Source organism: Salmo salar, chromosome ssa22 (genome assembly GCF_905237065.1).
Source record: "Salmo salar chromosome ssa22, Ssal_v3.1, whole genome shotgun sequence".
Lineage (NCBI taxonomy): Eukaryota > Metazoa > Chordata > Actinopteri > Salmoniformes > Salmonidae > Salmo > Salmo salar.
Window position 1 is genome coordinate 35,826,916 of NC_059463.1, and position 72,089 is coordinate 35,899,004.

Here is a 72,089-nt window from a genome sequence, read left to right on the forward strand (position 1 = left end):
TAGAATGTCATTGTATGCTGTAGCGTTAAGATTTTCCTTCACTGGAACTAAGGGGCCTAGCCCAAACCATGGAAAAACAGCCACAGACCATTATTCCTCACCCACCAAACTTTACAGTTGGCACCTATGCATTCGGGCAGGTAGCTTTCTCCTGGCATCCGCCAAACCCAGATTCGTCCGTCAGACTGCCAGATGGTGAAGCGTGATTCATCGCTCCAGAGAATGCATTTCCACTGCTCCAGAGTCCAATGGCGGCGAGCTTAACACCACTCAGCTGACACTTGGCATTGTGCATGGTGATTTTAGGCATGTGCTCGGCCATAGAATCCCATTTCATGAAGCTCCCGACGAACAGTTCTTGTGCTGATGTTGCTTCTAGAGGCAGTTTGGAACTCGGTAGTGAGTGTTGCAACCAATGACAGATGATTTTTACGAGCTACGTGCTTCAGCACTTGGCGGTCCCGTTCTGTGAGCTGGTGGCCTACCACTTCACAGCTGAGCCGTTGTTGCTCCTAGACGTTTCTATTTCACAATAACGGCTGACCGGGGCAGCTCTAGCAGGGCAGAAATTTGACGAACTGACTTGTTGGAAAGGTAGCATCCTATGATTGTGCCACGTTGAAAGTCACTGAGCTCTTCAGTAAGGCCATTCTATTGCCAATGTTTGTCTATGGAAATTGCATGGCTGTGTGCTCAATTTTATACTTCTGTCAGCAACGGGTGTCAACACCCCAATCAACTAATTTGAAGGGGTGTCCATATACTTTTGGCCATGTAGTGTATTTGCCAGACATTTGTGATTCCATGGTGTTTATGTATGTAGCTGTATTTCCTTAAATCTTTTAAATGTTGGCATACTGAACATGTTTTATTTTGGACATGATGCACACTTAGACAACTATTCATTCTGTTCAATCAAATGTTTGTTATTTTTCCATGCTCACAGTACATTGGCTGTTAATCCCTCCATACGTACCGTAACAGAAACAAAGACTTTCAGGAGGACATGCAAAGGCGAAGATCTATTCCACAACAGGCCATCTTGGAAACACTGCATTCTTGAGTCCTTCTTTTGTCTTTGTGTTTTATTCCAAGAATACTACTCAGACAAAAAAAACCTAGCACCTCACTGGAACGTAACAAACAAATGTAAGCACATGTCCTACCATAGGAGTACATATTTTGTGCATTTTCACCCTTTGCATATCCACACTAATTCCAATAGACCTATTCTTCTGTTTTTTCTCCCACACCGATCATTGCATTCTTTCTCCCTGCTGCCGCCCCAGTGGTGAGGTGAGCTCACTGCAGGGGGCGGAGTCATGGCATATATTGTGGGAGGGGCTATTGGATCTGGCAGGCTGAGGAGGTGGTGGCGTGGCAGCATATGCAGGTGGGGTTGACTGATTTGGGCGGGATCAGATCCAGATCCTCGTCATCAGGGATTTCGTCCAGCCGGTAACCGTCCTTCAGAAGCTGGATGTTGAGATCCTGGTTGATTTGCTGCAGGGGACAGAGGAAAAAAACATGATAATTTCACAATCATAGTAATAAGAACCACACATCTCATTATTGAGTTGAAATCTTACATGTTTTAGGTACAACATACGGAACTATAAAAATGCTATGGGTCGTGCTAGTGCTAGTCGTTGTATAGTCGTACACCTAACACCAAGTAATGGTGTCAAAAGATAAAACTGTAGTGACACTACAAGGAGAAAATGACAACTAAAACACATCTATAGACAAACACATATAGACAAATACATGAATAGAAATGAATGGTGATGAAGCATTATTGATGTCAGCAAGTGCTGATTGTAATGTATGGATAAATCATGACTGACAGAAACTCCTTAGTTATAAATTGACTAAAGTGAATGGTGGTCAGAGATGAGATACAGGTTACAGGAGAAAGGCCATGGGAATTAACATAAGCAGGACAGTGTCATCACAGGTTATGTAGTGCCTATGACAGCTTATAACAGGGTTGAGGTGACATTAGCTGTATGTAGTGCATAGATACCTGGTCCCTCAGACATCTCACCTCGGCTGAGGAGTATCCAGACGAAGAGTATCTGGACATGTCAAAGTCATCATCACTGAAACAAGAAAAGATGAATAAACAGGTTCCTGGACCTCCCTAACACCAGGGGGCAACAGAAACAAGATTGATAGCGACAGTAAAAGAAGTCAAACATCCGTAAATAATACAATATTGTGCTATGGAGCTTAATTTCTAGACAAAAAGAGAAGAAGTCTCAACTCATTTTGTGATACTTTTATTTACTTATTTAACCTTTATTTAACTAGGCAAGTCAGTTAAGAACAAATTATTATTTACAATGACGGATACTTTGGAAATTGTTGAGTGTTCAGTGTTTCAGGGTATACTCTCCCAGAAAGACTTACGAAAATCAAAATGCAGTGCTATGTTATTTTATATCTCCAGGCATCTCCCCAGTAGATAATAAGGTACCATAAAGACTGACATTTCAGAAGGATTCATTTATTCTAGCAAAGACAACCAGCAGAGACAATTTGAAACCTTCTGCTGATCCTGACTCCAGTAATGAGTCCGGATCAGCATTCTTAATGACGCTGAACTCTATCAGACACGCCCAAACTCAAGACAACAACCTCAACACAAACACGTACTGTATGCACTTTCATGTATTAATGCATGTGTTTACGTGTTTCTTAGTGTGCGTTTGAGTAAGGGCACATGACATAATACAAAAGCGTGTGTGAGCGAGAAGGAGACCGAGAACAACAATGAGAGTGAAATTGAGTGCGAGTGTGTGTAAGAGAGACAAAGTGAGAACAACAGAAAGAGAATAATTGAGGGACTGAGTGTGTATGCATAGCTGGAATAAGGGAGACAAACAAGTGTCTCTGTGTGTCAAAGAGAGAGAGAGAGAGAGAGAGAGCGAGCACATGACATTATCATTTGGATGGGTGCCAGAAAGCTGAGATCAGTAAAGGAGATCCCATCGGCTGAGAACATGATAGAAAATAACAACAACACAGGGTGGGGGACCCATGAATGCGTCCCAAATGGCACCCTATTACCTTTATAGTGCACTACTTTTGACAAGGGCCCTAATCAAAAGTAATGCACTATTAAGGGAATAGGGTGCCATTTGGGAGACAGACCATCTGTCTCACACACTACTACACTGTGCAGGGAGCACTGGGAGCACAGAAGGAGGGAGGACCCTGAGCTTCTTTTCCCGGCGGTCCAAATCACAAGCCCTCTAATCCGGCACACTGGGAGAAGATTTTTCCCTCATTTGGGAATGCCTCTGCCTTCTATAAGAGAGAGGCTTGGAGTGGAGCTGTAACTGCAAACAGGGCAAATAAACTTTTCTCGAGTCGTGTCACTCTTTTTTTCTGGCAGGGGCTACTCTTTCAGGCTGTATTGAATTCAGGAAAGTAGTTCCCCATGCATTGTGACCACGCTTTAAAAGGCTGAATGCTCACAGTGGATCTCTGGAAAAGGGCTGTTGGACGCCAGTTTTAGAGAAAGTAGCCCAAGACATTAGCAAGATGTGAGATGGGTTTCAATAAGGATTCTTTTTCTCACCTTGTTTAAATCCCAGAGTAACATTACATTCACTGTTACCTGTCTGTGTCCAGCGTTACCAGGGGCTTCTCATCCGGGCTGGTCTGGTCTAAAGAGGAGTAGCCTTTGTTTGGCACCACCAAACTAAAGAAGATGAGAGAAGAAAGACTTGGAGATTAGAAGCATAAAACATAGGAGGTGTGTGAAGAGGAGGTGAGAGCCACAAACCCTGTAATCAAATTTAGCAGAAGATAAATGGGGTACTCCTCAAAGTCAAATCTTAGCTAAATTCCAGTTACTGTGGCGCCAAAATGATGATATTCTGGTTTCTGGGTTTCTCTTCCGATCTCTTGAATACAATAGACACATGGCTAAATCTGGGACAAAACTGGGATATCATAAATACCATGAACCAGCCTCAACCTCAGCAGCAGCAACTGTCCTAGTCAGCCACAGCAGGGGTTAGCACTCTCCTAGCCTGGTTAGTGCGCTTTGGGGTAATCTCTGGCCTCCAGGCTATTGTGGCTGCTGCCTATACACTGGGGCTCTGGGTTTAGGGGGAGCTGCTCTAACATATCTGCTAATCCACCCAGGGACTAGGATTACAGACAAAGGGAAAGGGGCCCTGTTAGTGGGTTTGACTGAACCAGGCCATAGTTTTTCAACGAAAGTGAGTCTGAATTTAACATTAACAATCCACAAGGATACCATTTCTAAAGTCCCTGTTTTAATATTAATTGTTTATGTTTTGTGTTTTAAATGTTAAGTGTCATCATAAACACTGGTTGCCAGTCCCCTTGCAGGGTTGGTGCAGACATTCTTTGAATTGCTGTTCTTTCTCTGCGTAAGAGTTTACAGACAAAACCTTTCTCTAACTTGTTATAGAATTTCAAATTGAAGGGACTATACAAAATGTTACAAAAAAAGTCAACCAAGCACCAAGCTGCCTTGAAGTGACTTCGGTACAAATAATAAAAAGAGCATGTTAAAAGCATAGGAAACCAATAGTGTGATCTTTATTGTTACCGTGTTCTGGCCATGACGTTGTTCTTCTTAGGTTGGTGGTTGACGGGGCTATTCTTTACTGATCCCTTCCTGGCCAGCTCTCTCTGTTTCTCTGCCAATCACAGGAGATTCCATCATATATATGAATGAAACTGTCACCCCATTCATTGTCATCCGGGGAGTCATTCCTGCTCAACACACAGTACTCAACTCAGAGCCTCCAGTTTCAGTGCAGACCGAATCGTTTTGCTATCTGACTGTAACGATGACTGTAAACCCATCCCCCTTCTTCGATCTGTATCTGGTGAAATACTTCTACCCTTTTCCACAATGCATTCCATTTAATTGCTTGTTCATCTGCTTGTATTCATGTAGTGCAGGGATGGGCAACTTTGATGGGGGTGGGGGCCACAAAAATCTGAACTCATCATGAGGGACCACAGTTGCTCACGGGTCTGCAATTCATGCAATTCTATTCATTTTCCCATGGGGAGAGCAAAATTAACTGTTTTACAGCAAATTTTCTGCAATTATACACATTTTGAGACTGGCTAACAAAATCAATGGGGGCCCCTCGGACGGTAATTCGGCCAGCTGTCTGCTAGACTAACTTACCAAACTAAAATTGTTAAGTTGACATGGTATAATTGAGTGACTATCAGTGACTGACATAACATGAGAAAAAGCCAAATTTCGAAATTGCTCCTTGTGTATTCTACTATTCTAACTTGCAACAGTTAGTCACCGACTGAGTAAAACAATTAAATAAGTTGCCCATTCCTGCTTTAGTTGGTCTATCATTTATTTGTTAGCATTCAGGTCTATCACTACCGTCACCTGAAAATGACTAAAATCAATATAAGTAGGCAACTGCACTGCAACACTGGTTGTGCTGACACAGAACACTGTGGTCTTTGATACCTCATTTAAGCCTAGCCCTACTGGAGGGGCATGTCAGTAGTTATTGTAAACTTTGGGCTTGACTTCTATATGACTAACACACTGTGGCATGTGTGCTTGGAATTCCCCTGCAGTGCAGTAAAGAATAACCAAGCTGCCAAGAGATGATTGTGATGCAAAGCCCAATTACCATAAACCTGACACTTTATTAATTTAATCTCTGAAGCACAGTGCTGCTGACCAACTGAGTGCAGGAGAGACAGAGGGAGGGATGGAGATATGGTTATGGGATTGTAAGTTGTCACCTCATTGCTCTTTCAAAGTTGTTGCCCCAGAATACAGTGAGTAAATGCAGCCTGTCACTGCTAGACTGTCTATCAATCAAAGAGGACCTTTATGTGGCTCCGGCAGAATCTGGGTATTGGCTTTGGCCAATAAACTCCAAACAACCATAGCAATGCTCAGGAAGATTAATACACTAAAACTTTATTAGGCCTATTCATGGAGGAAACAGCCCAGATATTCATATTCAACTATGACATTATCAGTCAGTAACTCAGAACCTATTTCGACAGCTCTATGCCGAAACATTCCACACAACGTGGTAAAGGAATAATGTTACAGAGATACAGTTCATGCCAAAGAAAAATGTCATCACTTCAGTGCATCTGGCAGAACCTGCCTTTCTACATGGTTCATGCATGAAGTGCTGCATGTAGCCCGATAGGAAGAAAAGCAGTATCAAAACTGTGAAGGTTCAATCCCACTTTCGTATACGCCCATAATAAATATTTATTGTGTTCATTCAAAGAACACAACGTTGTTGCAAAATAATAGATGAACTACTGACTGAGAGAATTACTTAATTAACTTATTAAAAGGGATACTGCGAGATTCTGGCAATGAAGACATTTTTCAATTCATGAATTCACTCAAATGCTACAGACTGAATGATTTAAAAATGGATAGACAGAGATGGTCTTAGTGAAGGTCACCATGTGTTGGTAAACACAGGCAGTGATGCTGTACATATGTAGGGAACGAGGAGTGGAGAGGTGTGTGTGTGTGTGTGTGTGTGTGTGTGTGTGTGTGTGTGTGTGTGTGTCTGGTGGAGACGCTATAATAAGGCTCACCTATTTTCATTTGCAGTGGGGAGGGCTTGTAGTTCATGGCCACCGTTTCACCTTCTCTAGTGTCAGAGTTGGCCTCAGAGGTGTCGGATGCTGCTGGGTCCTGCTGCAGAACAAAAACAGATGATATTTTTTCCATGTTTGATAAGGAAATGTTCTATTAGATGTTTTCAAATTTCAAGATTTGCTGTGGTTGTTTTACATTTGACTCCTACGGCACAAATCTGCTTCCATATACAACAGCCCTATTTTCAATTCCAAAACAGGCAAACCATTGCAGCATAACAACAGGTGGAAATAGGGGGGGGTATATTTTACTGTTTAGGTTAGCCTCTGCTCACGTGATGTGAAAGCCGGTGAAGTTCAGTATGTGTAAGGGTATATGTACCTGCCTGTGACTCTGCTAGGTCAGTTGCCACTGCCAGAGCACTCTAATGGCGAGGCTGGGCTGGGAGTAGGCCAGTGTGGCTTTCTGTGAGTGATGTCACCCGGGGGTCTGTGACAGAACAGAGGGTATTCCTATTGGAGCTCCAGTGGTAAGAGAGAGGGATGAGCGTCCCAAATGGCACCCTATTCTCTAAAAAGTGAATTAAATTTGAGTAGTGCACGATAAAGGGAATAGGGTGCCACTTGGGACACAGCCAAGAGCTGCTGGGCGGTTGAGGGTCTGGTTGGCTGGCTGGTCGGCCTACTCCACTGACAGAGCCCTGCATTATGTTCACCAAAAGCCTGGCCCTGTTACAGCCAGCTAAAGTAGGCCGGAGTGGAGAACCCACATGGGCGAGGCCTGCAAGGCAGCCTGAAAAAAACCGCTGCATTCTCTTCAGGGAAGTAACTGGCTGACGTGTTGAAACAACAGACCACTAACAAGCAGCACAGCAGGCAGAGCCTGAAACGACTCCCTCCCTCCCAGTTTTCCCATTCTGCTGCCTTCAGTTTAACAAGCAGTTTATCACATTTAAACAGGTACTGTGTAGAGTCTACACTGTAGACAGACATGCCATTAAGCAATAGCCTACATTTTGGTATTTGGTATTTCATTAGGATCCCCATTAGCTGTTGCAAAAGCAGAAGCTACTCTTACTTGGGTCCACAAAAAACATGAGACATGACATACAGTGCATTCGGAAAGTATTCAGACCCCAAATTTTGTTACTTTATAGCCTTATTCTAAAATGTATTAAAATTGTTTTATTTTCTCCTCATCAATCTACACACAATACCCCCTAATGATAAAGCAAAAATAGGTTTTTCTTTTTCTGTACAAATGTATATTCAAATATAAACTGAAATATCACATTTACGTAAAATTAATCAACAAGAACAGCTCAAGGACAGAACTACATCAAACAATGTTTTAAAGGCACACGTAGCCTACACGTCAATACATACACACAAACTATCTAGGTCAAATAGGGGAGAGGCGTTGTGCAGTGAGGTGTTGCTTTATCTGTTTTTTAAAACCAGGTTTGCTGTTCAATGCAAAAATGTTCCATGCAAAATTTGGCTCTATATAATACTTTTTAGAATTTGTTTTGGGATTTGGGGACTGTGAAAAGACCCCTGGTGGCATGTCTGGTGGGGTAAGTGTGTGTGTAAACAATTTGGGATTTTCAACACGAATGTTTCTTATAAAAATAAGCAGTTTCTCCTCAACTCTTAGCAAAGAGAGACTGGCATGCGTAGCATTTATATCAGCCCTCTGGTTACAATGAAGAGCAAGACGTGCCGCTTTGTTCTGGGCCAGGTGCAGCTTAACTAGGTCTTTCCTTGTCGCACTCGACCACACAACTGGACAGTAATCAAAATAAGACTAAACTAGAGCCTGCAGGATTTGCTTTTTGGAGAGTTGTGTCAAAAAAGCAGAGCATCTTTTTATTACGGACAGACCTCTCCCCATCTTTACAACCATTGAATCTATATGTTTTGACATGACAGTTTACAATGTAAGGTAACAGCAAGTAATTTAATCTCATCAACTTGTTCAACTGCCACACCATTCATTACCAGATTCAGCTGAGGTCTAGAACTTAGGAAATGATTTGTACCAAATACAATGCTCTTAGTTTTAGAGATGTTCAGGACCTGTTTATTATTGGCCACCCACTTCAAAACAGACTGCAACTTTCTGTTAAGGGTTACAGTGATTTCATTAGCTGTGGTTGCTGATGGGTATATGTGACCGACCGGCTCAAATCGGTCTTACGTAGCAAAATGTAAAATTGTGTGTTTTTTTTTACAATGGATAAAAGTAGAGACTCAAAGATACAAAATGGTATATCAAACACTACAGTTGAGGAACAATGGGAAAGTAATTTTGCTTTGAAAGTTCATAAACTTGTAAACTCACTTTTGAGAAAATGGCCTTTGAATGTTTTGGTACTACTACTGGAGAACACTTCTTTGTCTACACCCATTCAGCATCGTTCACACCCTCTTAAGCTTTAGCCAAACTCTTTAAGGGGTGATCCGAGTGTTCTGCAATAACAACAGCAGTCAAGCACACCTTTAAAGACATTTATTATACACAGATTCAAAATAGCTATAGATAACAAATTTGGGTTTTGTGGTTGTGACTCTTGACCATTTACTTTGGGACTGTTCTTATGTCAGAAGATTTTGGAGTGAGTTAGAAGATTTTATTTTAAAAGGAACTACGATTAAAGTTTATTTGAAAGACTCTGATATTATGTTTTATTTTGATCCAAATGATATGGACCCTGACTGAAACTTTCATTGTTAATTTGTTTATTTTTCATGGCAGGTTCTTTATCCATAAAATGAAGTGGGCAGAGAACAAACCCCTCTTCACACTGTTTAAAAGATAGAATTGAAATATTATTTTGAAATCATCAGTAAGTCTAAAAACCAAAAAGCAAAATGTACCATCAAAAATTAAAAATGTATCTCGTTATGCCCAGCTAACAATGACCTGTCGGTCCGCCAGCGTTTTTTGGGTGGGTGGCACACCGTCAGTGGCTCGCAGCGGTCGGGCCTCCGGCAGCAGCATCAGGCAAGCCGATAGTCGACAATCGCTCATCTGTTCACTACTGTTTCTTGAGCGGCAAGCCACTATGCTAGGCGGAGGTCTGACCTTTAGTGGATGAACTTCGGCATGTCGATATGCGGACCGTTGTGTGCGACCTGCTGTAACACCTTCTCGTAAATTGAATAAGTACTGCTACTATCGCTGAAAACAATATAAATATATACAGTTGAAGTCGGAAGTTTACATACACCTTCGCCAAATACATTTAAACTCAGTTTTTCACAATTCCTGACATTTAATCCTAGTAAAAACACCCTGTCTTAGGTCAGTTAGGATCACCACTTTATTTTAAGAATGTGAAATGTCAGAATAATAGTAGAGAATTATTTATTTCAGCTTTTATTTCTTTCATCACATTCCCAGTGGGTCAGAAGTTTACATACACTCAATTAGTATTTGGTAGCATTGCCTTTAAATTGTTTAACTTGGGTCAAAAGTTTCAGGTTGCCTTCCACAAGCTTCCCACAATAAGTTGAGTGAATTTTGGCCCATTCCTCCTGACAGAGCTGTGGTAACTGAGTCAGGTTTGTAGGCCTCCTTGCTCGCTCACGCTTTTTCAGTTCTGCCCACACATTTTCTATAGGATTGAGGTCAGGGCTTTGTGACGGCCACTCCAATACCTTGACTTTGTTGTCCTTAAGCCATTTTGCCACAACTTTGGAAGTATGCTTGGGGTCATTGTCCATTTGGAAGACCCATTTGAGACCAAGCTTTAACTTCCTGACTGATGTCTTGAGATGTTGCTTCAATATATCCACATAATTTTTCTACCTCATGATGCCATCTATTTTGTGAAGTGCACCAGTCCCTGCTGCAGCAAAGCACCCCCACAACATGATGCTGCCACCCCTGTGCTTCACGGATGGGATGGTATTCTTCGGCTTGCAAGCCTCCCCCTTTTTCCTCCAAACATAACGATGGTCATTATGGCCAAACAGTTCTATTTTTGTTTCAACAGACCAGAGGACATTTCTCCAAAAAGTACAATCTTTGTCCCCATGTACAGTTGAAAACCAGTCTGGCTTTTTCATGGCGGTTTTGCAGCAGTGGCTTCTTCCTTTCTGAGCGGCCTTTCAGGTTATGTCGATATAGGACTCGTTTTACTGTGGATGTAGATACTTTTGTACCCGTTTCCTCCAGCATCTTCACAAGATCCTTTGCTGTTGTTCTGGGATTGATTTGCACTTTTCGCACCAAAGTACGTTCATCTCTAGGAGACAGAACGCTTCTCATTCCTGAGCGGTATGGCGGCTGCGTGGTCCCATGGTGTTTATACTTGTGTACAATTGTTAGTAGAGATGAACGTGGTACCTTCAGGCGTTTGGAAATTGCTCCCAAGGATGAACCAGACTTGTGGAGGATGATTTATTTTGATTTTCCCATGATTTCAAGAAAAGAGACACTGAGTTTGAAGGTAGGCCTTGAAATTCATCCACAGGTACACCTCCAATTGACTCAAATGATGTCAATTAGCCTATCAGAAGCTTCTAAAGCCATGACATCATTTTCTGGAATTTTCCAAGCTGTTTAAAGGCGCAGTCAACTTAGTGTATGTAAACTTCTGACCCACTGGAATTGTGATACAGTGAATTATAAGTGAAATAATCTGTCTGTAAAAAATTGTTGGAAAAATTACTTGTGTCATCCACAAAGTAGATGTCTTAAGCGGCTTGCCAAAACTATAGTTTGTTAACCAGAAATTTGCGGAGTGGTTGAAAAACAAGTTTTAATGACTCCAACCTAAGTGTATGTAAACTTCCGACTTCAACGGTATATATATATATATATATATATATTTTTTTTTTTTATTATTTTTTTTAATATAAACCACAGTCTCAACGTCAACAGTGAACAGGCGACTCCGGGATGCTGGCCTTCTAGGCAGAGTTTCAAAGAAAAAAACATCTCATACTGGCGAATAAAAATAAAAGATTAAGATGGGCAAAAGAACACAGACACTGGACTGAGGAACTCTGCCTAGAAGGCCAGCATCCCGGAGTCGCCTCTTCACTGTTGACGTTGAGACTGGTGTTTTGCTGGTACTAATTAATGAAACTGCCAATTGAGGACTTGTGAGTCGTCTGTTTCTCAAACTAGACACTGTAATGTACTTGTCCTCTTGCTCAGTTGTGCACCGGGGCCTCCCACTCCTCTTTCTATTCTTGTTAGAGCCAATTTACGCTGTTCTGTGAAGGGAGTAGTACACAGCGTTGTACGAGATCTTCAGATTCCTGGCAATTTCTCACATGGAATAGCCTTAATTTCTCAGAACAAGAATAGACTGACGAGTTTCAGAAGAAAGTTATTCGTTTCTGGCCATTTTGAGCCTGCAATCGAACCCACAAATGCTGATGCTCCAGATACTCAACTAGTCTAAAGGCCAGTTTTATTGCTTCTTCAATCAACACAACAGTTTTCAGCTGTACTAACATAATTGCAAAAGGGTTTTCTAATGATACACTTGGATTAGCTAACACAACGTGCCATTTGAACACAGGAGTGATGGTTGCTGATAATGGGCCTCTGTACGCCTATGTAGATATTCCATAAAAAAAATTGCAGTTTCCAGCTACAATAGTCATTTACAACATTAACAATGTCTACACTGTATTTCTGATCAATTTCATGTTATTTTAATGGACAAAAATGTTTGCTTTTCTTTCAAAAACAAGGCAATTTCTAAGTGACCTCAAACTTTTGAACGATAGTGTAGATGTTACAGACCTACAAACAGTGCAGGCTCTGACTTTAGGCCCCTAGGCAATCTTTTCTGTAAAGTCTTCCTTAGTTCTCAGTTTCCATTAAGAAATGTTACAATGTTCTAAACAAGTTTAAAAATAAGATACATTTCTCTCAATCGTTGGTGGAATAACTTGATCAGAGATGATGAGTCTGTTAAATGTTCTAACTGAAGATTCATGCCAACCAGGGAATGCATTTAAACTGAATATGGACACAAACCACCCTGTGTCTGTGGGGATATCATTGTGTGTGTGTTGCTTAAGGTATTGAAGATGGACAGGAGGGTTTCATGTCTAATGTTGTGGGGCTCATGTGCTAGTGGAGCTTGAGGGTGAGTGATGTCGTCAACATCTTTCAGGAACCAGACAGCATAGAGAAGTCCTGTTGAAGAAATGCCACAATTTAAGATCCATAGACTTTCAAAACAATTGTTTAACGTATGAATTTCCGCCTTTTTCCCCCATCATGATATTCTAAGCAATGTAAAGCTGACAGGTAATGGTATACACAATATGTAGTGTTGATTTGATACTACATACCAATTCAGTTTATGGTTGGACAACAAAGCAACAGCTATGGATGACAAATCCCCCCCAAAATCCTGAGCTGTCCTCCCCTGCCCTCCATCACTGCAAGATATCTATCTCTAAAATAATGAATCCTAGTTGTCATACCGGAGCTTTGAGCCTGAGGAACAAGGTCAAGAATCCACAAATTCAAGCTAACATTAACCCTACACCCAATCAAAACACCCCATTAAATGGTTCAAAAGGTTGTACCAATCATGCCATTCATATGGGGATATGTGGTACCACAAAGCAGGTAAGGGGCACCTTTTAATGGTGATTCGCAAACCACACAGAAGGTAAAGGACGCCTTTTAATGGTGATTCATAACCTTTTGAGAATTAGGGTGCAGGTCCGCAATGGAAGACCAATCTCCGAAATATGTATTGGAATGACTATAAGGCTTTACATGAACTTCACATGAAGTCGTACGATGTTTACACTTCTGGGAATCAAGCAGTAAAGGTACTCATACCAACTGTATACAACACCATAATTCTCGAAAGGTTATGAATCACCATTAAAAGGCGCCCTTTACCTGCTGTGTGGTCCGTGTGGTACCACATATAAACGTTGTCCTGTGGAATCCTCTGGAGAGAAAAGCACATCATCTGGATCACCTTGCTCGCACATCGGTCTCTATTAAAACCCAGTCGGCGTCTCTGAGGTCCCAGTAGAAAGCCAAGGTGAATTGATGTCACCTAAAAATTCATGTAAGTTATATGAGAAATTAAAGTACGTTTAAGTTATGGTTATTGTTTGATATGTTAAATCATGACAAACAGTATGGCTAAGGTTAATGTTAACAAGGACCCTAGGAACTGTCATATGTCAATAAGTCAATAATGCCTTCAGGGCTAACGTTAAGGACTTCAAGTTAGTTGACGGACGCTAACGTTAGACTAGCTAATGTAACGTTAGCTAAGTTGGCAGACAACTTTAGGTTTGGCCAACTAACGTTACATGGACAATAAAAGTGCCCTACAGTTGTCCGGTAACACGAACAATAAAAGGGAGCCAGAAAGTTAACATTTAGCAGGTTACTGTTTGTAAATTGACAAAGTTTAAAAATAGTAAAGCGATTTGCTTAGTTAGCTAGCTCAAATCAAATTTTATTTGTCACATGTGCCGAATACAACAAGTGTAGACCTTACCGTGAAATGCTTACTTACAAGCCCTTAACCAACTATGCAGTTCAAGAAGAGAAGAAAATATTTACCAAATAAAGTAATGTAAAAAAGAATAAAAAGTAACACAATAATATAACAACAAAGAGGCTTTATACAGGGAGTACCGGTACCGAGTCAGTGTGCGGGGGTATAGGTTAGAGGTAATTTGTACATGGAGGGAGTGGGGGTATCAATGTAATAGTCCGATGGCCATTTGATTAATTGTTCAGCAGTCTTATGGCTTGGGGGAAGAAGGTGTTAAGGAGCCTTTTGGTCCTAGCCTTGGCGCTCCGGTACCGCTAGCCATGAGGTAGCAGAGAAAACAGTCTGACTTGGGTGACCTGAGTCTTGACAATTCTATGGGCTTTACTCTGACACCGCCTATTATATAGGTCCTGGATGGCAGGAAGATTGGCCCCAGTGATGTACTGGGCCGTACGCATTACCCTCTGTAGCGCCTTACGGTCAGATGCCGAGCTGTTGCCATACCAGGCGGTGATGCAACCGGTCAGGATGCTCTCGATGGTGCAGCTGTAGAACTTTTTGAGGATCTCAGGTCCCAAGCCAAATCTTTTCAGTCTCCTGAGGGGGAAAAGGTTTTGTCGTGCCCTCTTCACGAATGTCTTGGTGTGTTTGCACCATGATAGATCTTCGGTGATGTGGACACCAAACTCTCGACCACTCCACTACAGCCCTGTTGATGTTAATGGGGGCCTGTTCGACCTGCCTTTTCCTGTAGTCTACGATCAGCTCCTTTGTCTTGCTCACATTAAGGGAGACGTTGTTGTCCTGGCACCAAGCTGCCAGGTCTCTGACCTCCTCCCTATAGGCCGTCTCATCGTTGCTGGTGATCAGGCCTACCACTGTTGTATCGTCAGCAAACTTAATGATGGTGTTGGAGTCGTGTTTTGCCACGCAGTCGTGGGTGAACAGGGAATACAGGAGGGGACTAAGTACACACCCCTGAGGGGCCCCAGTGTTGAGGATCAGAGTGGCAGACGTGTTGTTGCCTACCCTTACCACCTGGGGTCGGCCCGTCAGGAAGTCCAGGATCCAGTTGCAGAGGGAGGTGTTTAGTCCCAGGATCCTAAGCTAAGTGATGAGCTTCGTGGGCACTATGGTGTTGAACGCTGAGCTGTAGTCAATGAACAGCATTCTCACATAGGTGTTTATTTTGTCCAGGTGGGAAAGGGCAGTGTGGAGTGCGATTGCGTCATCTGTGGATGATGATGGGGCGGTATACGAATTGGAGTGGATCTAGGGTATCTGGGAGGATGCTGTTGATGGGAGCCATGATGGGCCTTTCAAAGCACTTCATGGCTACCGAAGTGAGTGCTACGGGGCGGTAATCATTTAGGCAGCTTACCTTCGCTTCCTTGGGCACAGGGGCTATGGTGGTCTGCTTGAAATGTAGGTATTACAGACTCAGTCAGGGAGAGGTTGAAAATGTCAATGAAGACACTTGCCAGTTGGTCCACGCATGCTTTGAGAACACGTCCTGGTAATCCATCTAGCCCCGCGTCTTTGTGAATGTTGACCTGTTTAAAGGTCTTGCTCACATCGGCTACCGAGAGCGTTATCACACAGTCACCCAGACTGGTGCTCTTGTGTATGATTCAGTGTTGCTTGCCTCGAAGCGAGCATAAAAAGGCATTTCGCTCATCTGGTAGGCACGCGTTACTGGGCAGCTTGCGTCTGGGTTTCCCTTTGTAGTCCGTAATCGTTTTCAAGCCCTGCCACATCTGACGAGCATCAGAACCGGTGTAGTAGGATTCAATTTTAATGCTGTATTAATGCTTTGCGTGTTTGATGGTTCGTCTGAGCGCATAGCGGGATTTCGTACAGGCGTCCGATTAGTGTCCCACTCCTTGAAAGCGGCAGCTCTAGCCTTTAGTTCGATGCGGATGTTGTCTGTAATCCATGGTTTCTGGTTGGGATATGTACGGTTACTGTGGGGACGATGTTTTTGATGCACTTATTGATGAAGCCGATGACTGAGGTGGTATACTCCTCAATGCCATTGGATGAATCCCGGAACATATTCCAGTCTGTGCTAGCAAAAGTCCTGTAGCATCGCATCTGCGTCATCTGACCACTTGTATTGTATTGAGTGAGTCACTGGTACTTCCTGCTTTAGTTTTTGCTTGTACGCAGGAATCAAGAGGATAGAATCATGGTCAGAATTGCCAAATGGAGGGTAGGGGAGAACTTTGTATGCATCTCTGTGTGTGGAGTAAAGGTGGTCAAGAGGTTTTTTTCCTCTGGTTGCACATGTGACATGCTGGGAAAAATTTGGTAAAACTGATTTAAGTTTGCCTGCATTAAAGTCCCCGGTCACTAGGAGTGCCGCTTCTGGGTGAGCATTTTCTTATTTGCTTATGGCCTTATAGAGATGGTTGAAAGTGGTCTTAATGCCAGCTTCGTTTTGTGGTGGTAAATAGACAGCTACGAATAATACAGATGAGACCTCTCTTGGTAGATAATGTGGTCTACAGCTTATCATAAGGTACTCTACCTCAGGGGAGCAACACCTCGAGACTTCTTTAATATTAGACATCGCGCACCAGCTGTTATTGACAAAAAGACACACCCCTACCCCTCGTCTTATCAGACGTAGCTTCCCTGTTTTGCCGGTGCATTGAAAATCCCTCCAGCTCTATATTATCAGTGTCGTCGTTCAGCCACGACTCGGTTAAACATAAGTTATTACAGTTCTTAATGTCCCGTTGGTAGGATAATCTTAAGTCATCAATTATATTTTCCAATGATTGTATGTTAGCAAGTAGAATGAATGGCAGTGGGAGTTTACTCGCTCGCCTATGGATTCTCAGAAGGCAGCCCAATCTGCGTCCTCCTTTCCTCTGTCTTTTCTTCATGCAAATGTCGGGGATCTGGGCCTGTTCCCGGGAGAGCAGTATATCTATCCCGTCAGACTCGTTAAAGGAAAAAGCTTCTTCCAGTTCGTGGTGAGTAATCCCAGTTCTGATGTCCAGAAGGTATTTTTGGTCATAAGAGACGGTAGCAGCAACATTATGTACAAAATAAGTTTAAAAAAAAGTTAGAAACAACGCTAAAAAACTAACAAAATAGCACAATTGGTTACGGGCATGTAAAACGTCAGCCATCCTCTTCGGCGCCATCAAAGAGCCCTTCAAAGAGGAGTCCTCGTCACGTAGAAACAATTCTAGCATAGCTCTTTGGTGTCGGTTTAACTTAGAGCTTAGACACGCATATTTAAATACTGAGTAAAAGGTAATGTGGTCAACAAAAATGAGCACCAATCATAATCGCCATTTCACCGGTTTACGCACCAACAGAATAACCTGTAAATATTTTTAACACTGTTCTGCGATCAGCCAGCTCATATAAAAAAAACATTTTTTAGCTCCACAAAGCTGAGGGACCATCATATTCTGAGAAAATGCACTAAACAAGTGACATCAGGTCAAACCTACACACAGTACTTGATTAAAGTGAATATACTGAAAGCAATTATAATGTCCTTTTTTTTTAGGAAATACTCAAACCTCAGGTGTCTTCAATTATATATTTAGTTATAAATTAGGACTATCAGTCTAGTATTGGTGCTATACGTTCAGTGTAGTATTATCTGCATGCACAGAGTAAAAATGGTCCACCATCCTTACACACACACACACACACACACACACACACACACACACACACACACATTTTAAATATTCAAAATATTGGCGTATTGTCTTACCGGCAAGGTCCGTAATCGAGACGTACTACGGCTGGGTTCGGAGAAATACATAAACTCTTAGGCAAGGTCCTGTAGGTCGTGAACGTACCACAGGCTAGGTTCTAAGGGTATAGGGAAATATTGGGAAAAATATTGTCTTACCGGCAAGGTCCGTAATCGAGACGTATTACGGCTGGGTTCGGAGAAATACATAAACTCTTAGGCAAGGTCCTGTAGGTCGTGAACGTACCACAGGCTAGGTTCTAAAAGTACAGGGAACTATTGGAAAGGAATATTGTCCTACCGGCAAGGTCCGTAAATATGGATATATATTACGGTTAGGTTCGAGGAAATATTCAACATTTTAGGAATAATAATATTGTCCTACCGGCAAGGTCCGTAAGTGTGAACATATTACGGCTAGGTTCGGGGAAATATTTAATGTTTTCGGTTCTGTAGATCCGTAATTGTGAGCACATTGCGGCTAGGTAAAAAAATAAAAAATAATAATAATAATAATAATTATTATTATTATTAATGTTTTGAAATAATGGGTGATGTCTGTAAACAAGTCGGAGAATACTTAATGTTTTAGATGCTGTATAAGCTAACGGGTAAAATATCGGGGAAGAAGTGGGGGATGATAAAGTAGTGGTAAATTTTGAAAAGTTATTAGTTAACAACCGAAAAGCATATATAGCGGGGCGAGAAATGGAGCGGATATTGAAGGCTCTAATATCTACACTAGAAGTAAACGGGGGAAAAGACGGTAAGGAATGGAAAAGAAGAGGAGAAAAATTATACAAAGAATGGGTGGATGATGGCTGTATCGCATCACCTGAAGGAGTCCCAGTAGAGGGGGAACCAGGACGAATATTAGAGACGCTGAAAAGAAAAATCAGCAAAAGCTGAAGGAGAATGGAAACAAGAGGGAGAGCCACAAAAAGGAAAGCACAAGGAAGTGATGGAAAAAGTTAGGTTGAGGCAGCGCATAGGTTTGGCGATGCTGGAAAAACTAAAGAAAATGTGGAAAGGACAAGAACAAGAACAATTGAAACGATCCAGGCTCTATCCTGCCCTTCCCTCAGCACCCCCGCCGTATGAAGTTCCAAAGATCATGGCTCAGTTTTAGATGTGTCAGCAGCGGTCAGCTACCACAAACGCCCGGATAAAGAGGAAGGGGAGCAGTGGTGCAAGGTGAGCGATAGGAGGGAGGAGGTGGCTGCTCTACTTGAGACAGCAAAAGCGATGAGAGACGGGGTGAACAACCTGAGCAGACTGGAAGCTGGCATTGAAAGCATGAGCCTAGTAGGAAGAAGCAAAAGTGGCAGCGTAGTTAGTATTAGATGACCTGATACAGTGGAAAGACCCTGAGACGACAGAGAGAGAGAGAGACAGAGAGAGAATGGAAGCTGAGAGACAGACCCTGAAAAAGCTGGAACAAATGGAAATGGAGAGAATGGAAGCCGAGAGACAAAGACGCAGAAAGTTGGAAGAAATGGAAGAGGAAGTGAAACAAGGAGAAGTACAGATAAGAATACTAGAAAAGACTGAGAACTTGACGAAGAGCAAGATCGAAGTGGCAGACCAGGCCACCTAGAAAGGGGCCACTGCATAGACATAGGAGGGAAAAAGAAGGAGAGACAGAAAACCCAAAGTTCTGTGTGGAACATTTGAAGGGGACATGTGGAACCCGGGGGATGCCCCAACATACCACACGAGAAGCAGGAGTCATGAAAGGATGACAATGGGGCTCTATCCGCTGAGGGATACACCCGGAGGTACAGCAGTGTATAAGCCATGGGCTCACCGGGATATACAGACCCTAATCGATAGCCTGCCTGCGCCTGAGGAGTCAGATGGGTAAAAGCATTTGAAAGTCGGACGGCGGCTGACGAACTCACGGTAGGTGATATGGCCGCGGAAAGGAACAGGTGTATGGGAGACCAAGAATACAGAGAAGTCATGACTGCTGCAGGACTAAGAGGAATGGTGGGAGCAGCTACCAGGTTTGATCAATACCGAGGACAAGCATGGGACACTGTCAGGTGCAAATACCCGACCCAGCCAAGACCTCAGCTGATGCGGACACTGACACTGGAGGAAGAGGAGAGTGTGCCCGTATACATGAAAAAGGCAAGGGGCCTCTGGAGGCAGGCTTGGAATGAAGAACCAGGGAAAGACAACATGAAGCACTTATTCCTTGGTAACTGCATGCAAGGGTTGCCAGACCAGGTGCAGGTGGAATGTGAAAAGGTGGTGGGAATCACAGCTAAGAGTGTGCTGGAATTCACGGAGATCGCTCAACACCATGTTGAGCAATGGAGTGAGGGAGTGAGTGAGAGAGGCATATTTCTACCAAATTGAAAAAGGCCTGGAAATGTTGTGTTTGTTTTTAACTAGGGTTAGCAAATACCCATACACAACAAATCGTGTATAACTATTTGTTGGTATCTTTAACCTCTTACATCTAGACGTTCCGCTAGCGGAACACCTGCTCCAATATCCAATGATGGGCGTGGCGCGAAATACAAATTCCTCTAAAATCCGAAAACTTCCATTTTTCAAACATATGACTATTTCACAGCATTTTAAAGACAAGACTCTCGTTAATCTAACCACACTGTCCGATTTCAAAAAGGCTTTACAGCGAAAGCAAAACATTAGATTATGTCAGCAGAGTACCCAGCCAGAAATAATCAGACACCCATTTTTCAAGCTAGCATATAATGTCACAAAAACCCAGAAGACAGCTAAATGCAGCACTAACCTTTGATGATCTTCATCAGATGACACACCTAGGACATTATGTTATACAATACATGCATGTTTTGTTCAATCAAGTTCATATTTATATCAAAAAACAGCTTTTTACATTAGCATGTGACGTTCAGAACTAGCATGCCCCCCGCAAACTTCCGGGGAATTTACTAACAATTTACTAAATTACTCACGATAAACGTTCACAAAAAGCATAACAATTATTTTAAGAATTATAGATACAGAACTCGTCTATGCACTCGATATGTCCGATTTTAAAATAGCTTTTTGGTGAAAGCACATTTTGCAATATTCTAAGTACATAGCCCAGCCATCACGGGCTAGCTATTTAGACACCCGGCAAGTTTAGCCTTCACCAAAATCAGATTTACTATTACAAAAGTTTGATTACCTTTTGTTGTCTTCGTCAGAATGCACTCCCAGGACTGCTACTTCAATAACAAATGTTGGTTTGGTCCAAAATAATCCATCGTTATATCCGAATAGCGGCGTTTTGTTCGTGCGTTCCAGAAACTATCGAAATGGTAAATCAGGGTCGTGCGCATGGCGCATTTCGTGACAAAAAAAATCTAAATATTCCATTACCGTACTTCGAAGCATGTCAACCGCTGTTTAAAATCAATTTTTATGCAATTTATCTCGTAAAAAAAGCGATAATATTCCGACCGGGAATCTCCTTTTCGGCAAACAGAGGAAAAAACACAAAGACGGGGGCGGCCAGTGCACGCGCCTAAGCCCACAGTCCCTTGATCGGCCACTTGAGAAAGGCGATAATGTGTTTCAGCCTGGGGCTGGTATGACGACATTCAGGTTTTTCCCGGGCTCTGAGAGCCTAAGGAAGACGTAGGAAGTGTCACGTTAGAGCAGAGATCCTTTGCAATAGATAGAGATGGCAAAGAAGTTCAAGAAATGGTCAGACAGGGTACTTCCTGTACAGAATCTTCTCACGTTTTGGCCTGCCAAATGAGTTCTGTTATACTCAGACACCATTCAAACAGTTTTAGAAACTTTGGAGTGTTTTCTATCCAAAGCTAATAATTATATGCATATTCTAGTTTCTGGGCAGGACTAATAATCAGATTAAATCGGGTACGTTTTTTATCCAGCCGTGAAAATACTGCCCCCTAGCCATAACAGGTTAAAATACTATGTTGGGATATGCTATTTCTTTTGGATTTGGTGAGATTTCCATTTGCTGTACACCTAGAAGACATGATATCTTAACCTGTTATGGCTAGGGGGCAGTATTTTCACGGACGGATAAAAAACGTACCCGATTTAATCTGATTAGTACTCCTGCCCAGAAACTAGAATATGCATATAATTATTAGCTTTGGATAGAAAACACCCTAAAGTTTCTAAAACTGTTTGAATGGTGTCTGTGAGTATAACAGAACTCATTTGGCAGGTCAAAACCTGAGAAGATTCTGTACAGGAAGTACCCTGTCTGACCATTTCTTGAACTTCTTTGCCATCTCTATCCATGACAAATGATCTCTGCTCTTACGTGACACTTTCTACGGCTCACATGGGCTCTCAGAAGGCGGCAAAATGCTGAATCGTGGCTTTGCAGGCTCTGGCTGAAACAAAGTAGCGCGTTTGGGTAGTGGCTGGTTACAGTACTGTGAGACTCAGGCTCGTGCCCGCGTCGACCGAAAGCTTTGTTTTCTTTCCTCTGTTTAGCTAAACGGAGATTCCCGGTCGGAATATTATCGCTTTTTTACGAGAAAAATGGCATAAAAATTGATTTTAAACAGCGGTTGACATGCTTCGAAGTACGGTAATGGAATATTTAGAAATCTTTTGTCACGAATTGCGCCATGCTCGCGACCCTTATTTACCATTTCGGATAGTGTCTTGGAACGCACGAACAAAACGCCGCAATTTGGATATAACGATGGATTATTTTGGACCAAACCAACATTTGTTATTGAAGTAGCAGTCCTGGGAGTGCATTCTTACGAAGACAACAAAGGTAATGAAACTTTTGTAATAGTAAATCGGAGTTTGATCAGGGCTAAACTTGGTCGGTGTCTAAATGGCTAGCCGTGATGGCTGGGCTATCTACTGAGAATATTGCAAAATGTGCTTTCACCGAAAAGCTATTTTAAAATCGGACATATCGAGTCCATAGAGGAGTTCTGTATCTATAATTCTTAAAATAATTGTTATGTTTTTTTGTGAACGTTTATCGTGAGTAATTTAGTAAATTCACCGGATGTTTGCGGGGGGTATGCTAGTTCTGAACGTCACATGCTAATGTAAAAAAGCTGGTTTTTGATATAAATATGAACTTGATTGAACAAAACATGCATGCATTGTATAACATAATGTCCTAGGTGTGTCATCTGATGAAGATCATCAAAGGTTAGTGCTGCATTTAGCTGTGGTTTTGTTTTTTGTGACATATGCTAGCTTGAAAAATGGGTGTCTGATTATTTCTGGCTGGGTACTCTGCTGACATAATCTAATGTTTTGCTTTCGCTGTAAAGCCTTTTTGAAATCGGACAGTGTGGTTAGATAAAGGAGAGTCTTGTCTTTAAAATGCTGTAAAATAGTCATATGTTTGAAAAATGGAAGTTTTTGTATTTTTGAGGAATTTGTAATTCGCGCCACGCCTATCATTGGATATTGGAGCAGGTGTTCCGCTAGCGGAACGTCTAGATGTAAGAGGGGTACACACACACACACATATGGAATCTTAGAAGTTATACATACATGGAGCCGTTGAAGTTTTGTTTTCTGAGTTTTAATTAAACACGTGAAGTCTTTGGATAAGGGAAATGTTCTGGGAACCTGAGATAAAATATGTAGAAAATGTTGAAGGTTTTTCTTTAATTGGTCTAATGTAGTAAGGAACATGGTTCTGAAAGGGTGGTATTACTTTTGACCTCTATCAGGGCTCCCCCTTGTGGTCTGATCAGCCACATTGAAAAGCCATTTGGATAGTGAATTTAAGGTCATTGGTGATATTGATTTTAAGGAAATTTGTAGAACTAATAATTATGATGGAGTTAAAGTTCTAAGACACAATTGATCATTTTAACCAATGAGAAGACAGAATGACGATAAGGGTATAATACATTTTCTTTGTGGAGTAGTTCAGATTAATAAGCAGGGGTATTTTTTACATTATCTAGATAAGTATTTTCCCTTAGGAAGTCAGCTGTGGTTGTAAGCAGTGTAAGAGATTTAACACAACAAGGCTGTGGAATTGACATAACAGTATTATTATATTTTGTTGTGAATAAGTTTAATAATGGTAGAGTTATGTCAACAGGACAGAGATATGACATTTGTAGGTGATCCAGGATCATTGAGGGTAGCGAGATAAAATTAAGTAGATACGCAATATCTAGACAGGTTGATTTTTATTTTTTATTCAGAAGTGCAACAGGGGAGACCGTGAGACATTTAGTCAATATTTGGAAACAAACCATATTTGATACTGACAGTTATGAGAAAGAGTGACAGACAGATAGAAGGAAGGGCAGATGGAGAAGTCCTCCCCTGCACTGCTGAGACCTTGATGGGTTGGAAGTAGCAGGAGGAGAGCATAAGCCAGGAAGAGAAGATAAAAGTGACAGAAGAATTAGATAACGGTTAGTGAGTGAAGACCAGCATAGTTAAATTATAAACAGGTGAGGACAGAAATAACACTGGGACAGACAGAAAAGACATAATAGGAATAGAAGATAGGAGGATAATTTAGTTTGGTTCGCTTAGTTAGGATATTAATTCATGGACGGACTATCGGCTCCATTGGCATGTATTTTAGTTTTGATTTTAAGTTTATGTTTGGTAAATTCTCTAAGAAGAGATATGACTATTTACACAGACAAGCACATAGGCATTTAAAACCATACAAAGCAGCACAGATACATCTTGAATAAGACAATTGACAGAGAATTGTTACAGGGTAACTAAGGATGAATGCCCCAGGGAGAGTTGGACATGTGGACAATGAAAGGGGGCAATCCTACAAGAGAAGGGCTGACATAAGGATAGTTTACTGATCTTACCAAAGACATTGTTTAGATATGCAGCAAATTTGATACATGGCTTGAGCCATGTATAAATAGGGGGAGTATGGTAGAGCAGGCGATAGAACAGGTTAGGATAATTACTTAAACAAAAAAATTTTTTTTGTAGAATATCCATTCCAACATTTGGAAATGGACTTATTGAAATATTCCGAATTGAGGGGAAGAAGGGGTGTTTAACAATAACAGATAAGTATAGCAAATGGGTAGAAGCGTTCCCAACTTACTTGGTGGACATGATTATGGTAACTAAAATATGAGGTCAAGATATTATCCCTAGAGTTGGTTTACTGGGATCTCTCTCTTTAAATGATGGATGACATTTTAGCTAATCAGGTAGAGCCTATAGAATGCCAGAGTTAGGGAGAATAAAGATACCAGAAAAGGTAGACATAGAAGTTGAAGAAATACTAACAGAACACATGAGAAGACTGTTTGTTAACCAAACCCGTGTCCTGTGTCCAACAGGTGAACCAAACCCATGCCCCTTCTCCTGTGTCCAACAGGTGAATCACATGAGAAGGGGATTCACTCAGTACAACCAGGAGACTGGGTGTGGATCCAGTCCCTAAGGAGAAAAGACGGGAAGCAGCCCCGTTGGGAAGGCCAATACCAGGTTCTGTTAAACCATTGCCTTTGCCATTAGAAAAGCTGAGAGAGTTACTTGGGTCCACGTTATCCACTGCAAGAAGGTGTCATGACGTTGCCCTCTTTGAGTACAGGGAGGACAGTTGACCCCCTCCCCCTTGCACCATCCCCCAACCTACCTCCCCCCACCCAGGCCCTGTGTGAAGGGGTGGTAAAATTCTAAGAGGAGAATCTCCTGCCACATGGCCCATAGAGAGACACAGGAAATTCTTCCAACTCACAGAATTGGGGAACCGAACAACATTTATGTTCTGGAGAAGGTATGGAATACTGGTGAAGAATCCAGCTACGAACTGGTCCGCTTGGTACAATTTTGTGATACTCAGAAGAGACAATATAGCCATATTACCATAAAACTGTTTATATAATAGCCTCAGCTATGGGACTTGCATCCAAATGGTTGTATAGAATGTATTAATAAGGATAAAGCTATTTGTGATACATTGAGATGCTGTGTACTGATGTTAATGTGATAGAATGTATTTATGTTCAAAGATTAAAATCAGTCATCGGCACGCCCCCAGAGACACAGACAGGACAAGGCGTCATGTGACAAGCCTGTTCTACTTTCACATATAAAACCCCACCTAGAAGTTATTTCTTGAGACCAGGCCTCCACTCCATTGCAAGTTGGCCAATAGGTTTGACCATCCAATTCCTCTACTGAAAGTGAACTATACCACGTGGATAACTTTTAGACTATCGATACCGACAGAATAAGAACAAGTCTTTGATATTAATTAATAGTCTGCAGCTAGAAATTATATCATTGAACGCGAAGACCAACGAAACATCCATTCTATGACGACATTAATGAATGTCGCTTTGAAAGACCCATTCTAACCGAGAGAGAGAGAGAGAGAGAGAGAGAGAGAGAGAACTCTCCAACAGAACGACTCTCCAACAAGGATCCCGACGACACACTGAGCGTAAATATATATATATTGATTGCAATTGTTCCCGAATGAGTGAGCGTTCATGTGCAAAGACTTAGCATATCAATTGTTAATATTAATGAACTCTGTGTGCCTCCTCAGCTGACCTTTTATATGACCCTTTGTTTTAACAAGACACCAGCCATGCCTGTTTAGCCCACGAGGGCACATTAGTCTTGGGTTGTGGGTTGTGCCATGGCGGAGATCGTTGTGGGCTATACTCGGCCTTGTCTTAGGACAGTAAGTTGGTGGTTGGAGACATCCCTCTAGTGGTGTGGGGGCTGTGCTTTGGCAAAGTGGGTGGGGTTATATCCTGCCTGTTTGGCCCTGTCCGGGGGTATTATCGGATGGGGCCACAGTGTCTTCTGATCCCTCCTGTCTCAGCCTCCAGTATTTATGCTGCAGTAGTTTATGTGTCGGGGGGCTAGGGTCAGTCTGTTACATCTGGAGTATTTCTCGTCTTATCCGGTGTCCTGTGTGAATTTAAATATGCTCTCTCTAATTCTCTCTTTCTGTCTTTCTCTCGGAGGACCTGAGCCCTAGGACCATGCCTCAGGACTACCTGGCCTGATGACTCCTTGCTGTCCCCAGTCCACCTGGCCATGCTGCTGCTCCAGTTTCAACTGTTCTGCCTGCAGCTATGGAACCCTGACCTGTTCACCGGACGTGCTTGTTGCACCCTCGACAACTACTATTATTATTATTATTTGACCATGCTGGTCATTTATGAACATTTTAACATCTTGACCATGTTCTGTTATAATATCCACCCTGCACAGCCAGAAGAGGACTGGCCACCCCTCATAGCCTGGTTCCTCTCTAGGTTTCTTGCTAGGTTTTTGGCCTCTCTAGGGAGTTTTTCCTAGGGAGTTTTTCCTAGCCACCGTGCTTCTTTCACATGCATTGCAAGCTGTTTGGGGTTTTAGGCGGGGTTTCTGTACAGCACTTTGAGAAATCCGCTGATGTACGAAGGGCTATATAAATAAATTTGATTTGATTTGATTACTCTACCAATTCTTTGTGACGATAATTACTGTTTGTATGCTTTCTGTGAATTACTTAGTTTAGTAAATAAATGATTTTAAGACAATTGATGTATGGATGACTCTTAGTAAAGGCTGGGTTCGTGCAGATACAACAATTTACGACGTTTGGAATGAGACTGGACGCGAGGTAAAATACACCATTTAAACCAGAAAATAATCGGCCTATACTATAATATAATAATATAATATAGGAAAGTTACATTAGGAAAATTATAACTTTGTAATCTGAATATTTTCCTTAATCAGTTTAATCGCGTGATAATAATTACAGGGAGTTATTTTGATAAACATGTCTTCGGTTTAATGGTGACCCAAAGACACGACAAAGGTATGTACACATATGAGCACTGCTGATCACACACAGAGTTAGGAGAAGAACCGAGTACCAACAGGGTCCGGGGGCTACCTCTTTAACTTCTCTAGGGCCAGTGGGATGATTTCGTCCCACCTACGTAACAGCCAGTGGAATCCCGTGGCGCATTATTCAAATACCTTAGAAATGCTATTACTTCAATTTCTCAAACATATGACTATTTTACACCATTTTAAAGACAAGACTCTCGTTAATCTAACCACACTGTCCGATTTCAAAAAGTCTTTACAACGAAAGCAAAACATTAGATTATGTCAGCAGAGTACCCAGCCAGAAATAATCAGACACCCATTTTTCAAGCTAGCATAGAATGTCACATACACCCAAATCACAGCTAAATGCAGCACTAACCTTTGATGATCTTCATCAGATGACAATCTTAGGACATTATGTTATACAATACATGCATGTTTTGTTCAATCAAGTTCATATTTATATCAAAAACCAGCTTTTTACATTAGCATGTGACGTTCAGAACTAGCATACCCCCCGCAAACTTCCAGTGAATTTACTAAATTACTCACGATAAACGTTCACAAAAAACACAACAATTATTTTAAGAATTATAGATACAGAACTCCTCTATGCACTCGCTATGTCCGATTTTAAAATAGCTTTTCGGTGAAAGCACATTCCGCAATATTCTAAGTAGATAGCCCGGCATCACAGGGCTAGCTATTTAGACACCCAGCAAGTTTAGCCCTCACCAAAGTCTGATTTACTATAAGAAAAATGTTATTACCTTTGCTGTTCTTCGTCAGAATGCACTCCCAGGACTTCTACTTCAATAACAAATGTTGGTTTGGTTCAAAATAATCCATAGTTATATCCAAATAGCGGCGTTTTGTTCGTGCGTTCAAGACACTATCCGAAAGGGTAAAGAAGGGTGACGCGCCCAACGCATTTCGTGACAAAAATTCTAAATATTCCATAACCGTACTTCGAAGCATGTCAACCGCTGATTAAAATCAATTTTTATGCCATTTTTCTCGTAAAAAAGCGATAATATTCCGACCGGGAAATCGTGTTTTAGTACAAAGAGAGAGAAAATAAAAACATGGTGTCGCCCCATGCACGCGCCTCAGTCTGATGGTCCTCTGATCGACCACTTACCAAAGGCGCGAATGTGTTTCAGCCAGCGGCTGGAATTACATCATTCAGCTTTTTCCCGGGTTCTGAGAGCCTATGGGAGCCGTAGGAAGTGTCACGTTACAGCAAAGATCCTAAGTTTTCAATAAACAGAGCCAAGAAGCCCAAGGAATGGTCAGAGAGGGCGCTTCCTGTACAGAATCTTCTCAGGTTTTTGCCTGCCATATGAGTTCTGTTATACTCACAGACACCATTCGAACAGTTTTAGAAACTTTGGAGTGTTTTCTATCCAAAGTCAATAATTATATGCATATTCTAGTTTCTGGGCAGTAGTAATAACCAGATTAAATTGGGTACGTTTTTTATCCGGCCGTGTAAATACTGCCCCCTAGCCCTAACAGGTTAACAAAGATTTCCTATCCCGACCGTTCATCACTGTGTGTGCTCCTAGAGGTGTGAGTATGGGGTGGTACCAAGCAGAGAGACTAAGGGCAGGAGAGGGTTGGCGGTTTTTGGGAAGAGTAGAGACTCTGAGCTGCATCATAATCTAATCTTTCTGATACATTCAGAACCACCACCTTCCGGTACTAATCATATGATACCGTTGTCATTGAGAAGAAGTAAAATAAACTATATAATACACTGATGAGTGACTTACAGAATAAGGAGTCAAAGAAGATCAAGATGTAGGATTTAAGGTAAACATTAACCTCTCTGGGCTAGGTGGGACGAAATCGTCCCACCTACGGAACAGCCAGTGGAATCCCGTGGTGCGTTATTCAAATACCTTAGAAATGCTATTACTTCAATTTCTCAAACATATGACTATTTTACACCATTTTAAAGACAAGACTCTCGTTAACCTAACCACACTATCCGATTTCAAAAAGGCTTTACAACGAAAGCAAAACATTAGATTATGTCAGCAGAGTACCCAGACAGAAATAATCAGACACCCATTTTTCAAGCTAGCATATAATGTCACATAAACCCAAACCACAGCTAAATGCAGCACTAACCTTTGATGATCTTCATCAGATGACAATCCTAGGACATTATGTTATACAATACATGCATGTTTTGTTCAATCAAGTTCATATTTATATCAAAAACCAGCTTTTTACATTAGCATGTGACGTTCAGAACTAGCATACCCCCCGCAAACTTCCGGTGAATTTACTAAACAGAAAGTGCTGTTTGAATGAATGCTTACGAGCCTGCTGGTGCCTACCACCGCTCAGTCAGACTGCTCTATCAAATCATAGACTTAATTATAATAACACACAGAAATACGAGCCTTAGGTCATTAATATGGTCGAATCCGGAAACTATCATCTCGAAAACATAACATTTTTTCTTTCAGTGAAATACGGAACCATTCCGTATTTTATCTAACGGGTGGCATCCCAAAGTCTAAATATTCCTGTTACATTGCACAACCTTCAATGTTATGTCATAATTAACGTAAAATTCTGGCAAATTAGTTCGCAACGAGCCAGGCGGCCCAAACTGTTGCATATACACTGACTCTACGTGCAATGAACGCAAGAGAAGTGACACAATTTCACCTGGTTAATATTGCCTGCTAACGTGGATTTATTTTTGCTAAATATTCAGGTGTAAAAATATATACTTGTTTATTGATTTTAAGAAAGACATTGATGTTTATGGTTTGGTACACGTTGGAGCAATGACAGTCCTTTTTCGCGAATGTGCACCACATCGATTATATGCAACGCAGGACAGGCTAGATAAACTAGTAACATCATCAACCATGTGTAGTTAACTAGTGATTATGATTGATTGATTGATTTTTATAAAGATAAGTTTAATGCTAGCTAGCAACTTACCTTGGCTTCTAACTGCATTCGCGTAACAGGCAGGCTCCTTGTGGAGTGCAATATAAAGCAGGTGGTTAGAGCATTGGACTAGTTAACTGTAAGGTTGCAAGATTGAATCCCCAAGCTGACAAAGGTAAAAATCTGTCGTTCTGCCCCTGAACAAGGCATTTAACCCACCGTTCCTAGGCCGTCATTGAAAATAAGAATGTGTTCTTAACTGATTTGCCTAGTTAAATAAAGGTGTAAAAAATAATAATAATTTTAATCGTCAAATCGGTGTCCAAAAATACCAATTACCGATTGTTATGAAAACTTTAAATCGGCCCTAATTAATCGGTCATTCCGATTAATCGGTCGACCTCTAATTCAGACCCTTTGACTTTTTCCACATTTTGTTACATTACAGCCTTATTCTAAAATTGATTAAATATATTTTTTTTTACTCATCAATCTACACACAAATCCCCATAATGATAGAGTGAAAACAGGTTTATAGAGATTTGCAAATGTATTAAAAATAAAAAACAGAAATACCTTGTTTAAATAAGTATTCAGACACTTTGCTATGAGACTCAAAATTGAGCTCAGGTGTATCCTGTTTCCATTGATCATCCTTGAGATGTTTCTACAACTTGATTGGAGTCTACCTGTGGTAAATTCAATTGATTGGACATGATTTGGAAGGGCACACAACTGTCTATATTAGAGGTCGACAGATTATGATTTTTCAACGCCAATACTGATTATTGGAGGACCAAAAAAGCCGATACCGATTAAATCGGCCAATTTTTATATAGATATTTGTAATAATGACAATTACAACAATACTGAATGAACACTTACTTTAACTTAGTATAATAAAATCAATTTAGTCTCAAATAAATAATGAAACATGTTCAATTTGGTTTAAATAATGCAAAAACAAAGTGTTGGAGAAGAAAGTAAAAGTGCAATATGTGCCATGTAAAAAAGCTAACGTTTAAGTTCCTTGCTCAGAACATATGAAAGCTGGTGGTTCCTTCTAACATGAGTCTTCAATATTCCGCGGTAAGAAGTTTTAGGTTGTAGTTATTATAGGACTATTTCTCTCTATACCATTTGTATTTCATATACCTTTGACTATTGGATGTTCTAATAGGTACTTTAATATTGCCAGCCTAATCTCGCGAGTTGATAGGCTTGAAGTCATAAACAGCACAATGCTTGAAGCACAGCGAAGAGCTGCTGGCAAATGCAAGAAAGTGCTGTTTAAATGAATGCTTACGAGCCTGCTGCTGCCTACCACCGCTCAGTCAGACTGCTCTATCAAATCATATACTTAATTATAATATAATAACACACAGAAATACGAGCCTTAGGTCATTAATATGGTAAAATCCATAAACTATCATTTCGAAAACAAAACGTTTATTCTTTCAGTGAAATACGGAACCGCTCCGTATTTTATCTAACGGGTGGCATCCTTAAGTCTAAATATTGCTGTTACATTGCACTTCAATGTTATGTCATAATTATATACAATTATATACATTTCTGCCAAATTAATTACTGTGTTAGGAAGAAATGGTCTTCACACAGTTCGCAACGAGCCAGGCGACCCAAACTGCTGCATATACCCTGACTCTGCTTGCACAGAACGCAAGAGAAGTGACACAATTTCCCTAGTTAAAAGAAATTCATGTTAGCAGGCAATATTAACTAAATATGCAGGTTTAAAAATATATACTTGTATATTGATTTTAAGAACGGCATTGATGTTTATGGTTAGGTACACATTGGTGCAACGACAGTGTTTTTTTGCGAATGCGCTTCTTAAATCATCACCAATTTGGCGAAGTAGGCTGTGATTCAATGATAAATTAACAGGCACCGCATCGATTATATGCAACGCAGGACAAGCTAGATAAACTAGTAATATCATCAACCATGTGTAGTTAACTAGTGATTATGTTAAGATTGATTGTTTTTTATAAGATAAGTTTAATGCTAGCTAGCAACTTACCTTGGCTCCTTGCTGCACTCGCGTAACAGGCAGTCAGCCTGCCACGCAGTCTAATCGTGGAGTGCAATGTAATCGGCCATAATCGGTGTCCCAAAATGCCGATTACCGATTGTTATGAAAACTTGAAATCGGCCCTAATTAATCGGCCATTCCGATTAATCGGTCGACCTCTAGTCTATATAAGGTCCCACAGTTGACAGTGCATGTCAGAGCAAAAACCAAGCCATGAGGTTCAAGGAATTGTCTGTAGAGCTTCGAGACAGGATTGTGTCGAGGCACAGATCTGGGGAAGGGTACCAAAACATTTCTGAAGCATTGAATGTCCCCAAGAACACAGTGGCCTCCATCATTCTTAAATGGAAGAAGTTTGGAACCACCAAGACCTCTAACTCAATGACATATATATTTTTTTTACATTGTTTGCAAACTGATTTGTGACAGGTATTAATGCTAAAATAACATGTAAAACAGGCAACAACAAAAAACACGTGGGGCTCTACCCCTCCTGTCCTGAATGATGGGTCACCACTGGTGTGCATTAAGGTGTCTAATAGAATAAACGGCAAAAACAAATGTAGACTAATGAATGCATTTCTAAGCTTCCCGAAAAGAAATTGCGAAGATGGAGGCGCGGTGGCTTCAAAACATCGCGGTCATCTAGTGTATATATAAATCATTGCCTGGGACTACGCATCAGCTGGAGACAACAGCTATTCACCCCAACAGCAGCAACCTTCAACATATCGAAGCGAGCTCTTCCCCGTCCCCAAGAAATAACACGTCACCAGTTTAGTTAAAGACTAATCGATGTCAACGATGGCCAGACGAAGTCCATTCAATCAAATGTTATCGGTCAGAAGCAATGCAAACGACGACTCCATAAAATCATTGATTGACATTGTCAAATAGAATGGGATCATTGATTGACATTGCCATATAGAATGGGATCATTGATTGACATACAGAATGGGACCCCCCCCCCCAGCAAGCCACCAGTCGCTGGCTATCTGTATGACAAGGATGTTCGACAAACCAACCGTACACACATTTACATTGTAGTTCTAGCCTTAATTGCAACATAATTTGAACACTAAAATGTAACAATACACGCTACAACACATTACACTTACCAAGGGCTGTGTCTCTGTTACTGGGGGTACTTGGAACCTATCCATTTCTTCCTCCATCATTTTGACGAATCGTTCGTTACACCGCCAAACCGATGTACGATCTAAACATTTGTAAGCATAAAAATAATCAAATAAGGCCTTAGTTTGTCGCAAGAATTATCTGTTAGTTTGCATGATTCTAGTTTGTTTTCTGCCTATAGCCACTCAGTAAGGCATCAGTAGTTAAGGCATGGTCCGAGGTGACTCAAGCAAAACAGACAGAGATACGTCGATACCATCTTCCGGGTCTGGAAAAATGCTTACATTATTCATGACACCACCGTCCAATCATGGACGAGTGATGGCAAGATGGGCTAATGCATGAAATAATCAATCTAAGAAATCACAAGAACGTCAACAATATAGATATATATTATATACATCCAATTATCTGGCATATAGTCTAGGCACACTATTTTACCTTTATTAAACTATGCAAGTCAGTTAAGAACAAATTCCTATTTTCAATGACAGCCTAGGAACAAGTTAACTACATATTTTTACCTTGTTAGCTCAGGGATTCAATCTTGCAACCTTTCGGTTACTAGTTCAACGCACTAACCACTAGGCTACCTGCCACCCCACTATACAGTACAATTGCCTGGTATATTTGTATGGATCATTCAATCAATTTTACTCTTTGGATGCATGCAAAATGTTAGAAAATTGGTACTCAGGCTAGGGAGCTGCTAGGGAGTTGCACTATCAGCTTGAAAACTTTTAATTTCTCCCCTATTTTAGAACGTTGTATAGCGTTATCAATACATTAAGACAGTATTTCTTATCAATAGTTTATCTATTTGACACAATGCCTGTATCTTACAAAACTGTGAAATCCAAGCAGGCAATGTTTTCTAAAGTTAACGTTATTAGCTAGCTAGCTAATTTAGCTAATGTGGTGTCGCCATGCTGCATGCACGATTGCAACATTGTAGTAACGTTGCTAATAATAAGCAGTGACTGTTTTTCTTACTAATGTATTAATGACATCTCAATAGTCTACACTCTTAGAAAAAAAGGTCCCCATGGAGAACCCTTTTTGGTTCCAGGTAGAACCATTTTGGGTTCCATGTAGAAACCTCAGTGGAAAGGGTTCTACCTGGACCCAAAAGGGTTCTACCCTTTTAGGTTCTATATAGCACCTTTTTTTCTAAGAGTGTACAGTGGCTTCCTCTCCGTGTCACCTCTCCTGGAACTGAACAGGTGAGAGGCAAATGCCTGGTTGCTGTCATCTATAGTTTAATTTTCAGAACATTGCAGATGAAGGAGAGAAGACAAGCAGAAAAAGCTACTGACTGATTGACTGTAGACTATTGAGATGCATTCCTAGTGGTGCATGAAACAAACTTGTGTGAAATCTGTCTGTTTTGTATAGGAGTCAAATGCTCTATCCCAGCCGAAGGCACCTGCGGCAAAGGCTGCCAATGCTGTCAGCAAGAAAAAGGTATGTCCATTTAACTATCCATATTAGCATTAGGCAAGCCAGATTTAGCTTGTCAAAAACCTATGTGCTTATGTTGCTATTATTCTATGGCTATACCAACCTAATAAGGTAAATGTGGTGGTTACTGTTTGTGTTGGCCAGGATGAGGAAGATGGAACAGAGATGGGTAAAGGAGGAGATGAGTGGATGCAAGGAAAGACTCTGATTAAGCCCCTTGACCAACTGGATCTCACTGAAGCGGTGAGTATAGCTGGGTTGCGTCACAAATGGTATATAGTGCTCTACTTGTGACGAGAGCCCTGGTAAAAAGTATTGCACTATGTAGGGAATAGGGTGCCATTTAGGATCTGGTGTCAGGAGCCTTGAGGTGGCACCTATCAAAAGGCCATTGAATCAAAAAGGATGAACAGTGTAGTTGGGATTTATTCATTTACAAGTGTTATGCAAATGCTCAGAAACTGTTTGTCACTTAACCAGGAGTCGAAAGAGGAATTCATCATGATCCTGACTGAAAACAACCCACATGATCCTCAGAATATTGTAGGTTACAGCTTCAAGGTAAAGTATTGCAGTAACCTCCATGATTAAGTGAACAACTTCTTCCTTCTTGGGTCCATCATATAATGGATATTAATGCAAACAAACAAGATTTTCAAGTGACTTTGCATGATGGAAATATATGAACATTGTCCAATACAAATGCATGTGTCTTCTCTCAGGAGCATTCTTACAAAAAACAATTGTGGATTTTTGTCTCCATTTACCTTTGTTTCATCTGGCTGTGAACACATTGGACAATAGTGCAATATTGCATACAGAGTTTTTAAGGAGACATACAAAACAGGTCTGCTGAAACTTTTGAGGCCAACTTGAGGCCTACTTGGATATACCTGGGCACCCTACTCTGCACTGGGGCCTGCACTGGGGCAGACACCTACTGCTGCTTTCATCCTTCCAGTTGACATTGTGCCTTCCTCTTGACATTGTGCCTTGGATGTTTTTGGACTACTAACAAACTTGAACTCCACTTGTATTTACTCTTTTTGAGTCTCCCGTGTCCCGGTGTAGCGCTTGCCACCCTCCTGGCTTTCCACCGAACTGTACTGGAAACTACATCCCCTCTAAGATGCTTCACTCTTGGCTATCATACTGGTAACACAGCCTCCATTGCGTTGCTGATGGGCCACAGCATTCAATTGCATTGAGTAAGTTGGCGCTCTCACCTTGCTGTTGTTATGCTGGCGAGTTTTGTGCCTTGGTTGTGTTTATTGTGGGTCATAGTGCTGGCTGGTTTCTAGTCTGTGGTTGGGTTCTGGCTTGCCGCCTATGACTGTGGTGATTCAATCTAACTGACTATCACACTGTGTGGATTGATTGACTTTTTGCTTATTCCTCGACAACCTATTTTATTTGTGTGGATTTTAACAGAATTGTTACAAAATGGCGTCTACCACTTTCTGCCATACGGGGAAACATACTTTTTTCAGATTGACAGCAACCACCTTCAGAGACTATGGTGAACGTTTCATCCCATGTAGGAGCTGCACCTACTTTTCACAGTTACGAGATAATATTGTCCGGCCAAATTTCCAATGTGGAAACTGTCAGCTTATTGAAAAATATATGTCTGAGCTGGACATCCACAGTATTCAAATAGAGACATTGCAGCGTATCCTGGATAGGTCCCACTCTAAGTGTAACCGATGTGAAATGGCTAGTTAGTTAGCGGTGGTGCACGCTAATAGCGGTTCAATCGGGTGACGTCACTCGCTCTGAGACCTGAAGTAGTTGTTCCCCTTGCTCTGCAAGGGCTGCGGCTTTTGTGACGCGATGGGTAACGCTGCTTCGTGGGGTGTCAGTTGATGTGTGCAGAGGGTGCCTGGTTCAAGCCCAGGTTGGGGTGAGGAGAGGGACGGAAGTTAAACTGTAAAATGTTTCCTTTTCTACTCCTCAGCCTGGTCGTCGTGCCACTGCCTCACCACCATGTTGCCACTCTCTGACTGACTAGTCAGAGCTGCCCTGCAGAGACCACTCCCTAGTGAAGTCACCTCTCCCTTCCCATCTCACCTGCCCTCCCCATGCTACCCCGATCTCCCATCCCGGCCCCCCCTCACCACCCCCTCAGAGAAAAAAGGAGCAAGGAAGCTTCATGAGGACCTGGCGGATGCCATGGTTATTGATCCTGCATTCCAGTGGAGGTACGTCACACACTATAAGCCCAGCGCAAGGCAGCAGTCTTTGGTGAATAAGGCTGAAATGGCTTTGCGGTATCCCATCCTCCTGACCAACAGTTTCACCCACCTGCATCCAGAGATTCCTGCTCCTTCATCCTCTACCCTGTCTCCAGCCCAGGGGGTTTGTACCACAAATACTACAGCTGGCTCTGGTCCATCGGGCCCTACCGCCCTTCGGTCCTCGAGGGCTCTTTTAATCCACTCATGGCGAAAGAACGGCCGGACCTCCCCGGCTGTTTCACCAGCTATCATCATTGGCAGCTCTATAGTGAGAAACATCTTGGTTCCCAGTGCAAAAACCCTGTGCTACCCAGGAGCACGAGTACATTACAAGGCTGCTTCCGACCATTCTACGACAGATGCCGGGAGCTGACGCTGTCATAGTCCATGTGGGGTCAAACGACATCAGGAGGGCTAGCTCGGAACTTCTGAAAATGGATTTTAAAGAATTGATTCTAGCATTGAAAGATTCCAAAAAGCGGCCAATAATTTCAGGTCCGGTACCATCGTTGGGCCGCAGATGTGAAAGATTCAGGAGGCAACTGGTATTACACATCTGGCTAAAAGATTACTGTAGCTCTGTTGGAATCACTTTTATAGTTAACTTTGACACCTTCTGGAAACAGAATATACTCTACAGGAATGGAGTCCATCCAAATCATCTTGGCTCCTGGACTCTGTCCATGCATTTCAAGGCTGCATTGAGACAATAACTTAAAATGACCCAAGACCAGCTCAGTTAATCCCTACCATTTTGGCAATGAGTTGTCATAATGCTGCATGAAATGTACATCATCCCAGGGACGTTGGGAGATGCACTGCAATTAACCTTATGTCCCCTTAACTGCCCTGAATACCTCTGTTGACCCTTCAGCTATTGTATGCCGTAATCATGTGCCTATGAACCAGAGTTACACTGTTAGAACTGAAGTGTTGTGCCCTAGTAGGAAGTTTGATGTGTGCAGCTTACCGTGCATATCAGCTCTAATATAAATAACATGAGCAAGTCTACTTCTGATAAGCTTCCCAGTAACAAAAGATGAAGAACATACGCACATCCAGGTACTTTCCAGAGGTGCTGGAGTTGTAGGCAAACTGATGGAAAACAGAAAGGAAAACTCCGCACACTGCTGCTCATGCTCCCAGGTGATATTTATTAACCTGTTAGGGCTAGGGGGCAGTATTTACACAGCCGGATAAAAAATGTACCCGATTTACGTAACAGCCAGTGTAATCCCGTGGCGCGTTATTCAAAAACCTAAAAAATGCAAAAACTTCAAATTTCTCAAACATATGACTATTTTACACCACTTTAAAGACAAGACTTTCGTTAATCTAACCACACTGTCCGATTTCAAAAAGGCTTTACAACGAAAGTAAAACATTAGATTATGTCAGCAGAGTACCCAGACAGTAATAATCATACACCCATTTTTCAAGCTAGCATATAATGTCACATAAACCCAAACCACAGCTAAATGCAGCACTAACCTTTGATGATCTTCATCAGATGACAACCCTAGGACATTATGTTATACAATACATGCATGTTTTGTTCAATCAAGTTCATATTTATATCAAAACCCAGCTTTTTACATTAGCATGTGACTAGCATTCCCACCGAACACTGCCGGTGAATTTACTAAATTACTCACGATAAACGTTCACAAAAAGCATAACAATTATTTTAAGAATTATAGATACAGAACTCCTCTATGCACTCGATATATCCGATTTTAAAATAGATTTTCGGTGAAAGCACATTTTGCAATATTCTCAGTAGATAGCCCGGCATCACAGGGCTAGCTATTTAGACACCCAGCAAGTTTAGCACTCATCAAAGTCAGATTTACTATAAGAAAAATGTTATTACCTTAGCTGTCTTCGTCAGAATGCACTCCCAGGACTTCTACTTCAATAACAAATGTTGGTTTGGTTCAAAATAATCCATAGTTATATCCAAACACCGGCGTTTTGTTCGTGCGTTCAAGACACTATCCGAAAGGGTAAATAAGGGTGACGAGCATGGCGCAATTCGTGACAAAGAAATTCTAAATATTCCATTACCGTATTTCGAAGCATGTCAACCGCTGTTTAAAATCAATTTTTATGCCATTTTTCTCATAAAAAAGCGATAATATTCCGACCGGGAATCTGCGTTTAGGTAAACAGACGAAAGAAAATAAAGCATTCGGGCGACTCGGGCACGCGCCTAAGCCCATAGTACTCTGATCGGCCACTTGCCAAACGCGATAAAGTGTTTCAGCCAGAGCCTGCCTCGATATCGTTCAGCTTTTTCCCGGGCTCTGAGAGCCTATGGGAGCCGTAGGAAGTGTCACGTTATTGCAAAGATCCTCAGTCTTCAATAAAAAGAGCCAAGATGAAACACAATTTGTCAGACAGGCCACTTCCTGCATGGAATCTTCTCAGGTTTTGGCCTGCCATATGAGTTCTGTTATACTCACAGACACCATTCAAACAGTTATAGAAACTTTAGGGTATTTTCTATCCAAAGCCAATAATTATATGCATATTCTAGTTACTGGGCAGGAGTAGTAACCAGATTAAATCGGGTACGTTTTTTATCCGGCCGTGTCAATACTGCCCCCTAGCCCTAACAGGTTAAAAACAATCAAGCAACCGAGAAAAGTGCTAAAAATAGCCCATATTAACATATGTAGCCTAAGAAGAAATGTTTGTGAAGTCAATAACTTTCTTGTAACAGATGACATTCATATTCTGACTATCTATGAAACTTACTTAGATAATACCTTTGATGATACAGTGGTAGCAATATATGGCTATAAAATCTACCGAAAATACAGAAATGCCAACAGAGGCGGTGTTGCGGTCTATATTCAGAACCACTTTCCTGTAAAGCTGTTGAAGTAGTATGGCTACCGGTTCATCTGCCTCACCTAAAGTCCATTCTTGTGGGAAGCTGATATAGACAACCAAGTGCTAACAGTCAGTATCTGGACAATATGTGTGAAATGCTTGTTAATGTATGTGATATCAACAAATAAGTTTATTTTCTGGGTGATTTAAATATTGATGGAACAGTAGTCACTTTAATAATGTTTACCTACTGCTTTACTCATTTCATATGTAAACTCAGAAAAAAAAGAAATGGCCCTTTTTCAGGACCCTGTCCTTCAAAGATAATTCGTATAAATCCAAATAACTTCACAGATCTTCATTGTAAAGGGTTTAAACACTGTTAATGAGCATGCATCTGTGGAACGGTCGTTAAGACACTAAAAGCTTACAGATGGTAGGCAATTAAGGTCACAGTTATGAAAACCTAGGACACTAAAGAGGCCTTTCTACTGACTCTGAAAAACACCAAAAGAAAGATACCCAGGGTCCCTGCGCATCTTCGTGAATGTGCCTTAGGCATGCTGCAAGGAGGCATGAGGACTGCAGATGTGGCCAGGGCAATAAATGGCAATGTCTGTACTGTGAGACGCCTAAGACAGTACTACAGGGAGACAGGATGGACAGCTGATCGTCCTCGCAGTGGCAGACCACATGTAACAACACCTGCACAGGATTGGTAGATCCGAATATCACACCTGCGGGACAGGTACAGGATGGCAACAACAACTGCTCGAGTTACACCAGGAACACACAATCCCTCCATCAGTGCTCAGACTGTCCGCAATAGGCTGAGAGAAGCTGGACTGAGGGCTTGTAGGCCTGTTGTAAGGCAGGTCCTCACCAGACATCACAGGCAACAACGTCACCTATGGGCACAAACCCACAGTCGCTGGACCAGACAGGACTGGCAAAAAGAGCTCTTCACTGACGAGTCGCGGTTTTGTCTCACCAGGGGTGATGGTCGGATTCGGTTTGTCGTCGAAGGAATGAGCGTTACACCGAGGCCTGTACTCTGGAGCGGGATCGATTTGGAGGTGGAGGGTGTGTCATGGTCCGGGGCGGTGTGTCACAACATCATCGGACTGAGCTTGTTGTCAATGCAGGCAATCTCAACGCTGTGCGTTACAGGGAAGACATCCTTCTCCCTCATGTGGTACACTTCCTGCAGGCTCATCCTGACATGACCCTCTAGCATGACAATCGCACCAGCCATACTGCTCATTCTGTGTGTGATTTCCTGCAAGACAGGAATGTCAGTGTTCTGCCATGGCCAGCGAAGAGCCCAGATCTCAATCCCATTGAGCACGTCTGGGACCTGTTGGATCGGAAGGTGAGGGCTAGGGCTGTTCCCCCCAGAAATGTCTGGGAACTTGCAGGTGCCTTGGTGGAAGAGTGGGGTAACATCTCACAGCAAGAACTGGCAAATCTGGTGCAGTCCATGAGGAGGAGATGCACTGCAGTACTTAATGCAGCTGGTGGCCACACCAGATATTGACTGATACTTTTGATTTTGACCCCCACTTTGTTCAGGGACACATTTTTCCCTTTCTGTTAGTCACATGTCTGTGGAACTTGTTCAGTTTGTCTCAGTTGTTGAATCTTATGTTCATACAAATATTTACACATGTTAAGTTTGCTGAAAATAAACGCAGTTGACAGTGAGAGGATGTTTCTTTTTTTGCTGAGTTTATATACTTTATTCTATTCTACTGTATTTTAGTCAATGCCACTCTGACATTGCTCATCCTAATATTTATATATTTCTTAATTCCATTATTTTACTTTTAGATATATGTGTATTATTGTGAATTGTTTGATACTACTGCACTGTTGTAGCTAGGAACACAAGCATTTCGCAACACCTGCAATAGCATCTGCTAAATATGTGTATGTGACCAATACAATTTGATTTGACAGAGAGCTAAACAGGGCCTCCCTGAGTGTAGGTAGTGATTCTGGAACTGTTGTGTGAATCAAATATGCTGGCTTTTACAAGAGCAAATGTTTGAATAAATCCCAATTTGGCTTTGATGGAAACATGAGATGTTGATTATTATTCCAGAAAATGCCAAGGTTGTAGCTGAAACTGAAGATGGAAAAACCTGAGATTCCAATACGAAGCCACTTCATTTATTACCATGCCGAGAAGTTTGTGAATTAGCCTACATTCAGTAATTTGAGTGGCTCTTCAGATGTACAATCAATTGCATGCCAACACCCACACGAGCCAGAGACAAGTTTGTGAAAAGTGTTGTGTGGTTCTTTCCTCTGTCTCAGTCTGCAGGTGGGGAAGATGCAGGGGACACGGAGGAGGGCAGGGGAGAGGAGAGAGCTGACATCGTGGAGTCCACGGCTGGCAAGAAGGAGCAGAAAATCACTAACCAGTAGGGTAGGGGCAAATGCAGACTATGCTGCAAGGAACATACATTGCCAATAATTCTGTGGAAGGGCATATATGTTTAGAAAAAATTATCAAGATCGTAATCCACTGAACTCCCTCTCAAGAAAGAGGATGTCAGACGGAGCCCCCTCGTCGTGCAAACTTCTCAGCCACTACCAATCAGGTGAGAAATACAGATTTGTTTTGTTTTATGATGCCATTGTTGATGCTCAGTGTTTCCTGCGCAGAAACATTTATGAAGGCTAGTGATACAATAAGGATACCCTCCCCCCACATCCTCCTGCAGTGGGAGATCTACGATCTGTATTTGGAGGCGCTGCAGAAGCAGGAGAATAACAAGGAGAAGGCAAAAGCCGTCCCTAAGATGGACGACGACAAAGGCAAGAAGCAGATGATGCTGGTGGAAGCCCAGGAAAATCTCAAGTCAACAATTATTAACTTTAACATAAAAAATAAACGTTGACCCCAAGTCAATCAATTGGAGATAACACTTAGTTAAACCGGGCCCTCATTCAACAACACACACACACTACTGTTCAAAAGTTTGGGGTCACTTAGAAATGTCCTTGTTTTTGAAAGAAAAGCAATTTTTTTGTCCATTAAAATAACATCAAATTGATCAGAAATACAGTGTATTGTCACTAGAATGGCTAGAAACAAAGAACTTTCTTCTAAAACTCGTCAGTCTATTCTTGTTCTGAGAAATGAAGGCTATTCCATGTGAGAAACTGAAGATCTCGTACAACGCTGTGTACTACTCCCTTCACAGAACAACGCAAACTGGCTCTAACCAGAATAGAAAGAGGACAAGTACAACTGAGCAAGAGGACAAGTACATTAGAGTGTCTAGTTTGAGAAACAGATGCCTCACAAGTCCTCAACTGGCAGCTTCAATAAATAGTACCCACAAAACACCAGTGAAGAGGCGACTCCGGGATGCTGGCCTCAAAATGTGGCAATTGATGAGTTACTCATTTTAAGGTTGAATAAGAACTGTTACAAGAGTTTGTAAGATAACCTTAACTTTAGGCTATTTACTGTATTACAAAAGTCTTATCGAATTGTGTTAGGTTGACAATGCAACCAAATATCAATATTTGAAGGAGATGTATCTAATGCTCTAACCACTAGGCAGGTAGCCTATTCCTTAACTTACATTTTTGGTTGAAATGATGACAAACTAGAGCCTGTAGGACCTGCCTTGTTGATAGTGCTGTTAAGAATGCAGAGTAACGTTTTATTATGGACAGACCTCCCCATCCTAGCTACTGTTGTATCAATATGTTTTGACCATGACAGTTTATCCAGGATTACTCCAAGCAGTTTAGTCTCCTCAACTTGCTCAATTACCACATTATTCATTACAATATTTAGTTGAGGTTTAGGGTATAGTGAAGGATTTGTCCCAAATACAATGCAATACAAACGTATTCCTTGCCACCCATTCTGAAACTAACTGCATCTCTTTGTTAAGTGTTGCAGTCATTTTAGTTGCTGCATTAGCTGACGTGTAGAGTGTTGAGTCATCCGCATACATAGACACACTGGCTTTGGCATGTCATTAGTAAAGATTGAAAAAACTAAGGGGCCTAGACAGATGCCCTGGGGAATTCCTGATTCTCCCTGGATTTTGTTGGAGGGACTTCCATTTTGTTAGAGAGGGCTCCCGAGTGGTGCAGTGGTCTAAGGCACTACAGACCCTGGTTTGATTCCAGGCTGTATCACAACCGGCCATGATTGGGAGTCCCATAGGGTGGCGCACAATTGTCCCAGCATCGTCCGGTCTAGGCTGTCATTGTTAATAAGAATTTGTTCTTAACTAACTTGCCTGGTTAAATAAATAACACCCTCAGTGTTCTGTTAGACAGGTAACTCTTTATCCACTATATAGTAGGGGGTGTAAAGCCATAACACATACGTTTTTTCCAGCAGCAGACTATGACCAATAATGTCAAAAGCCGCACTGAAGTCTAACAAAACAGCCCCCACAATCTTTTATCATCAATTTCTCTCAGCCAATCGTCAGTCATTTGTGTACGTGCTGTGCTTATTGAATGTCCTTCCCTATAAGCGTGCTGAAAGTCTGTTGTCAATTTGTTTACTGTAAAATAGCATTGTATCTGGTCAAACACAATTTTTCCCCAAAGTTTACGAAGGGTTGGTAACAGGCTGATTGTTCAGCTATTTGAGCCAGTAAAAGGGGCTTTACTATCCTTGGGTAAGGGAATAACTTTTTCTTCTGTCCAGGCCTGAGGGCACACACTTTCTAGTTGGCTTAAATTGAAGATAAGGCAAATATGAGTGTCAATATCGTCCGTTATTGTCCTCAGTAATTTCCCATCCAAGTTGTCAGACCCCGGTGGCTTGTCATTGTTGATAGACAACAATCATTTTTTCACCTCTTCCACACTCACTTTACGGAATTCAAAATTACAGCGTTGCCTTTCATAATTTGGTCAGATATACATGGATGTGTAGTGTCAGAGTTTCTTGCTGGCATGTCATGCATAATTTTGCTAGGGGCGGCAGGTAGCCTAGTGGTTAGAGCGTTGGACTAATAACCGAAAAGTTGCAAGATTGAATCCCCGAGCTGACAAGGTTAAAAATCTGGCGTTCTGCTCCTGAACAAGGCAGTTAACCCACTGTTCCTAGGCCGTCGTTGAAAATAAGAGTTTGTTCTTAACTGACTTGCCTAGTTAAATAAAGGTAAAATAAAAAAATCTCTTGCCAATGAAAAAATCATGAAAGTAGTTGGCAATATCAGTGGGTTTTGTAATGAATGAGCCATCTGATTTCAATGAATGATGGAGCAGAGTTTGCCTTTTTGCCGAAAATGTCATTTAAGGTGCTCCAAAGCTTTTTACTATCATTCTTTGTAATTTACAGTGCATTTGCAAAGTATTCAGACCCCTTCCCTTTTTCCTCATTATGTTACGTTGCAGCCTTCTAAAATGGATTAAATTATACTTTTTTTCTCAACAATCTACACAAAATACCCCGTAATGACAAAGCGAAAGCAGGTTTTTAGATATGTTTCCAAATGTATTACAAATAAAAATATAAATATATTTTTACATAAGTATTCAGAACATTTGCTATGAGACTCGAAATTGAGTTCCGGTGCATCCTGTTTACATTTATCATACTTGAGATGTTTCTACAACTTGATTGGAGTCCACCTGTGGTAAATTATATTGATTGGACATGGCCAATCACGATGAGACAGCCTATAGAGAGGAGGTCAGAGACCTGGCAATGTGGCGCCAGGACAACAACCTCTCCCTCAATGTGAGCAAGACAAAGGAGCTGAATCTGGACTATAGGAAAAGGAGGGCCGAACAGGTCCCCATTAACATTGACGTGGCTGAAGTGGAGCGAGACTAGAGTTTCAAGTTCCTTGGTGTCCACGTCACCAACGAACTATCATGGTCCAAGCACACCAAGACAGTCGTGAAGAGGGCACGACAAAACCTATTCCCCCTCAGGAGACTGAAAAGATTTGGCATGGGTCCTTAGATCCTCAAAAGGTTCTACAGCTGCACCATCGAGAGCATCTTGACTGGTTGCATCACTGCCTGGTATGGCAACTGCTCGGCCTCCGACCGCAAGGCACTACAGAGGGTAGTGCATATGGCCCAGTACAGCACTGGGGCAAAGCTTCCTGCCATCCAGGACCTCCATATCAGGCGGTGTCAGAGGAAGGCCCTAAAAATTGTCAAAGACTCCAGCCACCTAAGTCATAGACTGTTCTCTCTGCTACTGCACGGCAAGCGATACCGGAGCTTAAGTCTAGGTTCAAGAGTCTTCTAAACAGCTTCTACCACCAAGTCATAAGACTCCTGAACATCTAATCAAATGGCTACCCAGACTATTTGCATTGCCCCCTCCCTTTACACAGGTGCTTCTCTCTGTTGTTATCATCTATGCATTGTCACTTTAATAACTCTACCTACATGTACATATTACCTCAATTACCTCGACTATCCGGTGCCCCCGCACATTGACTCTGTACCGGTACCTCCCCCCCCCCCACTCCCGACTTCAGATGAGTCCCGTGATGTTTGTGGGGGTTGTAGAGCAAAACAGAGAACACCGTTCGGACGCTACAGACGTTTTTGTGAGAAGACCGATTTTCGGGATGTCTCATGATGTGACAAACACTTCTCTAGCTCTGCCTCTTTTCACCACAGATGCAGTGGATTGGCGACATCGGCGGATGCAATTGATTGTCAACTGCAAAAAACCCAGATGTCTCGAGCTTAAACTGACGGATTTTGATAGGGAATTTTTCAATTATACTAATTACGCAAGGCCGATGACATCGACTCTAGGGTGAATACTGTATGTGTGTGTGGTAATTTTGTGTATCATTTTGTTCTCACAGTAGTTTTGATGTGGGTTTGTATGGTTGTAGAATGAGCTGGTCTTTACAGACTTCATCAAGCTGTCGTTTGGAGGGAGCCGTGTCAGAAAGACCAGAGGGCGTGCAACTTCCTAGCAGGGGTAAGACCTGTCATCAACTGACGCATCACTTCACACTGTTTGTTGTAAGCATCAAGCACGATTTAAGTATTTGACAATGTTTGTCGTCCCACAGCTTGTGGAACATCGTTCGACTTCCACAAACAAATAGACTACCTCTTCCTGTTTGGCACGAAGGAGGGCAAGATTCACAAGGTGTGATACGACTGATTTTATAATGAATCAATTGAAGTTAATCCCCTTTCCTTTGTGTAACCAGCCGTCATGTCGGCTCCGTCCACCAGGGCCGTTTTCTGTATGACATAATTTGCATTCTGTGTATATGTAAATCTGTGTGATTATTTAGGTATTTAGTAAGTAAATAATTAAACCAAAGTTTGTATTGCTGATTCAACTTGTTAGCCAGGGTTTGTGAAGATAACCAAGAATTGACAACTTTCAGATGAGACTGGAATAAGGTGACGATTAATATTGACTGCTATTGATGTAAAATATTACTAGGTCTTTAAGAGTTTATTCGGAAGATAACAGCTCTATAAACATTATTTCGTGGTGCCCCGACTTTCTAGTTAATTACATTTACATGATTAGCTTAATCAGGTAATAATAATTACAGAGAAAGGATTTTATAGAATAGCATGTCATATCACTTAATCCGGCATAGCCAAAGACGCGACACTAGCTAGCTCCTTGAATTGTTTTGATTCATGCAAACTCGCACACATATACTCACTCACACACGCGCACACACAAACACAGTTACAGTATGCGTGTGATGTCACCTCTTGTTGGGAAACAGTTTGCCCTGGGACAAGTGTAATATCTCTGCTGTAACTTATTCACTACATATTCCCTTATAGAGCAACAGGCCATTTAGGCCTTAGCTGCACTTTGATTTATACCTTTAATTTAAATGCAAATGATGCAGCTTGCAATATAGTAGATAGAGCACATTTGGTTCACAGCTATATTGTCTATCTGGAGTGGTTTATGTGTGAATGTGAGGACTGACTCCTCTTGCTCTCTCCCTCTTATTTATATATATATATATAGTTTGAGAAACAGACGCCTCACAAGTCCTGTGTGTATATATATATATATATATATATATATATATATATATATATATATCTGCTCAAAAAAATAAAGGGAACACTTAAACAACACATCCTAGATCTGAATGAAAGAAATAATCTTATTAAATACTTTTTTCTTTACATAGTTCAATGTGCTGACAACAAAATCACACAAAAATAATCAATGGAAATCCAATTTATCAACCCATGGAGGTCTGGATTTGGAGTCACACTCAAAATTAAAGTGGAAAACCACACTACAGGCTGATCCAACTTTGATGTAATGTCCTTAAAACAAGTCAAAATGAGGCTCAGTAGTGTGTGTGGCCTCCACGTGCCTGTATGACCTCCCTACAACGCCTGGGCATGCTCCTGATGAGGTGGCGGATGGTCTCCTGAGGGATCTCCTCCCAGACCTGGACTAAAGCATCCGCCAACTCCTGGACAGTCTCTGGTGCAACGTGGCGTTGGTGGATGGAGCGAGACATGATGTCCCAGATGTGCTCAATTGGATTCAGGTCTGGGGAACGGGCGGGCCAGTCCATAGGATCAATGCCTTCCTCTTGCAGGAACTGCTGACACACTCCAGCCACATGAGCTCTAGCATTGTCTTGCATTAGGAGGAACCCAGGGCCAACCGCACCAGCATATGGTCTCACAAGGGGTCTGAGGATCTCATCTCGGTACCTAATGGCAGTCAGGCTACCTCTGGCGAGCACATGGAGGGCTGTGCGGCCCCCCAAAGAAATGCCACCCCACACCATGACTGACCCACCGCCAAACCGGTCATGCTGGAGGATGTTGCAGGCAGCAGAACGTTCTCCACGGCGTCTCCAGACTCTGTCACGTCTGTCACGTGCTCAGTGTGAACCTGCTTTCATCTGTGAAGAGCACAGGGCCGCAGTGGCGAATTTGCCAATCTTGGTGTTCTCTGGCAAATGCCAAACGTCCTGCACGGTGTTGGGCTGTAAGCACAACCCCCACCTGTGGACGTCGGGCCCTCATACCACCCTCATGGAGTCTGTTTCTGACCGTTTGAGCAGACACATGCACATTTGTGGCCTGCTGCGAGGTCATTTTGCAGGGCTCTGGCAGTGCTTCTCCTGCTCCTCCTTGCACAAAAGCGGAGGTAGCGGTCCTGCTGCTGGGTTGTTGCCCTTCTACGGCCTCCTCCACGTCTCCTGATGTACTGGCCTGTCTCCTGGTAGTGCCTCCATGCTCTGGACACTACACTGACAGACAAAGCAAACCTTCTTGCCACAGCTCGCATTGATGTGCCATTCTGGATGAGCAGCACTACCTGAGCCACTTGTGTGGGTTGTAGACTCCGTCTCATGCTACCACTAGAGTGAAAGCACCGCCAGCATTCAAAAGTGACCAGAACATCAGCCAGGAAGCATAGGAACTGAGAAGTGGTCTGTGGTCCCCACCTGCAGAACCACTCCTTTATTGGGGGTGTCTTGCTAATTGCCTATAATTTCCACCTGTTGTCTATTCCATTTGCACAACAGCATGTGAAATCTATTGTCAATCAGTGTTGCTTCCTAAGTGGACAGTTTGATTTCACAGAAGTGTGATTGATTTGGAGTTACATTGTGTTCTTTAAGTGTTCCCTTTATTTTTTTGAGCAGTGTATATATATATATAGTGTGTATATATATATATATATAGTGTGTATATATATATATATATATATATATATATATATATATATATATATATATATATATATATATATATATATATACACACTACTATTCAAAAGTTTGGGGTCACTTAGAAATGTCCTTTTTTTAAAGAAAATCACATTTGTTGTCCATTAAAATAACATCAAATTGATCAGGAATACTGTGTAGACATTGTTGATGTTGTAAATGACTATTGTAGCTTGAAACGGCTGATTTTTTATGGAATATCTACATGGAATATCTAGGCGTACAGAGGCCCATTATCAGCAACCATCCCTCCTGTGTTCCAATGGCACGTTGTGTTAGCTAATCCAAGTTTATCATTTTAAAAGGCTAATTGATCATTAGAAAACTATTTTGTAATTATGTTAGCACAGCTGAAAACTGTTGTTCTGATTAAAGAAGCAATAAAACTGACTTTCTTTAGAATAGTTTAGGATCAGCATTTGTGTGTTCGATTACAGGCTCAAAATGGCTAGAAACAAATAACTTTCTTCTGAAACTCATCAGTCTATTCTTGTTCTGATTAATGAAGGCTATTCCATGCGAGAAATTGTCAAGAAACTGAAGATCTCTTTACAACGCTGTGTACTACTCCCTTCACGGAACAACGCAAACTGTCTCTAACCAGAATAGAAAGAGGAGTGGGAGGCCCAGGTGCACAACTGAGCAAGAGGACAAATACATTAGAGTGTCTAGTTTGAGAAACAGACGCCTCACAAGTCCTCAGCTGGCAGCTTCATTAAATAGTACTCGCAAAACACCAGTCTCAACGTCAACAGTGAAGAGGCGACTCCGGGATGCTGGCCTTCTAGGCAGAGTTGCAAAGAAAAAGCCATATCTCAGACTGGCCAATAAAAATAAAAGATTAAGATGGGCAAAATAACACAGACACTGTACAGAGGAAGATTGTATAAAAGTGTTATGGACATACAAATCTAAGTTTGAGGTGTTCGGATCACAAAGAAGAACATTCGTTAGACCCAGAAAAAATAAAAAGATGCTGGAGGAGTGCTTGACACCATCTGTCAATCATGGTGGAGACAATGTTATGGTCTGGGGGTGCTTTGGTGGTGGTAAAGTGGGAGATTTGTACAGGGTGAAGGGGATATTGAAGAAGGAAGGCTATCACTCCATTTTGCAACGCCATTCCATACCCTTTGGACGGCGCCTAATTGGAGCCAATTTAAACGTATGTAAATTATTTTGTCTAATGTCTTATTCGTTATGTTGACCCCAGTAAGACAGACTAGCTGTCACCATTGGCGTCAGCTTATGGGGATCCTAATAAATCTACAATATTGCTGTGTCTTTTCCAGTGCTCCAAGGCCTACTTCAACCAGTTCCTGGAAACCTATAATGCCCACAACATGGTGGTGGACACAGTTAAGGCGAACCACTTCCACCCCAAGGTCTTCATCTCCTGCAGCTCTGACCTGGTCCCAGATCATGTGAAGATGACCATAGGAGTTGGCAAGACAACACAAACAGATCTGGGATCCTTCTGTTCTAAGATGACAGCCCAACATTTTCCATATGAACCCTAGGTCTTGCTTCATCTTTCACCCAACTATTACTTTACAAACTGCGAAAACTATTCCAAGATGTCCAACCACATTCATCACTTTCCTCGCCCCCTTTCAATATAATTTGCCTGTCAGATAATTTGACAAACCCAATTAGATAGTTATATCAGTTATAATTAAATACTTTGCTGACTAAAGTCAGGTATCTACAGTCAACTTTCCATGAAAACTTTGCTTGGCTCTCTCTCATCAAGCCAATGTTTATGGCTATACACAGAACTACCAGCAGATGGCTTGAACACATCAAAAACACAGACGTGTTCAGTGCTTTTCAACTTGTTCTCAACTGACTTCAGTCTTGTCAAGACTGTGTTCATTGTGTTGATTGTTACCACTGAGATATTGACTATGCCTGCTTTGGTCTTTTGGGTTGGGGCAGACTGTTGGTCTACTTGTAAGTTTCACTCCACAAGCATTAGTTTAGCACCTACCCCCAATCTGCCATAAAACCTGGTAATAATATCACATCTTCAAACAGGTTGAAAGGGCTTTGAAAACAACAGAAACCTCTGAAAAACATGAATACTGTATATTCTACATTGTTTAGGGGGCATGGTAAAGGAGACAGTTATTCAGTTCAACCAGCTCTTAATTTTTTTTAACAGTAGTCCGTCTGCACACTTAAATGGCAATTTGAATAGGATCATGTGGATTGATTAGGTTGGCACTACTTTCTCCTTTTGATACAAGTCCTTGTAACTCCATCTATCTGAATGAGCTGTGAGTGATGAGTGATAAGTCACAGATATGATCTAGCCTGAGACACAAAATGTCAGAAGTAGGTTACATAATCAGGGCTTCAGCCTGGCGCCCTGTGAGAAACTACTGATATCAGTCAGATGCCCCCACACCCCCACACCCCCTTGAATCCACAAGTCTTTCATTGGCTTCATGTGCTATCTCTAAATGCAACAATTTAAAAGATTTTACTGAGTTACAGTTCATAGAAGGAAATCAGTCAATTGAAATAAATTAATTAGGCCCTAATCTATGGATTGTACATGACTGGGTAGGGGTGCAGCCATGGGTGGGCCTGAGAGGGCATAGGCCCACCAACTAGGGAGCCAGGTCCACCCACTGGGAGTCTGCAGTTTTGAGGCCGGTTGGACTTACTTCCAAATTCTGGAGGCGTCTTATGGTAGAGAAATGAACATTCAATTATCTGGCAACAGGTCTGTTGGACATTCCTGCAGTCAGCATGCCAATTGCAAGCTCCCTCAAAACTTGAGACATCTGTGACATTGTGTTGTGTGACAAAACTGCACATTTTAGAGTGGCCTTTTATGCAGCTGTGTAATGTTCATACTGTTTAATCAGTTTCTTGATAATCCACCTGACAGGTATGGCATATCTTGGAGAAATGCTCAAATTTGTGCACAATTTGAGAGAAATAAGCTTTTGTGCGTATAGTACATTTCGGGGATCTTAGAGGCAAGCCAGCCGTGGCGGAGATCTTTGTGGGCTATACTCGGCCTTGTCTTAGGACGGTAAGTTGGTGGTTGGAGACATCCCTCTAGTGGTGTGGGGGCTGTGCTTTGGCAAAGTGGGTGGGGTTATATCCTGCCTGTTTGGCCCTGTCCGGGGGGTATCATCGGATGGGGCCACAGTGTCTTCTGATCCCTCCTGTCTCAGCCTCCAGTATTTATGCTGCAGTAGTTTATGTGTCGGGGGGGCTAGGGTCAGTCTGTTACATCTGGAGTATTTCTCTTGTCTTATCCGGTGTCCTGTGTGAATTTAAATATGCTCTCTCTAATTCTCTCTTTCTCTCTTTCTTTCTTTCTCTCGGAGGACCTGAGCCCTAGGACCATGCCTCAGGACTACCTGGCATGATGACTCCTTGCTGTCCCCAGTCCACCTGGCGCTGCTGCTGCAGTTTCAACTGTTCTGCCTGCGGCTATGGAACCCTGACCTGTTCACCGGACGTGCTTGTTGCACCCTCGACAACTACTATGATTATTATTATTTGACCATGCTGGTCATTTATGAACATTTTAACATCTTGACCATGTTCTGTTATAATATCCACCCGGCACAGCCAGAAGAGGACTGGACATCCCTCATAGCCTGGTTCCTCTCTAGGTTTCTTCCTAGGTTTTTGGCCTTTCTAGGGAGTTTTTCCTAGGGAGTTTTTCCTAGCCACCGTGGTTCTTTCACATGCATTGCTTGCTGTTTGGGGTTTTAGGCTGGGTTTCTGTACAGCACTTTGAGATATCAGCTGATGTACGAAGGGCTATATAAATACATTTGATTTGATTTGGTATGCTGCTGGCTCACAAAACAATCACCATTGGGAGCATTAACAGTCACTGTGCAGGTCTCCTTCTGTTTTATATTCCATCCTTTCTTTGTCAGCACCTTTGAGATACAGCTGTTCACAAACTCTCTAACTTATCTTCCTGGATCCCATTCCCTGCTCTGCCTCATCTCTCTAAAACCCTTAACATTTACATTTTAGTCATTTAGCAGACGCTCTTATCCAGAGCGACTTACAGTAGTGAATGCATACATTTCAGTTCAGTCATTTATTTTTATTTTTTTGTACTGGCCCCCCGTGGGAATCGAACCCACAACCCTGGCGTTGCACACACCAATGTGGCATTGTAAACACCATGCTCTACCAACTGAGCCACAGGGAAGACGTGTTAGTGTTAGTGTTTGTATCAATTACCGAGTCCTTTTACTTCAGTGACCCTGTTTCTGTAGGACCCCAAAGTTCACTTTTGACCTGAACGCGACCGTGGGAGTTGGTCTCTTTGCTCCTCCATTATCTTCACTGCAGTTACCATTGGTGGCAAGGTAAGTCACCAAATTTAGGCAGAGAGATCAAGGCATGTCTTCTCACTGTCTGTCTTAATTTATTCAGAAAATATGTCTAAAACAATTACTTTCATAAGGCTAAGAGGTGACAGACGATTTATATGTGACGAAGCGCTATGAAACATCTGCTCCCTCACTTTGTCTGCACACAGACCGGGAAAACACTTCAGTGAACCATGTCATACCCGGTCCTGGAGGACTGGAGTAGAAGACCCAGTGTTCAGACAGCACGTCTGATATGGCTGAACACTGGGTCTTCTACTCCAGTCCTCCAGGACCGGGTATGACATGGTTCACTGAAAATGACAGGATGCAATAGCCTACATATTTGCAGTAGAAAGATCTAGACTAATTCTCAACACATGTATCTAGAAAATACAAATTCAATATTATCTAATTGAGATGACCAATTCCTTGCATGAGTGATAGCAAGCCACGAGGTCAGCCACATCCCTCCTTTAGAATGTCACCGCTGGCTGTGTGGGCTGCTTGCTTTGTCACTGCTGCTAATGACCAAAACTATCACTACACTGACATGGTGTTTGCTGTTCTTGTTGTTTTTTGCATAACCTACCGAGAATAGTGCAGCTGCCCGACTGGGCTGACCAGGCTCTGGTGACTAAGCGCAAGGGGTGTGTGTGAGTGTATGTGTAATTGGCCTAATAATCTGCAGCGAAACTAAATGCCAGGATCCTAGGGTATCGACTGAAAAGGCAAGCTCTTCCTGTCAGGGTCGCTTGAATAATAAGGCACGCACATGTACATACCCTCAGAGTTGTGCACACTCAAACTCTGACTGGAACGCACACCAGATGGTCCGAGTTGCATTCCCACTGATAATCTTTCTCTCTCTCGCCTTGCTGAATTGGTTTGTCACTGAGGTTACCAGCTGGAGTAGATAAGGGTCGAACAACATGCTCAACTCGATTTATTAAGAGAATATCTCATATTTTTCTATAAACAACTGTATGAACTGTCAGCTACAACACTCATTCCAAACAGCAGTAGGGTCAATCATGTGTCGGCTTTGATTTCCATCATCCCACATTGTATTGCTTTCGAGATTTGACCAATGAATTCCCCTTGCATTTGTATAAGATGACATTTTTCTGACTATTTCTATCAATCCTTTGCTTTTTATCAGGTCCACATTTGACCTTAGTGTCAACAAATATGAGGCCATCTGTCTTCAGCCGGTGGTGGCAGAGAAAAAGGCCAAGCTGACTCATGTTGAGTTTAACCCAGTCTCTATCCATCATCGTGGGAGACAACAGAAGCTACATCACTAGCCTCAAGCTCTCGGCTCTCCTGCTCAAGAAACACAAAGTAAGAGCCTTTGGAGCCCAGCAGCACTGGAGCTGTGATGGCAACTCTTAGCACTACTCCTACCCTACTCTTAACAGTTACTTAAGAAAAAAACACACTGCACCGAATTAGCCCCACATTTAGCCTACTCCTAACAGCTACTCTAAGCCCCACAAACACTGTTAACACTTGAGCACTCAATAAAAACTTTTAGCAAGCACTACTTTACCCAGGAGACTCCTGTGTATTGAATCAACAGCAAGCCATGGCATCCTGTTCCCTATATAGTGCACCACTTTTGACCAAAAGTAGTGCATTAAATATTTTTGTATATATTTTGTTTTGTGTGCTAAAGTGTGTGCTCAAGTGTTAACAGTGTTTGTGGGGCTAAGAATAGCTGTTAGGAGTAGGCTAAGTGTGAGGCTAATTCGGTGCAGTGCCTTCAGGAGGAGTATTCAGACCCTTTGACTTTTTACACATTTAGTTACATTACAGCTTTAATCTAAAATATATGTTTTTTAAATCCTCAGCAATCTACACACAATACCCCATAATGACAAAGCAAAAACAGGTTTTTAGATTTTTTTGCAAATGTATTACAAATAAAAAGCAAAAATACCTTATTTACATAAGTATTCAGCCCCTTTGCTATGAGACTCGAAATTGAGCTCATGTCCATCCTTTTTCCACTGATCATCCTTGAGATATTTCTACAACTTGATTGAAGTCCACCTGTGGTAAATTCAATTGATTGGACATGATTTGGAAAGGCACACACCTGTCTATATAAAGTCCCACAGTTGACAGTGCATGTCAGAGAAAAAATCAAGCCACGAGGTCGAAGGAATTGTCTGTAGAGCTCAGAGACAGGATTGTGTCAAGGCACAGATCTGGGGTATTGAAGGTCCCCAAGAACACAGTGGCCTCCATCATTCTTAAATGGAAGATGTTTGGAACCACCAAGACTCTTCCTAGAGCTGGCCGCCCAGCCAAACTGAGTAATCGGGGGAGAAGGGCCTTGGTCAGGGAGGTGACCAAGAACCTGATAGTCACTCTGACAGAGTTCCTTTGTGGAGATGGGAGAACCTTGCAGAAGGACAACCATCTCTGCAGAACTCCACCAATCAGGCCTTTATGGTAGAGTGGCCAGCGGAAGCCACTCCTCAGTAAAAGGCACATGACATCCCGTTTGGAGTTTGCCTAAAGGTAGCTAAAGGCTTACAAGATTCTCTGGTCTGATGGAACCAAGAATGAATTCTTTGGCCTGAATGCCAAGCGTCAAATCTGGATAAAACTTGGCAACATACCTACGGTGAAGCATGGTGGTGGAAGCATCAGGCTGTGGGATGTTTTTCAGTGGCAGGGAGACGAGTCAGGATCGAGGGAAAGATAAATGGAGCAAAGTACAGAGAGATCCTTGATGAAAACCTGCTCCGGAGTGCTCAGGACCTCAGACTGGGGTGAAGGTTCACCTTCCACAGAACAATGACCCTAAGCACACAGCCAAGACAATGCAGGAGTGGCTTCGGGAATGTGCTTCAGCGGCCCAGCAAGAGCCTGGACTTGAACCTGATCGATCATCTCTGGAGATACCTGAAAATAGCTGTGCAGCAACGCTCCCCATCCAACCTGACAGAGCTTGAGAGAATCTGCAGAGAAGAATGGGAGAAACTCCGCAAATACAGGTGTGCCAAGCTTGTAGCGTTGTACCCAAGAAGACTCGATCATTTCTGGTGTTCATCCAGTTCGATATGTCATATATTTGTAACTGTGCTGTTTCACAAAAGTTCTGAACCTATATACATTTTACGGACACAGTATATTTTACATGAGTTATCTTGTTATTAGTACCACTCTTCAGCTCCATTCAACCACTTCCAGCTATCTCTTAACACCATCCATATTGGATTTCTATTTGCCATATATTTTTTAACTGTGCTGTGATGTTTCACAAAAGTTCTGAACCTTTCTATTCTCATAGTTTCTACGGATTGTAAATTGAAGATAAACATTTTTACTAAAAGTATTATTATATTATTGATCAATTGACTATGACTTTTCAAATCTCCCAGTAGTGCTATCTGCAGAGTTAGCTCCAGGTAATGTTTATTTTCTTCAGCCATTCTTAGACCTGTGACCAAAAAAAGCTACATATGGACAGTACCAAAATAAACAATCTAATGACTCTGTCTCTTCGCAGCAAAATCTGCAGAGCTGGGAAGGTTATTTCCCCCATATATATAACATGAAAGAATTTTGCATAATAATCAAAATAAAAAAATTATACGTTTTGAATCCGGCATCGTTTTGCATATCAGTTCATATACCATGTGCCATGAAATCAGTACATCGAAAATCTCTTCCCAACTATTTTGCAATCTATATGGCACACCTGTCAGTTTTTTGGTCCTTAAATGAAACTGGTATACTTTTTTATTTAGCACAATTTTCCTTAACCAATTTTGGTCTTTAATGCATGGCCGACAGACAAGTTCCTTACTTTTTCCCCTTTCCACTTGCCTCTTCCATTTTTGCGGCAATGCTGCAATTAGTTAGTTGTAATTTTGGGTAGAGTAGACATTTCCATAGATTTTTGTTCGCTGCATCTGTACTATTTATGATATCATGTATAAAGATGACACCTTTGTTTTGAAAAGTTATGTTTTTTTATCAATTAGTTTATTTGAGTTTAACGAAAATATTTGTTGTACTATTTGTTATGTTTTATCTGGTGGATTAAACAGAAATTGCAACTAACTTTCTATGGCTTGTTTTAAAAATAGCAATATTTTGGAGATTATTTAATTTTCAAATAAACAAAAGTGAGAGGTTGTAATCTCAATAAAGGGAAAAAGGCCATTCTTGAACATTGGGTGAGACATTCTTACAAATTTGCTAGAGAACCAGTTCGGATTTAAGTATAACTTTTTTATGACTGACACATTTAGTGAGAGGTCCAATGCTTTAATATTTAATAATTTCTGCCCCCCGAATTCATGTTCATTATATAAATAGGCCCTTTTAATTTTGTCTTGCCATTCCAAATAAAATTGAATATTTTTTGCTCATATAATTTATAAACAGGTCACTAGGTGTAAGCAAGACCACAAGGAAATAGGTAAACTGGGATATGACTAAAGAGTTATTCAGGGTGATTTTTCCACAAATAGACAGGTATTTTCCTTTCCATGGTAGCAAGATCTTATCTATTTTTGCTAACTTTCTATTAAAATTGATTGGAGTGAGATCATTTCTTTCTTTCGGGATATGTAAACTGAGTATGTCCACATCACCGTCAGACCGTTTTATTCGTAAACTACACGGTAATGTATGAGTTGTATTTTTTAGTGATCCAATATGTAAATCACTTATCATAATTTGGTTGTAATCCAGAGAGGTTAGAAAAGGCTGTGGAGGGATCCAAATTGTGGATTTTAAAGAAAACATGAATCATCATTGCTCATCCATATATTTATATATTCTTAATTCCATTCCTTTACTTAGATTTGTGTGTATTGCGTATATGTTGTGAAATTGTTAGATATTACTGTACTGTTGGAGCTAGAAACACAAGTATTTCACTACACCCGCAATAACATCTCACCAGTAAAATTTGATTTGATTTGTGTCAGCGTGCAATGTGTCACGGATGTCGTAGGATTGAGACCAAAACGCAGCGGGTATATGTAGACTCATCTTCTTTTATTTGGACAAAGAAGGGAAACCAAAAACAAACACATATACAAAAACACAACGACGATCGACAGTCCTGTAAGGCATAACGCTAAACACGGAAATAACCTCCCACAAAGTGACAGGTGAAAACAGGCTCCCTAAGTATGACTCTCAATCAGCAACAACGATGTACAACTGTTCCTGATTGAGAGTCATACCAGGCCAACACAGAAATACAAAACTAGAACAGCCCCTTAGAAATACAAACACAAGAACATACCCAACACCCCGGAACACATAAATCAAATACCCCTCTACATCGACACTTACACCAATAAACCCCAGAAACACTCTACACAAAATATCCCTCTATCTAAACACATACACAAAACCATGAAAACAAATACCCTTTGACACAATGACATGTCCTGGATTTCTAACCCCTTGATATTATTGTTGGATCTTTTTTTAACAGCTAACATTTCAATGGCAAAAATAAATAGATATGCCGATAGTGGACAACCTTGCTTTTCTCCTCTTGACAGTTTTAAACTTTCAGAGAAGTAGCCATTTTTTTGTATTTTACAGCTAGGGTTACTATACATAACTTTAACCCATTTTATAAGAGATTCTCCAAAATTGAAATATTCCAGGTATTTATATATAAACTCCAGTCGTACTTTATCAAAAGCCTTTTCAAAATCAGCTATCAATACCAGGCCTGGTTACCCAGGTTTTTCATAGTGTTCTATTGTTTCCAGTACTTGTCTTATATTATCTCCAATGTATCTGTCACGCCTGCTCCCGCTCTCCCTCTCTGGAGCTCGAGGGTGCCAGGCTGCCCTTCATTATGCACACCTGTCACCATCATTAAGCGCATTAGCTTTGTTGATTGCCTTCCCTATTTCTGTCTGCTCCCCCGTTTGTTCCCTGTGTCAGCTTTGATGTCGTTATGTGTTCATGTCCGGATGCTAACCTGTCATGTTCCATGTCCGTTGCTCATTAAATGTTCACTCCCTGTACCTACTTCTCATCTACCAGCGTCGATCCTTACAGTATCATCCATGTAAAACACCTGTCTGATTAGGATGAATAATATCCGACAATACCTTTTTTAATTCTATGCGCTAAGCATTTTGCATTTTATACTGAAGTGTATGAGGCTTCCAATTTTTTAAATGGACTGGATCTTTATATTTACCACTTGGATTCTGTTTCAGTAATAATGAAATCAGACCTTCTTGTTGAGTGTCTGATAATCTACCATTTATATAGGAGTGGTTAAAACATGCTAATAACAGTCCTCTGAGTATATCAAAAAGGGTTTGGTATACCTCCGCTGGTATGCCATCCAGCCTTGGAGTTTTCCCGGACTTAAAGGCTTTAATTGCGTCAAGAAGTTCCTCCTCTGTAATTTGGCCTTCAAGTTAGTCTTTCTGTACAGCTGTTAATTTTACATTATTAATAGAAAACAAATCCATACAATTAGCTTCGGTTAGTGGAAATGGAGGAGACTGAAACAAAAACAAACGCTTAAAGTACTTTACCTCCTCTTTCAACCATTGCTTGGTGAATCATGGGTGACTCCATCATTTGTAAGTTTCAGTACATTATTTTTGGTAGCATGTTGAAGATTAAGAGGGCACCCTGCTGGCCACTTTTGATGTGTAGAGCTTGTACACTAACATCCCACACACTGGAGGCTTGCAGGCGCTGCAACACTTCCTTCAGCAGAGAGACACTACCCTTGCTCCATCCAATGATTGCATCTTACAACTTACTGAACCAGTATTGTCCAATAAGTACTTTGTCTTTGAGTCAGACTTTTTCCTTGAAATTCGGGGTGTAGCTATGGGCTCCCCCTTTTCCCCCGACTATGCAAACCTGTTGTGGGAGAATTTGAGTAAGCACTCCTTTACAAAACAGAGACCCCCCCCTACTTTCTAAAATCGTCCTATGGAAGAGATTGATGATGTCTTTGTGCTCTGGGAAGGGAGTCAGCAGGAACTAAATGAATTCCAAACTCTACTAAACGAGGGCTCTGAATACCTCAAATTCACCATGCAGACTGATGAGAGAAAAATAAACTACCTGGACTTATGGATCATCAAAGAGATTGATGCATTGCACACACACTTATACACAAAGCCCACAGACCACAATACCTTGCTATGTGTGGATACTGTAGTATGCATCCCCTTCCCCTCAAGAATGGTCTACCATATAGCCAGTTATGCAGGGTTAAACGAATCTGTGGTCACCAGACAGACTTTGACAGTAATGCTAAAAAAAGACAGATAAATTCAAAATGAGAGGCTACAAGGACAAAACTCTTGATGCTGAAATTATGAAAATCTCAAAAACCAAGAGAGAAATTACTAAAAACTCATCCAATGAAGAAAAACGACGTCTTTTGCACCAAGTACACCAAGTGTTCGGAGAAAATGAAAGCGATCCTGAAAAAGCACTGGCATATTCTGCAATCAGACCAAAAAAAAATCACACACCTCTTCAAGAAAGTATCCATCCCCCTTGTCGTTTTTCATATTTTGTTGCATTACAACCTGTAATTTTATATGGATTTTTATTTGGATTTCATGTAGTGGACATACTGAAAATAGTCCAAATTGGTGAGCTGAAATGAAAATAATTACTTGTTTAAAAAAATTATAAAAAAAAAAAAACGGAAAAGTGGTGCATGCATATGTTCACCCCCTTTGCTATGAAGCCCCTAAATAAGATCTGGTGCAACCAATTACCTTCAGAAGTCACATAATTAGTTAAATAAAGTCCACCTGTGTGCAATCTAAGTGTCACATGATCTGTCACATGATCTCAGTATACATACACATGTTCTGAAAGGCCCCATAGTCTGCAACAGTAATAGTAATAATAGTAGTATAGTCTTGTATTGCTTATAGGGTTGATAAATAATTGTTTATATTTTCAAAGAAGCGTGGATCCTCATTATTTGGACCGTATAGGTTTATGAGCCATATCTGTTTATGGGCCAATAAAATATTTATAAAAGCATCCATCTACCTTGAGGATCTGTTTGGACAATTTGCACATTCGGATCAAAATTACTGTTAATTCATTCATTTGCAATGCTACTAAGTAAACCTCCAGTTGTTCCCCACTATTCCACCTGCTAAAACCCCTCCCCATCCCAAGTTGGGTTTTCGTCCCAGTGACCGGCAGACCACCCCTGTCCCCCAGATCTCGGGACCATCCTTCGAAAAGAGCACACATTGCCACACACAGAACAGAAGCAGATCAACCGCCAAATGCATTTCCATCGCCCTCACCTCAATTTGCATTATATATAGCTATTAAAAAAATGTACTGTATATATATTAAAACTCCTGTGTATCTTAATATCCATAATTAACAAATAATATGCGTAATAATGTAGGCAGTTCATGCAAAGGATTGTTACATATAACCAGGATTGCCATTGCAAAAATTGCATTTTTGGCAAGTAATTATTATTTTAGCAAACAATTATTGTGATTTATTATTGTCCCTAACAGCATTACCCCCTAGCAATAGATGTGGGATACATACAGTACACACACACACACACACACACACACACACACACACACACACACACACACACACACACACACACACACACACACATACATACACACTTATCCCTTTCCCCAAAAAACAACCATAAGCTCAGACGCTCAATAGTTGTTCCAACCCTGAGACCAACTCAAGAAAGGACTTGATTTACGAATGCATATACAGTTGCAGCTGTTTGAGAAGGCATGCAAAATTGAGAAAAAACGGTCAAAAATTGGGAGATTTGATTAAGCATTGTCAAGTCCTAGGTGATGGAGATCAGATACACCCCCTTCCCCTGAAACACACACGCTAGTCCCTCCTTGTGACCATTTTCCCAAGCATCTCTGTGCAGTCAGACCTTTGATTATTTTGTGCCACCAGGGCCACAATAATATGCCCCCTCTCTGATTGTCTGAGTGTGACCCGCTCCCCATGGGTTACTGCAGCTAGTGTTGCCAGCACTGCCACTACCTGAGTGGGGGCACCCCACCGGCTAGGTACAAGGTCGTCAAGGTTCTCATTAGCAGCTTTGAGAATTTCCTTGTATATTATGCTCTCCCATCAGGGGGCTCGGGCTTTGCAGGACCAACCCTGCCAGGCAGGCTCACAATCTAGAGGAGGCGGTGCTGCTTTAGTGGGTCTCTGACCGCATTAATCTTTATGATTTGGCTACGTATTGGCTACTTACAGTAGTCCCATAAAACAGATAAGGACTTCTCCTTAGTGTATGGGTCGCTCAGGTGGGTGTCTAGGGTATAGGGTTGGGGACCATTCAATCATGATAGGACAATAAATCAACTATATTTATAATTTATTTTAAGAGGTATATCCCATATCTACACAAAATTGAAAGCTCTCTCTCACAGCCCCTGCTCACAAACACATGGGCTCTGGGATTTGCAGCTGTTTTGCTTTTTCACTCACTTAACTTCACACCTTTCCAAACACAAAAACACACACCCCACCTTCCATCATAATACATCTGCACATACCCACATACTGTGCCTTCTCTGTCCTCTGTTTGCTGTGTTTTATCTCTACCATGTTGATTGAGTACTTTTATGTTCCAGTTCCTTATATTTGAAGAAGTATTATTTAGCTAATTATCCTTTCTTCTAATGCTGTCTTATCAATTGATAAAATACTATAAATGGAAAATCTAATACTAATTATTTTCAAACATTCCCTATCTAGAATGGTATAGTGTAGTCGTAGTTTATTTCTTTAACAATTGTTGTATTTTATTGCTTTTCTATATATATTTTTGTATTACAATCCCTGGCATGGCCAGTATTGGGTGTGCATAAAAAATTGGAATAAGGTGCTATTTCGAATGCACATAGTTCTTGGTCTGAAGATTTCTTGACCCATTTTCAGAAAAGACAAGCTAGCTTACAGTGCTACTGATGATTAGGTGAGCAGTGATCTAATGACGAGTAGTAGTTCAACTATTTGTTGATTTGAACAAATCAAGATTTTTTTTTCCCCCCCAATGAAAAATAAGAAGATGCTGCTTCTTTATTTCCTGGGGACGTGACCTCACTGTGCCGGCCATCGATCGGGGACTAAAATGTTAATTGCCAGCCACGGAGGAGCTTGTTGAAAGTATCACTCAATTGTACATTTATGTGAGCCGGCCCCTGTTACATGCATTTCTCATAAAGGAAAAGCGACTTTATAATTGTTGGTGTGTCTAGCTAACATAAAACACCAATCATTGAAGGCCTTTGTGCCTTTGTTTATTTTCACCTCTAAGTAGTTTGAGCAAAAATGTATATAGGGAGGATTTATCATGATATCATTTTGTTTATGGCAGGTTTCCGTTTGATGGTAGAACGTTTGGCCTGTAAAGTGGTCCTGTTCATTTTCATACTCCGTATTTGTTCTTTGACAGTTGACTCCCAGCGGCTGAGTCAGGCCATGTATTTTCCAGTCACTTATCATGTCATGTCATGCTGACGCACAGCCTTTCTCCAAGGATCACACCTTTGGCATCTCAGTGCTTCAATAAGACAGCAAAATGACTGCTAAAGCCAATACTTCAAAAAATAAGCACACTATACTAAATGACAAATCACATTTCAGGGGGCACATGCTTATCGTGACAAATGGTCAAAGATAAATATCTTCTTTCGGTAGCTTTAGATGACTTCACTTTGCTAGCGTCATCGATGTACTACTTGTAAGATGGCGGCGCTGGGTAGGGCTCACGATAGTGCAACAATTTCCTCCAATCGCCAAACACTTTTGGACATTAGATTGGAAGCTACAAACATATCTTTCAGCCTCCCAGATCTGGAATAAATTAGCTCCTTTCTCCCCACACAATGGATTTACCTGTTGTTGCTGGATCATTTGACCGAGAAGACCGAAGGCAATGCCAGTGAATAAGATTATGAAAAGGCAGACTCCTCTTCCTAGTTTTCTGTTGGCTAATGTCTAATCACTGGATAATAAAATAGGCAAATTCAGAGCACGGCTTAAATCACAGCAGGACATCAGGGGATGCTGTGTTTTTGTCTTCACAGAAACATGGCTGACGGACAATACACTGACAACCAGATGTGTTCTTCATTTTCCATATGGATCGAACAGCGGCCTCTGGTAAGATTAGGTGGAGAGGTGCATGCTTTCTCTTCAACAATTTCTAGTGCGCCGAAGTTTAAATCATCTCGGAGTGTAATCCAAGATGGCGTAGCAGTCAGACTTCTTTGTCTTGTCTCATCCCATGTATATATCTTTTTATATCTTTTTCTTTGCATTCTTTTAATATTTTTCCTAAACCTCAACTTCAAAATGCTCTCCTGCAACCCGCCTCACCCAATGTGGTGTGGATCTGTTTATTTTTCGGAAGTATTTCTATTTACCTCTGAACTGGATTACCTCAACTGAAGCTAGCTAGCTAACTAGCTACCAGCTATCAGTCGGCTAACCTTTAGCTCGGAAAGCTCGCGCCAGTTCGTACAACGTGTTTCAAACCAGAGCATACCGGACCTATTTTTCTCTCCATATCCCCGGATTCCTACCGCAAACTCTGAACCCTTTCACCTGAATAATGGCAGCTAGCTAACCGCAACCCGGGTTGACTACTCCTGGCTAACGTTCCCGTCCCGGACCAAGCACCAACTAGCCTGGGGGTAGCCCATGCTAGACCCATCTCCCGGCTAGGGCTCCTGGGCTACTCCTGAAGCCCACTCCTCGGCTACAATATCCTTCTACTGCCGGTACGGGGCACGGAACCCCACCGATCCTTCATGACTGGAATACCGACATAATCTGCCCAAGGATCCCAACAGGCCCCTCAGGCGCCACGACCCCTGAAGGCCCATTCTGCTAACCGTGGCCTGCTAGCTATCTATAGCATATTGGACTGTTAGCTGATCCACCGGCAAGTCTCTTGGACCACTATACCCATTTTGCCAATTGGATTTGGACCCCTCTGCTACTTGGAACCCTACTAATTCCACGACTGGTCTATCGACGTCACCACACGAGGAGGCAACATTTTTTTTTTAAATAAAATGACTTTTCCCCCATCGCGACGTCCCTCTAAGGCCCTTATGCTAACTTGCTAGCCCCGGCCTGCTAACTGCTAGCTTGCTAGCACCGGCCTGCTAACTGTCTGAATCACCGTGTCCCCAGCCAGCCCAACCACTCACTGACCCATACGATCACTTGGCTACGCATGCCTCTCCCTAATATCAATATATCCATTACTGTCCTGGTTAGTGATTACTGTCTTATTTCACTGTAGAGCCCTGCTCAATATGCCTTAACCAACCATGTTGTTCCACCTCCCACATATGCGATGACATCACCTGGTTTAAACCTCCCCAACTTCTCCTTCACCCAAATCCAGTTAGCTGATGTTCTTAAAGAGCTGCAAAATCTGGACCCCTACAAATCAGCCGGGCTAGACAATCTGGACCCTCTCTTTCTAAAATGATCTGCCGAAATTATTGCAACCCCTATAACTAGCCTGTTCAACCGCTCTTTCGTATCGTCTGAGATTCACATAGATTGCAAAGCTGCCGCGGTCATCCCCCTCTTCAAGTGGGGAGACACTCTAGACCCAAACTGCTACAGACCTTTATCTATTCTACCCTGCCTTTCTAAGGTCTTTGAAAGCCAAGTTAACAAACAGATTACCGAACATTTCGAATCTCACCGTACCTTCTCCGCTATGCAACCTGGATTCAGAGCTGGTCATGTTTGCACCACAGCCACGCTCAAGGTCCTAAACGATATCATAACTTCCATCGATAAGAGACATTACTGTGCAGCCGTATTCATCGACCTGGCTAAGGCTTTCGACTCTGTCAATCACAACATTCTTATTGGCAGACTCAACAGCCTTGGTTTCTCAAATGATTGCCTCGCTTGGTTCACCAACTACTTCTCGAATAGAGTTCAGTATGTCAAATCGAAGGGCCTGTTGTCCGGACCTCTGGCAGTCTCAATGGGGGTCCCACAGGGTTCAATTCTCGGGCCGACTTTCTTCTCTGTATACATCAATGATGTCGCTCTCGCTGCTGGTGATTCTTTGATCCACCTCTACGCAGACGACACCATTCTGTATACCTCTAGCCCTTCGTTGGACACTGTGTTAACTAACCTCCAGATGAGCTTCAATGCCATACAACTCTCCTTCCGTGGCCTCCAACTGCTCTTAAATGCTAGTAAAACTAAATGCATGCTCTTCAACTGATCGCTGCCCGCACCTGCCCGCCCATCCAGCATCATTACTTTGGACAGTTCTGACTTAGAATATGTGAACAACTACAAATACCTAGGTGTCTGGTTGGATTGTAAACTCTCCTTCCAGACTCACATTAAACATCTCCAATCCAAAATTAAATCTAGAATCGGCTTCCTATTTCACAACAAAGCATCCTTCACTCATGCTGCCAAACATACCCTCGTAAAACTGACCATCCTACCGATCCTCAACTTCGGCGATGTCATTTACAAAATAGCCTCCAACACTCTACTCAACAAATTGGATGCAGTCTATCACAGTGCCATCCGTTTTGTCACCAAAGCCCCATATACTACCCACCACTGCGACCTGTATGATCTCGTTGGCTGGGCCTCGCTTCATACTCGTCGCTAAAACCCACTGGCTCCAGGTCATCTGCAAGTCTCTGCTAGGTAAAGCCCCGCCTTACCTCAGCTCACTGGTCACCATAGCAGCACCCACCCGTAGCACGCGCTCCAGCAGGTATATATCACTGGTCACTCCCAAAGCCAATTCTTCCTTTGGCTGCCTCTCCTTCCAGTTCTCTGCTGCCAATGACTGGAATGAACTGCAAAACTAACTGAAGCTGGAGACTCTTACCTCCCTCACTAGCACTTCTTGGTAACAGGGGGCAGTATTCAGAAATTCAGATGAATACGTGCCCAAATTAACCTGATATGGATTGGGGGCAGTATTTTCACGGCCAGATGAAAAAACATACCCGATTTAAACTGGTTACTACTCTTGCCCAGAAGCGGGAATATGCATATTATTAGTAGATTTGGATAGAAAACACTCTGAAGTTTCGAAAACTGTTTGAATGGTGTCTGTGAGTATAACAGAACTCATATGGCAGGCAAAAACCTGAGAAAAATTCAACCAGGAAGTGTAGGATCTGAGAAATGTAGTTCTTCTTTCTAGTCCCTTTCGAAACTACAGTATCTGTTACGTTGCACTTTCTAAGGCTTCCATTGGCTGTCTAAAGCCTTCAGAAAGTGGATTGAGGCATCTCCTGTCTCTGGGCAGAGTATAGGAGCTCAGTTACTGAGTGGTCTGCCTGAGGACAAAGAGATTGGATATGCGCATTCCCGCGAGCACACTGTTTTTTATTTTCCTCTGTAATGAATACACTATTGTCCGGTTGGAATATTATCGCAATTTTACGTTAAAAATACCATAAAAATTTATTTTAAACAGCATTTGACATGCTTCTAAGTACGGTAATGGAACATTTTGACATTTTGTGTCTCGAAATGGGCTCGCGCACTACCCTTTGGATAGTGACCTGAACGCACAAACAAAACGGAGGTATTTGGACATAACTATGGATTATTTCTAACAAAAACAACAATTCTTGTGGAAGTAATAGTCCTGGGAGTGCATTCTGACGAAGATCAGCAAAGGTAATACAATATTTCTAATACTAATTCTGAGTTTAGGTTGCCCCGAACTTGGCGGGTGTCTGAATAGCTCGCCGTGATGGCGAGCTATGTACTCAGAATATTGAAAAATGTGCTTTCGCCGAAAAGCTATTTTAAGATCTGACACAGCGATTGCATAAAGGAGTTCTGTTTCTATAATTCTTTAAATAATTGTTATGTATTTTGTCAACGTTTATGAGTAATTTTGTAAATTCACCGGAAGTTTTTGGTGGGAATACATGTTCTGAACATCACACGCCAATGTAAAAAGCTGTTTTTGGATATAAATATGAACTTGATTGAACAAAACATACATGTATTGTATAACATAATGTCCTAGGAGTGTCATCTGATGAAGATCATCAAAGGTTAGTGCTTCATTTAGCTGTGTTTTGGGTTTTATTGACATATATGCTTGCTTGGAAAATGGCTGTGTGGTTATTTTGGTCTATTACTCTCCTAACATAATCTAATGTTTTGCTTTCACTGTAAAGCCTTTTTGAAATCAGACAATGTGGTTGGATTCAGGAGAGGTTTATCTTTCAAATGGTGTAAAATAGTCGTATGTTTGAAAAATTGAAATTATTGGATTTTTGAGGTTATTTGTTTTTCGCGCCATGCGATCCCATTTGCTGTTGGCTAGGGGTTCCGCTGGCGGAACGGGGTTTCGCTAGCGGAACGCCTAGATGTAAGAAGTACTGCCTGCTTTTCGGGCCCAGAAGGTAGGATATGCATATTATTAGTATATTTGGATAGAAAACACTCTGAAGTTTCTAAAACTGTTTGAATGATGTCTGTGATTATAACAGAACTCATATGGCAGGCAAAAACCTGAGAAAAAAATCCAACCAGGATTTGACTTGTAGTTCTTCTATCTAATCCCTGTTCAAACTACAGTGTCTGTGGGGTCATTTTGCACTTCCTAAGGCTTCCATTGGCTGTCAACAGCCTTTAGAAACGTGTTTCATCCGTCTACTGTTACTGGGCAGAGAATAAGAGCTCAGTCAATCAGTGGACTGCCTGGGACCAGTGAGTTGTTTACTGCGCAGGCACGTTGGCGCGCCTCTCCTTCTTTTTCCTCTGTAATGAATACGCTATTGTCCGGTTGGAATATTATCTACATTTTATGTTAAAAAGACCCTAAGGATTGATTGTAAACATCGTTTGACATGTTTCTATGAATGGTAATGGAACTATTTGACTTTTCGTCTCTGGTTCTGCACTCTCGCGTTATGCCTTTTGATTAGTGACCTGAACTCGCGAACAAAATGGAGGTATTTGGACATAAATATGGATTATTTGGAACAAAAACAACATTTCTTGTCGAAGTAGCAGTCCTGTGAGAGCATTCTGACGAAGATCAGCAAAGGTAATACAATATTTCTAATACTAATTCTGAGTTTAGTTTGCCCCGAACTTGGCGGGTGTCAAAATAGCTCGCCGTGATGGCGAGCTATGTACTCATGTAACAGCTGTCGGAAGAGAGAGTAGACCAAGGCGCAGCGGAGTTAGTGTTCATCATTGAATTTAATAACAGAAAGAACACTATACAAAACAAAACAAGAAAACCGACAGCCAAACAGTTCTGTCAGGTGCAAAACACTAAACAGAAACAATTACCCACAAAACCCCAACGGAAAAACAGGCACTTATGTGTGACTCCCAATCAGCAACAACCAACAACAGCTGTGCCTGATTGGAAGCCACACGGCCAAAATCAGTCAAACAGACAACATAGAAAATGAACATAGAACGCCCACCCAATGTAACACCCTGGCCTAACCAAAATAAAGAACAAAAACCCCTCTCTATGGCCAGGGCGTTAGAACTCAGAATATTGAAAAATGTGCTTTTGCCGAAAAGCTATTTTAAGATCTGACACAGCGATTGCATAAAGGAGTTCTGTATCTATAATTCTTAAAATAATTGTTATGTATTTTGTCAACGTTTATGATGAGTAATTTTGCAAATTCACCGGAAGTTTTTGGTGGGAATACATGTTCTGAACATCACACGCCAATGTAAAAAGCTGTTTTTGGATATAAATATGAACTTGATTGAACAAAACATACATGTATTGTATCTCATAATGTCCTAAGAGTGTCATCTGATGAAGATCATCAAAGGTTAGTGCTTCATTTAGCTGTGTTTTGGGTTTTATTGACATATATGCTTGCTTGGAAAATGGCTGTGATTATTTTTGTCTATGTACTCTCCTAACATAATCTAATATTTTGCTTTCGCTGTAAAGCCTTTTCGAAATCGGACAATGTGGTTACATCAAGGAGAAGTGTATCTTTAAAATGGTGTAAAATAGACGTATGTTTGAGAAATTGAAATTATTGGATTTTTGAGGTTTTTGTATTTCGCGCCACGCTGTTCCATTGGATAGCTAGCGGAACGCCTAGATGCAACAGGTTAAGGAGTAGTATATCTATAATTCTTTCAATAACTGTTGTAAAGTTTATCAACGTTTATGATGAGTATTTTTGTAAATTGATGTGCTCATTCACAGGAAGTTTTGGTGGGAATACATTTTCTGAACATCACGCGCCAATGTAAAATGGGGTTTATGGATATAAATATTAACTTTATCGAACATAACATACATGAATTTTGTAACATTGAGTCCTGGGAGTGTCATCTGATGAAGATCATCAAAGGTTAGTGATTCATTTTAGCTGTATTTCTGGTTTTTGTGACGCCTCTCCTTGGAAAATGGCTGTGTGGTTTTTCTTGTCAAGGTGATGTCCTAACATAATCTAATGTTTTGCTTTCGCTGTAAAGCCTTTTTGAAATCAGACACTGTGGTTAGATTAAGGAGAATCTTATCTTTAAAATGGTGTATAATACTTTTTTGAATTATGAGATTTTTGTTGTTTTGAATTTGCCGCCCTGCTATTTCACTGGCTGTACCGCGGGTGGGACGCTAGCGTCCCACATAGCCCATACTATTTAAGCACCAGCTGTCAGAGCAGCTCACAGATCACTGCACCTGTACATAGCT

The 72,089-nt window shown here is 41.6% G+C and overlaps 1 protein-coding gene across 3 annotated transcripts; it reads right to left on the reverse strand.

Moving 5' to 3' along the window:
* Window positions 1–847: 847 nt before the first annotated feature.
* On the reverse strand, window positions 848–34,023 carry LOC106583323 (protein FAM219A). Of its 3 annotated transcripts, none has more exons than XM_014167380.2 (6): window positions 33,721–34,023; window positions 6,604–6,706; window positions 4,592–4,682; window positions 3,626–3,709; window positions 2,048–2,102; window positions 848–1,503 (listed from the first exon to the last, which is right to left on the reverse strand). In XM_014167380.2, exons 1-6 carry the CDS (start codon window positions 33,778–33,780, stop codon window positions 1,345–1,347), a joined length of 552 nt encoding a protein of 183 aa, XP_014022855.1. In that variant the 5' UTR covers window positions 33,781–34,023; the 3' UTR covers window positions 848–1,344. The 3 variants fall into 3 exon arrangements, with proteins under 3 accessions (XP_014022855.1, XP_014022854.1, XP_014022856.1); XM_014167379.2 differs by having other exon boundaries at window positions 2,027–2,102; XM_014167381.2 differs by lacking the exon at window positions 33,721–34,023 and adding an exon at window positions 6,989–7,296 and having other exon boundaries at window positions 2,027–2,102.
* Window positions 34,024–72,089: the final 38,066 nt, after the last annotated feature.

Bases quoted from the DNA above. Each gene is read 5' to 3' on its own strand.
- LOC106583323 (XM_014167379.2), bottom strand. From the start codon at position 33,780: ATGATGGAGGAAGAAATGGATAGGTTCCAAGTACCCCCAGTAACAGAG. The intron at 4,683-6,603 runs GTGAGCCTTATT...TGTGATTGGCAG, and splicing joins CCCACTGCAAATGAAAATAG to AGAAACAGAGAGAGCTGGCC. The intron at 1,504-2,026 runs GTATCTATGCAC...TGTCCCCTGCAG, and splicing joins TGAGATGTCTGAGGGACCAG to CAAATCAACCAGGATCTCAA.